At 35.1% G+C, this 72,089-nt stretch overlaps 3 protein-coding genes across 4 annotated transcripts; 1 reads left to right on the top strand and 2 right to left on the bottom strand.

Moving 5' to 3' along the window:
• The first annotated feature begins 543 nt into the window (after positions 1-543).
• Positions 544-3,309, top strand: LOC112799570 (protein RER1A). Of its 2 annotated transcripts, none has more exons than XM_025841699.3 (3): positions 544-1,104; positions 2,516-2,696; positions 2,779-3,309. In XM_025841699.3, exons 1-3 carry the CDS (start codon positions 671-673, stop codon positions 2,830-2,832), a joined length of 669 nt encoding a protein of 222 aa, XP_025697484.1. In that variant the 5' UTR covers positions 544-670; the 3' UTR covers positions 2,833-3,309. The 2 variants fall into 2 exon arrangements, with proteins under 2 accessions (XP_025697484.1, XP_072052347.1); XM_072196246.1 differs by having other exon boundaries at positions 671-1,108; positions 2,520-2,696.
• A 25,119-nt stretch (positions 3,310-28,428) lies between these two features.
• LOC112799554 (cysteine proteinase mucunain) lies at positions 28,429-32,005 on the bottom strand. Its single transcript, XM_025841698.3, has 4 exons — positions 31,376-32,005; positions 29,681-29,916; positions 29,466-29,606; positions 28,429-28,914 (listed from the first exon to the last, which is right to left on the bottom strand). The coding sequence occupies exons 1-4, from the start codon at positions 31,845-31,847 to the stop codon at positions 28,651-28,653; spliced, it is 1,113 nt and encodes a 370-aa protein (XP_025697483.1). The 5' UTR covers positions 31,848-32,005; the 3' UTR covers positions 28,429-28,650.
• Positions 32,006-41,210: 9,205 nt separating this feature from the next.
• On the bottom strand, positions 41,211-41,702 carry LOC112699056 (uncharacterized). Its single transcript, XM_025751685.1, has one exon. The coding sequence runs from the start codon at positions 41,700-41,702 to the stop codon at positions 41,211-41,213; it is 492 nt and encodes a 163-aa protein (XP_025607470.1).
• Positions 41,703-72,089: the final 30,387 nt, after the last annotated feature.

Below are 72,089 nucleotides of genomic sequence, written 5' to 3'. Positions count from 1 at the left end.
TACTTTATAAATAGGACTTAATTACAAAAATCAATATAGTACATGAATTCCATTGAAAAAAAAAAATATTGGGATCTAATTTAAAATTCAATAAATTATAGAGTGGCAAAATAATTAAACATTTTTTTCAATTATTTTAAAAAAATTATATAATCAATTATATATAAATTAATATTTAATAATTATTTATGTTAAAATTTATCAATAATTTTAATATTCTATTTCATAACTTTTTAATGATTATTATTATTATTATTATTATTATTATTATTTATATTTTATTGAGTCAATCAATAATTAATAATTATTTATGTAAAAATTTATCAATAATTTTAATATTCTATTTCATAACGTTTTAATCATTATATTATTCGAGTTATATTCTTACGTCAAACGTATTAACGTGGCATGCTTTTAGTATCCGTTTATGTAAATTTTTCTTCTCATTAGTAATTAGTGCTTTATAATCTCAAATTAATTTTGGACATGCCCACTTTGCAGCTTAGGTATATAGGTGGCTTAAAATTTTGACCCAACGGTTATAGAACGGGACCTGAAGAGAGGCCTAGGAAGTGAAACAGAGTGCACATTACACAGAGAGAGAGAGAGAGAGAGAGAGAACCCTCAGCCACACCCCACCAAAACCCAATTCTTTAAGTGGGTCCCACCGATGGACGCGGGATCCACCGCTCCCTCCTCCTCATCCGCCGCTTCCGCCGCCGCCGCCGCCGCCGCCGCCGCAACCGCAACCGCAACAACCTCAATGGAAGATTTTCAGACCCCGGCGGCCGCCATATCGCGGTGGAAGTTCGAGGTATCCCGTCAGTACCAGCACCTGCTTGACAAAACTACCCCGCACGTGCTGAACCGTTGGCTGGGAACGTTGGCGGTTGCGTTCGTGTACGCGCTGCGCGTGTACTTGATCCAAGGGTTCTACGTCGTTTCGTACGGACTCGGAATTCACCTGCTGAACCTCTTGATTGGGTTTCTTTCCCCTCAGGTCGATCCCGAGATTCAATCACTCTCAGAGGGACCCACTTTGCCAACAAGAAGCAACGATGAGTTCCGTCCCTTCGTTCGTCGCCTCCCAGAGTTCAAGTTCTGGTACCTAATTTCTACTTTTTCTTCTTTGTGCTGTTTGACTTTTGATTCTAGGGTTTTGTTGCTTTGATTCTAAATTGAGAATTGAGAATTGAGGTGTATGTTTTGGATTAGTTATTTTTCAGTTGGAAATATGCCAAGAGCTCGTATATCGGGAAAGAAAATGATATTTTTAATTGCATAAATTGTTCGGAGGTGTATGTTTCTGATGAGTTTGTTGGTTGAATCGGTAATGGCGTGTTCTATTATTTATTTATTCTTTCTGGAGATGAAAAATTTGGAGAGTTCTGCAGGGTAAGGACTAGGCAATTATCTTTAGTGTGTATACCAGAATCCCAATCCAATTCCATGGTATATTCACTCATAGGCAAAAGCTTGCCTTTTTTGTCCATGGCATATTAGGTGGAGGCTGCCGTGCAGTGGTCTTCACTGTGAGGTAATAGTTGAGAATCATTAAATGATTTGATATATTTGACTAAATTATTATTTAGTGATTTTCAACAATTAGCATCACATGAAAACGTGAGATTTTGCTGGCATATTAACTTATAATCCTAATTAAAAAGGTGTTTCTTCACTTTTAATTAATCAAAATAGGACATCCAATTTAACGAGCCAACTAAGTTTTGTTGATGTAAATCTAGCTCAGCCTTTTCTAGTTGGTCTCTAGCATTTGTTGGGAGAGTTACATACTTACATGCCTTTAGATATAGCATAATTTGCCTGTTGCCCGTCGTAATCTGGCGCACATTTATCTTCTCCTGCTATCGGAAATTATGTTCATATTTTTCTTCTCCACATTGACATGAGATCAATATGTATAGCATGGAGAAGATAACCGCAAAAACAGTTACTCTTCTGCTCAACTTTGTTAATTTACTAATGTTACGGTGTTCTAGGGATCATGTCTTCTGTGAAAAATATAGATCATCTGAAAGAGATTCTAGTCATGTGCAAACCTAAAATAATTGGCAACTGAAATTGGCTAATAGATCTGATCTATGGGTTCTGTTCTGACAAGAATCTAATTTTTTATTCATTTAGATTATATGTTGGATAAATGATCGTGATGTATAAGTACTGAATAATGATCTCCATGGACAGCATCTTTTCTTTTAGGTTTCTATATGCTGGATATCGATGTCTATTGCATATTGTTTGCTTTGTCATTTTTGCTTAAGTGGGCTTGACAATGTTGTGTGCTTGTGTTCACTGAATTACTTGAAGCCAGTGTCTTTTCTCTCAATAGAAGGAAGTGCTATTTACATCCTCTTCTCCTGGTTTTCCATTGCATCGAGTTATCAAGCGTTCTGTGCTTGCTTAGGAAAGCAATGAGCTCATCATATTTTTCCTTTAGGGTATCAACACACAGACGTGACTCTACTGATGCTTCTTAATTTTTGTTGGTGGACAGGTACTCAATAACAAAGGCTTTTTGCATTGCGTTTGTGATGACATTTTTTAGTGCATTTGATGTTCCAGTGTTCTGGCCAATACTCCTATTCTATTGGGTGGTCCTATTTACACTTACTATGAGGAGACAGATATCACACATGATCAAATACAAATATGTACCGTTCACATTGGGCAAACAGGTAAACTCACATTCCTTCAAAATTGTTGTCAATATGTTGGCTGCTAACAATATTGATCTGGTTTCATCAATTTTACTTTTAGCGCTATAATGGGAAGAGAGCATCAGCAGAAAGCGCAAGCCTTTCAGAGGACTGAGACCTTCAGGTTTATTGATCTTTTATATACCATTGCAGTATATTTTAACGGGTGGAGCAATCTGAGTAGGTCAATGTGGACCCAAAGAAGGTTGCTTTGTGGTCGAGTGTGCGATGTTAAATTCCCAGAGGAGCAACTGTTTGATTGATCATATTGAAATGTTCTTATGCTCTTTCGATAGATACGTGTTTCTGGGGAGATGTCTGAATTTCTGAGGGCTCTTTGTTCTTTTGCTTACGTTATTTTATATTGCCTTGCAGGTGCATTACCAAAAGAGAAAAAAAAAATGTTATATACGTATGCATCTTATTGTTGAATTCGTAGTCAAATAACGAGAATTTTAGGTAGCTTGTGTAGAATGAATCCCTTTGATTATTTACTACGCCTGCGTGGTTATATTGATCTACCAATTCCAAATTTGTTTGAAAAAGTGATTTACATATAAAATGGACGAAAGTGGATAATGTTTCCTTGTTACTTCTCTTTGAACAAGCATTAATAATTTTTTTAAGGCTATTGCTCCGGTCCCTTCTGAAAATTAGAGGGTAATTTATACACACCTTTTAAGGTATGTAATTATCAGATTTATTATCAATTCAACCGGTAGTAAAAGTTTGGACAAAGTATTTATACAAAGAGAATTATACAAATATTTATTAAGTTTTATACTTTTATAAAAATAGATTGAATGTGATAAGTTAATTATTTAGAATTCTTTTCTAACAATATTTTATAGTCAAATACAGCATGCAGAAAAATTTATTGTGTGCATTAAACGAGTACATAATTAAATTTAGCATGCAACAATAAACAACAAAATGTAATTTACTCTCTGATTTTCGGAGCAATTGCCTGATTTCAAACAACCTTCATTATTATATGTTAAATGACAGATAGTTGTATCCTTTCATAAAATGAACCCATTCCCACCAAGTTTTAGAGGTCAACTCTCAAGTCAATGATCTTCCATGAACCCAAAAAAAAATAAGTCAATGATCTTCAGTTTAATTAGCCTAGATTGCAAGAGTTGTTAATTGACGAAAATAATCTTTTATACAGTAAATATGCAACTAACAAAAGATTAAATCAAAGAATGGTGTTATTATATGGATCTGGTTTTAGAATTTTGGAGATCTTTTATACAGTAAATATGCAAGTAAGAAAAGGTTAATTCAAAGAATGGTGTTATTAGGATATTAAAAAATTGATGTTTAGTTAAATTAAGAACTAAAATTGATTAAGAGTATGTGATAGAGTGGTTTATATCAAAATCTAGGAATGATAAAATAAGGGTTGATGCAAACTAAGATAAATTAGATGTTAAGACATTTTACTTAACCAATGTCTTTAAATTAATCGAACGTGCCACTTTTAATTTACTTGATCCTTAAAGCGCAAACAACGTCAATTTCTTATGAAGCAACTGTTATTAGCTTATTACTTATTATCTTAGCAAATGAAGTGGCAATTTGTGGCAATTTGATCCACTTGTCTGTGTATATACATCACAAACGTGAGATGCTGAAGATATAGAGCTACTTCAGCATATGAATTGAGAACCATTAATGTCATATAACGACCTAGCAACCAAAACAAGAAACAGAAAGAAAGAAAACAAACAGAAACAGGGGGAAAAAAGAAAAAACTGCAACTTAGGCATCGCTTCCAAGCCAGTATTTAGTTATCCGATATCAATGAAGGTCACTCGTTCCACGTTAAAAAAGAAAAAAAAAATGAAGGTCACGCATTTCGGTAGAACATATACCAAGTAGTGTATAACCCATGAAATAAATATCACCCAAAAAAAAAATGAAATGAAGATATCTTAGCATAGCATGTTATTGCTGCAATCCATGACACTAGCCGACTCAAATATAGACGATTTAATGGAGATAATAGTAAACTATTTCTTCAATTTTGTTCAAGACTTTGAACTTGTTTTTCATGAGAAACTATTAGTCACTTATGTATCCTTCTTTGTTTTCTAATATGTGAAGCGTCATGCTCAAACACAAGGAACTTAGGAACAAAATCTTAGAAAACAAAAACAGGTCCATAACATAAATTAATTCACTACACAAACCAGAAATCTTTACCATGAACCATATGATGTTCTAGATTTCAGTTAAATCCTTAGCATCATTTTGTTACTGTAAAAAGAATTCTAAAGTATTTAGAAGGTACTACCAATCTTGGTCTATAGTATGAAAAATGTACATGTACTAAAATCATAAAATATCCGGATTTTACTGGAGACATAGTTGATAAGAAAAACACAAGTGAAAGTTGTTGTTCTTTAGCAAGTATCTTATCACTTGGGAAAGCATCAAGTAAAACATTATTATTCTAACAAATATTGAACTTGAGTATGTAGCTGTCATTAATTGTTATAGAAAAGTGTCATGACTCAAAATTCAACTTGAAGACTACTTAGGTACTTCAAAATCCTTATCATGTGTGATAATACTAGCATTATATGCATCATCATTATAGGACTAAACATATTGAGACTAAGTATTGTCAAATTGGAGATCATGTTCAAAAGAAAAATATAAAACTCAAATTTATCAAAACTAAACTTCATATTATTGATATTTTCACAAAACTTTTTGGTGAAGATAGATTTGAGTTTCTTAAAACTTTCCTAAACATGAGAGAAAATCAAGTCATGCTTACAAATGTGTTCTCTTATTTTTCATAAGTGTAAAACTTATGGGATGAAGATATTGAGAAGAGATTTTGAGATCAGATGTTTCTATATCTTTATCTTCTCAAAATCTTCATCATTTAAAGAGCTTTCATGGCTTTGTTTAAATAGTCTTGAAGTTTGAAAAAAACCATTGGAAACCTTTTGAGACGTTATTCTTATAGTTCCTTAAAGATGAATGAAGGACAAAATAGTTCTAAGGAAATCACAACGTATCTCAAATGTTCCAAGAGAACTTGGTACAAGTCCCCATGGCCATAATGTATGTAGGAAGATTGAAACGTTTGTGAATTCAGCAGCTCCAAATCCTATTCTATTTCAGAGATACTGCCATAGAACTTTTACAACACAGAACAAGGCATTCTCAGATGAATTCCTAGGTTGGAAGCTACTTCTCTTGTGGGGTGAAGATGTAGAGAAGAGGCTCTATGAACAGATTCTTCAATGTATAAACTTTTAAAAACTCTTCATAATCCAGTAGAGGTTTTAAAGCTCTGCTTATGTATCTCAAGCTGAAAAGTGACATTGAAATCTTTTTTACCGTTGTGCCTATATAATGTGTCTTTTGCTTCTGTCATTGTCTTTTGTCATTAATGGCTTTCTAAGATACACAGTTTCACACCTTCAACAATTTCGCACATGGAAAGGACAACATTCTTCTGAGATGTGCTATGTTTCTTCTAAGTTAGCTACATAGCTTCTCAGATAAACAATTTACTTAGCTTAGCTTATGAGATTGTATCAATTGATGTTTTGACTTTCTCAGTTTTTGAAGTTACCTAGTTTGCTTATATTAAAGAGAAATTCTTTAGTTCATACACATACTTTTTTTTTCCAAAGATAATACTTTTATTGCTATTAAATGATTAAATTACAATACCCACACAAATAGGGATAAGCATATACAATAATAAAAATTTGGGGAAGTCCCAGAAACAATAATACCAAGCTAAAGCAGTATGGATTAAAACAAAAAGGACAAGCTATTCTCTCCTCTTTAGTTTCAGTTGCTATGCCTCCCAAGTCGCCCAAATTCTTCCGCAAATGTCAGAGCTTGGGACAGAATTTTCCCAACCTCAACTCTACAATTTTCAAAAATGAGAGCGTTCCTGGACAACCAGATCTATCATAGAAGGTAACCCACTTGACTGATTTTTTCTTTTGAGTCTCTTCTTCTTCCCACCGCTTCCATCAACTGACACCACCACTCCCATGGTTCCATAGTCGGATCTCTGGGAATCACACTTGTTACTGGTGATTGATTCCAGACTTGCACAACTCCCGGACAGAAAATCAGAGCATAGAGGTGCGTTTCTGGCAGTGAAGAACATCGTGGGCATAAATTGGGGATCTGAGATATCCTCTTATGAAGATTTGTCTTCACTGCTAGCCCTTCGTGAGCAAATTTTCAAAGAAATGCCTTGATTTTTGATTGGCATCGAACCTCCCAGATGCTCCTCCATAGTTGTCTACTTTGAAATCTGACATGAAGATCTTCCATAGGCTTATGAAAAAAATTGTAAGCTACTTCATATCCCGTTCTAACATTGTACTGACCTGAATCATGCTTTATCCACCTGACTGAATCTTCACCTTCTTCAATGTCTATTTGGCAGATTTGTTGTGCTATGTTGGGACTGAACTTACTATGAATGAGCTGTGTATTCCAACCCCCTATCTCATTGAATAGTTGTCTTAGTCAGATCAGATTTCCATCACTACAGTCTTCTTCCTGTACTCGAAAGGAAGGTAAGTTAGCAAACCATGGTTCTTCTTTGAATTTTACTATACCATGTGTCGTGACTTTTCATTTGGTACCCTGTTCTAGTACTTTTTTGCCTTCGAATAAGCTCTGCCAAGCCCAAGATGGTCTCAAGCCTGGTTTCGCTCCTAAAAAAGAGGTAAGTCTAAAATATTTGCTTTTAAAAACTTTATAAAACAGAGAATTTGGTTTAGTCATTATTCTCCATCCCTGTTTTTCCAGCATCGCCAGATTAAACGCTTTGAGATCTTTAAACCCCATACCGTCGTCCTCTTTAATTCTGCTCATTGTATCCCAGCTGATCCATTGGAGTTTTTTTTCATTCTGTTTTTGACCCCACCAGAATTGCATCATCATTTTGTAAATATCATCTAATAGTGATTCGGGCAGTTTGAAACAACTTAGAGTATAGACAGGTATAGCACACCCCACAGTTTTGATTAAGATTTCTCTTCCATTTGCTGACAATAGTTGACGCTTCCAACCTTGTAGCTTCTTCAACACCTTATCCTTTACATAAGCAAATGTCTGACTTTTAGATCTGTTAACAATAGATGGGAGACCCAAATATTTGTCTTGTGCACCAATATTAGGGAGTCTAAGAAAAGTAGCGATTTCTTCCTTAATAGCATGAGGTGCATTCTTACTGAAAAATATTGCAGACTTACTGAAATTGATAATCTGACTGCTTAGGGAGCCATACTGTTGAATAACATTAATCAAATTAGCACAATTATGTGGAGTTACTTTATAGAATAGTAAAGAGTCATCAGCGAATAAAAGGTGGTTGATGGACGGACATCTATTGTTCAACCGAAGCCCCTGAAATAGGTTATCCTATTCTCCTTTGTGGAGCATAAATGATAGACCTTCTGCGCATAATAGAAAAAGGTAGGGTGAGAGGGGATCTCCTTGCCGGAGCCCTCTACTTGGTTTAAAGAAACCAATAGGAGAATTTTCCACAATAACAGAATAAGAAATGGTAGTGACACATTCCTTTACCCATTCTATCCACCTCTGACAAAAAAACCAAGTTTTTTCATTACGAACCACACAAAACTCCATTCCACTCGATCATAGACTTTGCTCATATCCACCTTTAGAGCTAGATCAGTGCCCCCAAATGATTTATTCTTTAAGAAATGCATGCATTCATGAGCCACAAGAATATTATCACTAATAAGTCTTCCTCTAATAAATGCACTCTGATTGTCACTAATTATTTTATTCATAAGAGGCTGCAAGCGATGAACAAGTACCTTGGAAATAATTTTATAAAATACGGTGCTTAGGCTGATGGGTCGGATCTACGACATATTTTCTGCATTTGGAGTCTTTGGAGTTAGACAAATTTGAGTATGGTTAAAGCTCTTTAGTATTCTTCCTCCACCAAAGAAGCTCTTAACTGCCCTGCATACATCCTCTCCGATGATTTTTCAATAAAATTGAAAATTTTTGCCGTGAATCCATCATCTCCCGGGGCAGTCCCCGGGTTAATAGAAAAAACTGCCCTCTTAATTTCCCCTTCACTAATCGGTTTAGTAAGGTACCAATTAGTCTCAGAGGAGACCTTCTTTCTCAACCCAGCCAGCACATGGGAAGGATCTTGAGGATTCCCTGTTGTAAACAACTCTTCAAAGTATCTTTGTGCTCTCACCCCAATTGTTTCTAGAGTAGTATACCACTCTCCATTCTCATCCTCTAACCTTCATATCTTATTTCTCCTGTTTCTAACTTGACTCTTGGAGTGAAAAAAATTTTGTGTTTTGATCTCCCCATTTAAGCCAATCAATTCTAGGTTTCTCCCTCTAGAACCTTTCCTCCATAATACATGCATTACTCAACTCTTCCTCCAGCTGTAAGATCTTTATTTTATTAGCAGAGCTGGGATCTTCCTTCAATGCCGATAGTTTAGTCGCAATCTTCTCCATTTCTTTTCTAGAATTTTCTACCCCCGAAGCTTGCCATTTAACTATTTCAGATCTGCAGCGCTTTAGTTTCTGAAACAATTAGAACATTGGTGAGCCAGAGAAGCTTGTTTGCCACACTTCCTTAACTATTGAATCTGTCATCTCCTCCCTACACTATCTCTCTTGAAATTTGAACCTCCTTTTACTCTTGATGGTTGTTGAATTTGAGTTTAATAGAAGAGGGCGATGGTCTAAACCAATATCATCCAAGTGTGTGAGTGTAGCCCACAGATATTCTTCCCTTAATTTAGAGACAAAAGAGCTCTATCCAGTCTTTCTCTGATTACTCTCTCTTGACAACTCCGATTCCACCATGTAAATTTCTCCCCTAGATACCCCATATCTACCAGGCATCCATGATTCATAAAGTTTTGAAACTTTGACAAACCCCAATTTGACGGTTTGTTTTGCACTGAGTTTAGAGTATTTTGATAACCTTTTGTCACATTTGGCCTATGAATTAGCATGGTTTTGTTATCTCTCCCATATTTGTGCTTAAGTGTAAAAACATGCTTTTTAAGCCTTATTTTGATGAATTCTAATTTCTCTTTGATTCCATAAGATGCCTTGATGTGTTTGCTAGTAATTACAGGATTGAAATAGGCTAGGCATGGATCAAAGGAAGCAAGGAAGGAAGCATACAAGTGGAGAGAAGCATAAAAATTCAAAGAAGAAAAGTCAGCTATGCACGCGCACGCGCACAAGGCGCTCGCACGCACATTGCGAAACAGGCCAAGGACGCGCACGCGTACCGTGCGCGCACGTGCCGATGATGGCACATGACCTCATTAATACACCACATGCCTGGCGATTTGAGAGGGTTTCTGAACCCATTTTTGGCGCCAAATGCTAAGGAAGAGGAATATAAGGATGAAGGATTAAGGGGAAGGCATGGGGGGAATCAATTAGGAAACAATATACATTCACTAGGATTAGTTTTAGAGTTAGTTTCTAGAGAGAGAAGCTCTCACTTCTCTCTAGAATTAGGATTAGGTTTAGGTTAATCTCTCTTCTTAGATCTATGTTTAATTCATGCTTTGATTCAATTTCCCTTTATCAATTCTTAATCTTCTCATCTCTCTCTTTCTAGTTATGTGCTTTAACAATTGTAATTCTTCATTTTGTTTTGGATAGATTGTTGTTCCTTTGTTTTCTTTCAATAATGCAATTTAAGGTAATTCATGATAATAGTGATTTCCTTGATTGTTGTTGTTAACTCTTTGCAATAATTGTAGTTAGATTCTATTCTTGTTACCAATTTACTATGCTTTTCTTTTATGCCTTCCAAGTGTTTGATGAAATGCTTGGTTGGGTTTTAGCGTAAGTTTTGTTCCTCTTGGCCTAGGTAGAGTAATTAGTGACTCTTGAGTTATCTAATTCCCTTGTTGATTGATAATTAGAAGTTGCTAATTGATTTGAATACCTCTAAAGCTAGTCTTTCCCTTAGGAATTGATTAGGACTTGAGGAATTAAATTGATTCATCCGCTTGACTTTCCTTTATTTAGTAAGGGTTAACTAAGTGGTAGCAATACACAATTCTCATCACAATTGAGAAGGATAACTAGGATAGGACTTCTAGTTCTCATATCTTGCCAAGAGCCTTTTATAGTTGTTAGTTTATTTTCATTGCCATTTACCTTTCATGCTTCTTATCCAAAACCCCAAAATAACTCATAACCAATAACAAGACACTCTATTGTAATTCCTAGGGAGAACGACCCGAGGTTTGAATACTTCGGTTTATAAAATTAGGGGTTTGTTACTTGTGACAAACAATCTTTTGTATGAAAGGATTATTGTTGGTTTAGAAACTATACTTTCAACGAGAATTCATTTGTGAAATTCTAAACCGTCAAAAATCCAATCGTCAAAATGGCGCCGTTGTCGGGGATTTGCAATGGTGTTGTGTTATTGGTTAGTGTACATATGTAAATAGTGTAAATAGTTTGTCTTTTGCTTGTTTTCTAGATTTTGTTAGTTTCATTTTTGCTTTTCCACCATGAATTCTCACTTTGGCTATGAGTGTGATTGCAACTATGTTGTAGGTGATGAGAACTTCAATGAAGAGATGTACCAAGGATGGGACAATCAAAGGTGGGAGGAGCCACATGCTTATGATCAATCTTCATGGCAACAACCTCCACCAATGCACTATGAAGAAGAGCCATTCTATGATGCATACCGATCCAATGGCTATGGTGAATCACCTTGTGACTTCCAAGCACCGTCACCATATGCCTATGAACCATACCTACAACATAACCCTCAAGCGCACTCACAAGCCTCTCCATACCAAGCACCTTCCTATGATCCATACCCATCGTACAACCAACCATCCATACCATATTTTTATGACCATCATGAGCAAGAACCCTTAGAATCACCACAACCCTATCAAGATCACCACCAAGAACCACCTTCCTATTATGAACCCTCTCTCCAAAATAATGAACCTTCCTACCCACCACAAGCCCCAATAGACGATTCTCTCACTTTGTTACTTCAAGGACAAGAGGCCATGAAGCGGGATACACTTGAGTTTGTGACCAACTTGACCAAGGTAGTGTCCACCTTAGCCTACCGATGTTTGAATGCTCAAGGTACTTCCATGATCCCATGTGAAAAGCCAAAAGAAGAGCAAAGTATGAAGGAGAAATTGGAAAGTTTGGTGGAAAAGGAGGAATCAAATTTTATGTTGGAGCAACTGGAGAAGCCTATGATCATTGAAGAAAGGGAAGAAGTGGTTGAAGATTTAGGAGATGTTGAAAGTCCATGGGAATGTAGCATCATGGAACCCTCTTTCAAGAAGCTTGAAATTGATGTTGACGAGGGTGCGCAACCTCCAAGGCATATCATCGTTGGAGACTTGGAAGAGGCTTATCAAGAGATGGATTCAATCATGGATGAATTTCTCTCTACGATGGAATCCTCTCTCATTGGACATGAAGTTGAAATTATAAAAGAGTGTACACAACCTCCCAAGGATAACGACAATGGCATGGTGTATATTGAAATTGAAGAATATGAAGAGGTTGATCAAGAGATGAATTCATTCATCAATGAATTCCTATCCAAAGTTGAATCACCTCCCATTAAACAATATGCCAACACCAAGCCATGTAACAAAGGGGAAAATGTTGAAATTGAAGAAGCTTGTGAAGAGGTAGAAACAAGCAAAGAGGAGCACAAGGAAGTGGACCTTGCATTGTCTAAGTGTGGGGAAGCCTCCCTTCCCAAGTTACCATCCAACACAACATTTGAGTGGGTAAAATCTCTATCTCTAAGCTTTAATTTCTCACTTGAATATGGTTTGATTGAAAATGATGGTCGACTTAGAACTCTTTGTGGAATTAAAAGTAAGAATGAGCTGTGTAGTGGTTGGAAAGTTGGTGTTAAGCTTATCAAGGTCAAGGCTCCACAGTATAGGGATGATGTTGGGACAAGGATCATCTTGTATGGATCTAGAAGGAAGCATTGGTGGAGTAAAGAGAATTCTGTGTGTCCACCACATTTATGTCAACCACCCATCCGACAAAATCATGGAACTCAACTAACGGATGGATGCGAAAATAAGATATGGGATCCCGGTTCGCTATGTGAAGACCAAATATGGGGACTCGTATTTTGGGTAGAACTCTGCCCAAGCTTAATAAAAATGGTTGGAAATTCTGTCAACCAATTGAGGAGCATGGATCCTTGGAGATTCAAGGAGGAGTACAAACATAAGCCACCATGACAACAAGCATCTCAAAATGTCCAACTTAAGGACTTAAACTAAAAGTGCTAGGTGGGAGACACCCCACCATGGTAAACTCTTTCCAATCTTTTAAATTTACTTAATAAGTGATTTGAGTTACCATTGTAGGTAGATGTTTCATACAAATTTGTTTGTACAACTTAATTGTTAGCTTAGTCACATGCATGTTGTGTTTAATAGTAGATGAATAATATCAAAAATTGTATTTTTGTGAATTGTATGATGGTTGAGTGAATAAGAGTTGTGAACACTAAGGGGAGCACCCAGCAATTTGTTTTCTGAAAAAAAAAGGGGGGGTGGACGCGCGCGCACCATGTACGCGCACGCGCCACTGTGCGGATGCATCATCGCCCACATTACCCGAGAGTTAGGCCTCTCTTGGGCAAACAGTATGCCCTGAGCCCAACCTAACTCATGCGGAGGCGCACCTGCCGCGTCCGCGCCGATTTGCTGCTGCAAATGATTGAGCCAAACCCCAGAGAGTTGAGCCATTTCTGGGCTAGCTTTAGGCCCCAGGCCCAACTCGATCTGCGCGAGCGCACGCATCGCGCCAGCGCGCCTCATCACAATTCGTCCATGTACGAGGACACGCACTTACCGCGCGCGCGTCCTTGCGTGCTGCCACCAATCTAGGCCACGGACTCGAGAGTTGGGCATGCCTCAAGCCCATCCTAAGCCTCAAGCCCAATCTAATGTACGCGTGCGCGCACTGTACGCGCACGCGCTCTTGCTTATTCTGCCATCCCATGCTAGAGCGCACCGTACGCTCACGCGTGGACCTCCAAATTTTCTCACTGCGTGCGGACGCGTACATGCCGCGTGCGCGCCGGTCTGGTAGCGCGACCTCCAGGCCATTCTCCAGAGAGTTAGGCCTGAGTTGGGCCAACTCTAAGCCCCTAGCCCAACCCCATGCACGCGTGCGCGCGCTGTACGCGCACGCGTGGGTGCTAAGTTCTCTCAATGTACGCGGACGCGCAAGGTGCGCGGTCGCGCCGATTCAAAAATGGGAACCCTAAGACGCGAAGAGCGTTGCGCCGTAGCGCACTTCTTCCCCCTCTCCATTTTCATCTCCTTCCTCTCATCTCCCACCTCCATTCACCCCTGCTCTGCCATAACCGCCACCATACGGCCGCCCCTTCTCTCACCGTTCACATTCTCCCATCACTTCCCTTCTATCACCACTGCTAGCTTCCCATCCCTCAGCCTCTCCCGTCGCCGCCCACCCCTGTAACCGCCGTCACCACCGCCGCGGCCGCCATTGTTCACCATCACCCTTCTCTCTCTCCTTTCTTCACTCGCCTCATCTTCACTCTCTCCTCCGCTCTCTGCCCCGTCTCTCACCTTCACAACGCCGGCGGCAACTACCGCCGCTTCTATTCTGCCATAACCGCCACCGTTCACGGCGGCGCGACTGCTGCCCCTATTTCCCCCCAGTTTCCTTTCCATTCTTAGTTCTTCTCTGCTCCCAGGTTCCTGCCCCATTTCTATTATCTTTTTCTGTTTTTTTCCTTTTTATTATTCGTTTATGTTAATCACTATAAGTGCATGTTAATTAGTTAGACTTAGAACTTTGTATGTTAAGTTAGATAGAAATAATTGCGGTTAGGTAGCTAGGGCTGGATAGAGGATTCTAGGCCTGCTAAGTGCTCCGTTCGTGCATAATCGCTGTCTGCTTATTTGGATGTTGTATGCTGATTTTGAACTGTTCTTATACACTTCTTGTTGCCTGAATACTATACCTATGCTGCTGTGCGTAATTGATGTTGTTTTTCTGTGATAATTGTACTAATTTGCTATCCGGGAACGTCCAATTTTAAGCCGGAATGCTGCCCGATTTTCAAGGAAATTAGTTTCCTTTGGGTCTTTAATTCAATTTTGGGCGAATTTCCGTTTCTTTTTGACTTCCCGGATTTGCATCATTCACTGTGAACATGACCCACAACTTTTATTTTCATTGCGCATATATATCATCATATCACTAACCTACTTTTCTAACTTACTAATTTCCTTAGCCATTTAACTTCGACTCACCTTTAACCATCTTTAACAATTCTTTCAAAATATGATGATACATTGCCCTTTGAACATGAGTTGTTGACTTTAATGAACGATTGCATTTTTTTGGTTTACTTGTTCACTTTTGCATATTCATTGCAACATCATGACTGTTCTTTGATAATTGTATCCTGAACATGCCTTCTTTGTTACATGCTAAATGTTTTTTTTTTTATATTCTACCATATTTTTTCAGGATGTCGGATAAAGGCAAAGCCATAGCCACTACCTCCAAAAAGAGAAAACTCTCTACACCCTCCATTCCTGCCATCTACAAGCATTATGCCAAGAACCCTTTGAATGATGAGGAAAAGGAAAACCAGTTATTGCCTTCCACCAACCCGGACAAATTCCCCAACCTCTACTGTGAGCTTCGGTTTTCTAGATATCGGACAACAAAGCTGAACATTGAGAAGAAGTTACTTCTACCTAATGATGTGAGACGGTCCATTACCGGTCGGATCCTTGAGTTAGGCATTGACTTCGTTGACCGGGATTTGGGTGATATAAATATATCTTGGGTGAAGGAATTCTACTGCAACTTCTTCCGTCCGACTCTGGATTCGGTTCAGGTGCGGGGTAGAGAGGTTATGATCACCGAGACTGCCATTGAGGAGGCACTACATTGCCGACACATTCCGGATGACCTGTGTGCCCATCAGCAGGCTGAGATAGCCATCCATACCATGACTTTTGATTATGAGGCGCTTTGGCGCGTGATTGGGATACCGGATGCTTCATGGGTTATGGATGCGGGCAACACCAAGCCGAAGGGGATGTTGTTTACTCATTTGACTAGGGAGGCCAGGACTTGGCAGATGATCTTCGCCCACTACGTCCTGCCTACCACCCACTTTTCTGAGATCCCCATGGAGATGCTTCTACTGATCGGGTGTGTTATGGAGGGGAAGGATGTCTCTTTCCCTAGACTTATCAGACAGTGCATGTGGCGGGCGCATATTCGTGGCCTACTCCCATTTCCTACATTGGTCACGAGTATGGCGGCCCTAGCTGAGGTTCCATGGCTAGACGATGATGTGCGACCACCACCCCCTGATGCTGATGACAGGGAGGTTACTATCCCCTGGGGTGGTTGGGTGCATGAGAGACCACCTGCTAGACGCCGCTCTCGGGCTAGAGCTGTCGTCGGGACACCTTCACCATCAGCCCCTACAGCTGCCCCATCATCCTCTACAGCCGCAGCTCCTCCATCATCTACAGACCCACCAGCAGTACCTGAGCCTACCTATCTCCTGGTCTAGTGCCTTTTCCGGTTCCTAGAGCATGAGCGACGTCATGTCAGACGCCGTCTAGACCGGGTGGACCAGGCACTGATTTCTTTGGGTGCTGAGCTACCTCCGCTCCCCGACTCTCCGGCCTCCGATGAGCAGGATCATCAGGAGGAGGATGCGGATGCATCAGTTCAGCAGGATGCCCCTGACACTACAGCGCCACCACAGACTCAGGAGGATCCGGTCCCACCGCCAGAGACAGAGCCTATCGTTGTACCTCCCACTGATCCTCCGGTTTAGCATCGAGGACGATGCTTGATTTTAAGTGTGGGGAGGGCACCGGTAGCATTATTTGGGAACCGGTGAACTTTTCGGCCTAGTTATCTTATTCTGCACATCTTTGTATATATTTTGATGCATTCCTAGTTTGCTTTGGATACTTTTTATTGCTTATTTTGGATTTTAGATATTTTGATGCTTTTGGATAGTTTTAGATTTAGATGTCTTGGATGATAGATTCCGTACTTTTAGTTGGATTCTTCTTTATACATTTTGTTTATCTTACATCTTGCATATCTTTCTTTTTAGTTCGTGGTTGTGATTAGAAATCATACTTTGACTTGCAAACACTTAGTCACCCTTTTTGCATAATATATTGGTTTTAAGTGAAAAAGGAAAGGGTGAACTAAGAAAATTTTTTTGAATTTTTCAATCACAACAATGCTTAGTCAAATATTGAAAGCTTCCAAGAAGTTTAAATATAGGGCATCAACCCAATTGATTGAAAGAAAATTTCTAAGGGAACTTGCTTGAATTTCATACTTTGTGAATCATGTATTGAATTGAGAACACAAGCTTGTGAGAATTGAGCCTATTGATGTGGTTACATTTTATAACCACTTATCTTCCATTCTTGTGTGAAATTGCTCTCTTTCTATGATTGTAATCCTTGATTTGCTTGATTCTATATATCCAATTATTTCGTGTATTCATGCATTCATATGATTGAGGCCATTGTTTCATTAGCCACTTATCCAAATAGCCAACCTTTTATTCTCCATTGTTAGCCAATTTTGAGCCTATGCTTAACCAACTTGTTCTTATTTTAGCACATTACAAGCCCAAGGCGGAAAAACCAATGAAAAGTCCTTGTTTGAATCTTTGATTAGCCTAGGCTAGTGAGAGTGTTTATTATTCAAGGTTGGTGAGGCTTGGGAACATTGGATGGGATAAAAGGGGTAGTACACTTTCATGTTTAGGAATTGGGTACATACTCATGTATTGATTAAATGAATAGACCTTATGCATTGATGTTCTTGTATATAGTTTGACAAAAGAAAAAGAAAAAAAGAGAAAAAGAAAAGAAAAGAAAAGAAAAAGAAAAAATTGTATATGGAAAAAGAAGGAAAAATAATAAAGAGGGGATAAAATGCCCCAAAGTGAAGTCAATAAAAAGAAATCAATGCATAGGTGCTATGAATCAAATAAGGATGCATGAATATGTAAGAAAAAGTGAAGAATGGGTAGTTAGAGTAGTTCGATTTTGTATAGGTCATTATATAGTTAGGTGGGGAAGTCTATGCTAATCAAAGATTCAAATCCTAGTCCACTTAACCATAAATGATCCTACCTTGACCCTAACCCCATTACAACCTAAATGAAAGACCTCATGATGAATGTATGCATGCATTGAATAAATGTTGATTGTTAGAAGAAAATCAAATTTTGGAAAGCTTGATTAGAAGAGAATTGAGTGAATTGACCCTTAAACACTTGAGTGAATAGAGCGGATACACACATCCGGTGACGGTTCAAAAGTTCAATTACATGTGTTCGCCCATATTATCTATATTCTTGCAAGTTTGAATTTTTTTGACAATTCAATACAATTGCGGTTTGGACTTAGTTCCTATATGCATAGCTCTTGTGCCTATACATGTCTCTTAGGAATTGATATGTTTGAATTAAGCATTTGCATTTACTTTAGGTAGTTGCATTTAGATAGGACTCATATAGTTTAGTTGCATTCAATAAATGTTATAACCTTTAGTTCCTTCTTAATTTAGCATGAGGACATGCTAAGGCTTAAGTGTGGGGAGGTTGACAAACCCCAATTTGACGGTTTGTTTTGCACTGAGTTTAGAGTATTTTGATAACCTTTTGTCACATTTGGCCTATGAATTAGCATGGTTTTGTTATCTCTCCCATATTTGTGCTTAAGTGTAAAAACATGCTTTTTAAGCCTTATTTTGATGAATTCTAATTTCTCTTTGATTCCATAAGATGCCTTGATGTGTTTGCTAGTAATTACAGGATTGAAATAGGCTAGGCATGGATCAAAGGAAGCAAGGAAGGAAGCATACAAGTGGAGAGAAGCATAAAAATTCAAAGAAGAAAAGTCAGCTATGCACGCGCACGCGCACAAGGCGCTCGCACGCACATTGCGAAACAGGCCAAGGACGCGCACGCGTACCGTGCGCGCACGCGCCGATGATGGCACATGACCTCATTAATACACCACGTGCCTGGCGATTTGAGAGGGTTTCTGAACCCATTTTTGGCGCCAAATGCTAAGGAAGAGGAATATAAGGATGAAGGATTAAGGGGAAGGCATGGGGGGAATCAATTAGGAAACAATATACATTCACTAGGATTAGTTTTAGAGTTAGTTTCTAGAGAGAGAAGCTCTCACTTCTCTCTAGAATTAGGATTAGGTTTAGGTTAATCTCTCTTCTTAGATCTAGGTTTAATTCATGCTTTGATTCAATTTCCCTTTATCAATTCTTAATCTTCTCATCTCTCTCTTTCTAGTTATGTGCTTTAACAATTGTAATTCTTCATTTTGTTTTGGATAGATTGTTGTTCCTTTGTTTTCTTTCAATAATGCAATTTGAGGTAATTCATGATAATAGTGATTTCCTTGATTGTTGTTGTTAACTCTTTGCAATAATTGTAGTTAGATTCTATTCTTGTTACCAATTTACTATGCTTTTCTTTTATGCCTTCCAAGTGTTTGATGAAATGCTTGGTTGGGTTTTAGCGTAAGTTTTGTTCCTCTTGGCCTAGGTAGAGTAATTAGTGACTCTTGAGTTATCTAATTCCCTTGTTGATTGATAATTAGAAGTTGCTAATTGATTTGAATACCTCTAAAGCTAGTCTTTCCCTTAGGAATTGATTAGGACTTGAGGAATTAAATTGATTCATCCGCTTGACTTTCCTTTATTTAGTAAGGGTTAACTAAGTGGTAGCAATACACAATTCTCATCACAATTGAGAAGGATAACTAGGATAGGACTTCTAGTTCTCATATCTTGCCAAGAGCCTTTTATAGTTGTTAGTTTATTTTCATTGCCATTTACCTTTCATGCTTCTTATCCAAAACCCCAAAATAACTCATAACCAATAACAAGACACTCTATTGTAATTCCTAGGGAGAATGACCCGAGGTTTGAATACTTCGGTTTATAAAATTAGGGGTTTGTTAATTGTGACAAACAATCTTTTGTATGAAAGGATTATTGTTGGTTTAGAAACTATACTTTCAACGAGAATTCATTTGTGAAATTCTAAACCGTCAAAAATCCAATCGTCAAACTTCTGAATGGATTGAAATGATTTCTCCCTTCCTTCTTCCTTTTCATTTGATCACAATATGGCATTAAAATCATCAATGACAACATATCTTTCTCCGAGCTGTCTAATAATCTCCAGTAAGGCCTCATATTGAGTATCTCTCAGCTGGTCAGTACTGTGAAGGTGAACCCCTAACATCTCCCATATGATTTTTCTCTCTTGATCTTCAAATGAGAAGGATATATAAAATTCTACACTGCTATTCACCTTCACCTTCACTCCTTCCCTCCATGCCAGAGCCAAGCCTCCTGCCGTGCCATTAGGATTAACACAACATACCTCCGTGAGACCCACACTTTTTAGCTGTCTTTCTACTAGCGAGGATTGGTTATTTGTCTCACATAAGAACACCACCTCGGGGGAATCGGAGTTTTGCATCCCTTTGATATTGTGAACTGTCAAGGGTTTCCCCAAACCCCGACAGTTCCACATTATCAACTTCATAGACCTATGGGTGCCTTTGATGGGTTGGCACCCTCACCCCAGTCAACATTTCTCTACTGACCCTACTTTCTCAATCAGACCTTCCTCCACCTCCTCCCTAGTCTCCGCATTACGTTTCATCCCTGTAACCATCTTGATGTTTCCAGCTTCATTGCTTTGTCGTGCTAAATGCTTAATCTTCTGCCTCTTTAAGCTTCTAGAGTCTTTACCAGATTTACTACCCGGCTGGAATGTGCCTACTTCCTCCATATAAACTGACTCCCCCATTACCTCCTCGGCTCCTGCAGGGTCATGTTCCTTACTACTGTTTTGAGACAGAGAAATAGGTAATATTTGATTTGGGGTATGAATGTGCAGGTCTAGTGTGGGAGAATTTTGATTTTCTGTGTTAGGCTTGATGTGGATCATGGTTTTGTATTGACGTCATTACAGGATAATTTGGAAAAGCTTTTGATAAGACTAACAGGGGTTGGCTTTTTGGTTAACTGATCTCCTCCTCTTCCTCTTCTACTTATGTTTGGGATCACATTCTCCTTATTATCCTCCAGCTTCCACCCTGTGAACTCTGCCCTTAGTTGAGTACTCCACCTTTCCTCCTTTTGATTCAGATCAGCAGAATTTTCCAAGAATTTACTGCAATTTCTGGAATCATGGCCAATAAATCCACAGAAACTACAATATATCCCTAAGCGTTCATATTTCAACTGGACTTCAAAAATTTTCTTATCTGGACTAGCCATTTTAATAATCTGCTTTAGCGTGTGAGTAACATTCAAATTAATCCTCACCTTCATGATCAGATCCTCCTTACTTCTCATCAGGTAAGTCTCTACTTCCAGCACCTCACCCAATCTTTCTCCAATTTTGCGGGCAGCCTCCTTCATTTTGCAATGGTCTGGCATACCCCATAATTAGATCCAGGTAGGTATTAATGAGTAATCTGCCTCTTCAACATTCATCTCTGCATTCCATCGCCTCACATGAATTACATATTGCTTAAAGAGCCATGGAAAACCCCTTTCCACCCTTATCACATCAGCCTCTTTAACGAAGAAGAATTGATAAATATTTTCACCATGGTATTTCAAGCGGAATCCCTCTGGTTGATTCCAAATTGCAAAAAATGCTGCCTCTATCATTCCCATACTGAAGCTTCTATCTGCCATCAACCTTCCAACTAAACTCCTTGAACAATCCTCTAATCCTGATTTGATATCATCTTCCGCTAAACACACAATCTCCTCCATATTCTCCATACCAATCTGATCTTTCCTTGTACTCCTTTCTAGATTAGCTAGGAGATATAATTTTGAATAAACGCGTGGTAACACACAAAACCCTAGCAGGGTGCAACACAAAACCCTAAAAGGGTACTCTCAGGGTACTCTCTATTAGTTCATACACATACTTGAACAAACGTCAAATAACACATTAATGAAATCCTTAAATTGTATTTGATTTTGTCCATCATCAAAATTTAATTTGAGGAGTGATAGGGATCAGTAAGTTTTGTAATTTGTAGCCATCAATTAGTCATCTTAATATTTTTTTAATGGTTTGAGATTACATCTAATGGTATAGAATTGCTTACTTTCCTTTTGTTGGTTAAATATTGGTCAAATTTTAGTAAAACTGCTAGGCCATAAACTTTCTCATTTAATTTGACATATCATGAAGCTAACAAGAAGAGTGACCAAAAGAGAAAAAAAAAACAACCTAATTATTTATAAAAAATAGGAATATTTTAAACCCAAAAAAACCCTTAAGCTTTGATACCATATTAAAAACCAAAAGAGAACACCTGATGAATATGTCCTAATATTTATTATGTGCAAATATGTTACAAGATATAATTTATTATGAGCTGTGCTACATGCACACCACTTATAGCCACTATTTTCAGCCACTATATTTATATACGTATACAATACAAAATTAAAATAAAAATTCCATTTTCAACCTCATTCTCACTCTTTACGCGTGCGGAAACATCCGTTCCTCTTTCTCCTTCCCTCACTCTCACTCTCACTCTCTGACGCGACTCCATCCTCATTCTCACTCTTAAGGGTGATTCTCCTTCCCTCGCTTTCCGGCGGCATGATTTTTCTTCCCTCTCTCTCCGACGGAACGATTCTCCTTTATTCTCTTTCAGGAGTGGTTGCGATTTCTTCTTCTTCTATCTCAGGCGCGGTGCTCTCTATCTCAAGCGTGAACTTCTTCGACTGCATTTTTCTTGTTTGATTCTACAAGGTAAGCTTCTATTCCTTGTACTTCTATCAGCTTCTTGCCGAAAATAGAAGAAATCACGATTGAAAAAGGAAATTTTTGGCACGATGAAAAAACCCCTAACGCGTTGTATTAGCTCCAAGGTTGCAAGAATCGAACCGGTTATTAAACCTGTCAAGTGACTGGTTTAATGGTTTAATGGTTCAACCGGAGTCGAACTGTGGTTGAACTGTTTTAATTCAATATACATTAAAATTATCAAAATTTAATATACATATAGATATTATAAAAACTAAAGCAGTAACTAGGTATTATTATTTGTACATTTCAGTGTAAAAGAGTCATACATATCATAACTAAATCAATTTTCTCTTGTATTTTCAAATTTTCTTTCACTCTATGACTTCTTGGCTCTTGCACAACAATAAATTGGTGTTGGTGCTGCATAATTCTCCTATTCAAGTTCATCATCTGAGAGCAATTCCTTTACCTCTAATGACATTCTTGGCAACAACATACACTTGCTTTTGGAGGCTAGAACCAAGCAAATCAAATTCAATAATCACAAAAAGAATTCAGAATAACAAACTAACATAAAAATTCAAATCATTGGCAATAAAAAATTCAGAATCATAAAAAATTTTATCAAAGACTTCTAATAAAGTATTCAACAAAAAAAAGTCAGCATTTAAAAACAGAAAACTCAGCCTCCAAAGTCAAAAAATCCCAAAACAGAAAAACTAAAAGAATCTATACTCAAAACAAAGAATACATACTCAGCATCAAAGTAAATTCAGAATCACATCACCAACAACCCCCAACTCAGAACACACAATTGACAAAATTAACAACCACCGTTAAAATCAACCATCAACCCCAACTCAGAATGACAGCAATCCAGAATCCAGACCAATATATCAATTCATAGCTCATACAATTCATATGGCATTCAACATAATTAAATTCAGCAATTCATCTAGTTAATTGAAAAAATAAAAAATTAAACCTACATCAACAGAGCACAATTCTAAAATTGAACATAAATCAAATTTTTTCAACATTACAGAATGATTAATCATATAATAAACAAAATAAAAAAATTAAAAAATAGAACAAGAGAGCAGAAAGTGAGAGGGACGAGGATTGAAGAACTCATGGCGGCAATGACAAAGATGTTGAGGAACGACGAGGATTGAAGAACTCACAGTGACGGCGAAGAGTCCAACGCGGCATGGGTACATTCGCACTTCGCAGAGCGTGGTGCCCGACACACAGAGAGAGAGAGAGAGAGAGAGAGATGGCTCGAAGACAGAGGCATTTTGATGACGAGAAAGAGGCGGCCGACGATGGCGAGCACAGAGGCGGGCTTCACGACGAGCACAGAGACAGTGAGGAGAAGAGTGACGGCGGCTCTGTGTGTGTAACATTCAACTTCATCAACAAAAAAATGTGTGTGTGTGTGTGTGTGTGATCTAACATTCAACTTCATCAACAAAAAAATATGATCTAACATGATTACATGAATCTTTGTAGAAAATTCATGATGTTAGATGTTTTCCATGATACGTTGCCGAGATTTTTAAAGCAATATTCGAAGAAAAAGGAGATATTGTGGATAAAATGGGATTTGGTGTATTAAGCAACATCTAATATTGAACCTGAGCCACACGCTTCAAATAAAACTTGTTAGACACTATGATCTTGATAGCGACTACTTAAGAACTACATATGTTGCAATGCATAGATCACAATATTCAAAGTTCTATAAAAAAATTTAAAAAAAGTAAGCAAATAAGCCAAAGCATAGTATAGAAATAATGTGTTCAAGCACAAAAATATAGTGATGTAGCACAAAAATATTACCTGCGAGTCACTTATTCCTACCTACATTATACTTAATAAGAAAATCACTCCAACATCTTTTAAATGATTCTTTTGCAAAAGAACTCCAAACAATATGAATTTCAACATGTCTCTTGTAACCATTTAATTTTTGTAGAACCTTCTTCAAAATGTGCCAAATACACTACTTATGAATTGTAGTCGGCATGCAAACCTCAAAAACACTTGGCATCGATGCGCATTGATCAGTAATGATGTCTTTGGAGCTTTTTCACTCTCACAACAAAGCCAACATTCAAATAACCACTTGAATGAATTAATGTTCTCATTATTCATCAAAGTACATCCAAGTACATAATGGCTATGGTAATTCACACCAACAAAGAAAGCAAAAGGTAAATCATACCTGAAAATTTAGAAATAAGACTATATCTCAGTTCGACACAATAATTTTGACACATAGCACAAAAATTCATATACTTAACATAGAAATTATGTTTAATATCAAGTACCTATTCATATTGTAAGTAATATCAAATGATACTACATCACCAAAATATTCAAATACAGCCTTGCTTCTTGTATCAACCAAAAATGCATTTTTAATTGACTTATCAACATCAAGTTCAAACTCATAAAAGAAATTCTGATTTCGCTCTTTCATTCTTAAAAAGTATTTTCTCAATTCTTTTACATCATCTACTTCAGAAACATTACAGACTTCCCTAATAATATAATTTCTAACATTCTTTTCTATAAAATTTAATTCACAATGGCCACCAATCGCTGCAACAAGTGCTTGATATGTTTTACTTAGTCTGATACCAGTTTTATCATTATTCTCGATTGTCCAACGAATATGTAGGCTACGCTCTATGTATTTAAGTATTATAGCTTGATCAGGATAACATGGATGTGAATGAGCCAGAACAACCTTTGAAATAACTGAAACAATAGTATCCTTCACTATATGTATATAGATTCTTGTAGGACACCCTTCAATAGAAGTCGGTTTTGTCTTCACAACAGGCGGTATATCTGATTTTCTATTCTCCTCTCTACTATATGTAACAAGTTGGTTTTTTATTTTATTTTCCCTCCTATTTGAGTTTTTTATTTGGTAGAAAAACTTACATGTTTAGCATAATGTTTATATAAATTTTCAACTTCTTCAAGAGTATTGAAAATCATCCCAATTTTTGGTATATATTGCTCATCCATATCATACAAAAATTGATCTGAAATAGTCAGAGTGAAAATCACATAAAAAATAAGTTTTGATTCATCGCAACACAAAAATATTTTAGAATAGCACATATTTTTGTTAGCATAGCACAGAAATTTACAGATATAGAAACAAAATATTGAAATAGAACAAACCACCTAATCATAAAACAACTCTAGTAAAGATAACTAATATCATCATAATAACTAGAATCAAGAACAAAAGAATAAAAATATATACAAAAAGCACAAAAAAATCCAGCATAGAACAACAACACAAGTAATCGAAGTTGATACCATGGTAGTTCACAATAATTTGTCAGAATCGTTAAAGAACTCATTTTTACCTCCTCGATTATGTTCAATGAAGAAGAAACAACCAATTCACACTAATTTAGCTCATCTGAACTACAATTATCCATTATCATAAAATATTTATATATTTAACGAATACTCAGGTCCCATTTTTCAAGTACTGCATTGTAGATTGAAAAAGTCTAAAACAAGATGTAATTATCATAAAATTCTAAACAAATGCATAAAAAATATGGCATAATGTAGAAAAAAAAATCAAAACATAAGGGAAGAACGAGGTGTTCGAGAGAGAGGCGTTGTTCGTTAAAGAAGAGGGAGAATGAACATAACAAAAAAGAGAAAGTGTTGCGTGAGTAGTTTTTTTATTTTTAGCCGCATCTAGGGTCGTCAAAATAGGCTTAAACCCATCGCCTAGTCTATTTTCTCATTTAAACGGGTAGATTTTGTCTCTAAAATTAAACCTGTTTAAATTTTAGCTTAAACGTGCTAAAGGCTAAGCTGTTTAAATTTTTCTTTACATTTTAGAAAAAAAGTATTTTTGGCTAATATTTATTCTAATCTGGTCTAAAAACTCGACTCATCAACCCCAAAAAAGTATTTGTTCAAATTTTTAATTTAAAAATAATATTTTTTTATCAAAATATTTTTTAAAAATAAAATAAAAAAGTAAAGGAACTAGCCCATTCCCCTGGATTTCGTACAGTTAGGGCATAGAATATACTCATATTGCTTCTGCTTGTTCAAATCATGAACTAATTTTGGTTTATTTATGAATTATTTGAGGTTCAATTGATGTTGTTGTTAGTATTGACCAATTTTTTATTTTTTGAGTAATTTTGGTTCATTTCTTAATTTAATTGAAGTTCATTTGCTCTCATTCCCTTGGATTTGCTGTACTTAGTCCAAATTTCTAAACTGAGATGTTGTGTTGCAACCATTAAATGATTGCGATTCATTTACGGGTGGATTGAGGTTCATTTTGTATTGTTTTTCCTGGGTTTGTTGTGCTTCTTATATTGGATTTCTATGTTTTTCAGAGCTTGATTATATCGCCGATGATGGTGTATGCTGGTGCAAAACCTTTGGTTGACAACAAAGACAGTGTTGAAACTCCATATATTTCGATTAGTGGACAACGAATATTTTTCTCGATACTGCTGCTGAAGGAGCACATTCCTGGTATGGAAGGTCGAAAAAATTTTCTCTAACATGTCATTATCAGTTATCTTTTTTCCACATAATTTCATTCATGAGGTAATTCGAAACATTGTTGAATTATATTCATTTATGGATTTAAAATCTTGTGGGCGTAAGTGCGTCCACTCATATCAGGCTTGAGGAAGTATCACTGTCTTTTTATGATTATACCTTTCTTCAAGGTTTTTTCACAGATCCGCAGGATCTTTTAGTGTGAAATATTCATTTTTCAATCCTTTGTCATGCCAACAAAGGAAGATCATGACTTTGGCTTTATCCTTCTATGATACATTATTTTCAGACTTAATGGTATCTCCAAGATCTCCAAGATCCATTAAATCAAGATGGATTTTAGCATCTAGTATCCATGATAAGTAGTTGTTTTCAGATATATCAAGAGCATTAAATTAAAGATGAGAGAGTTTCGACATAATAAAAATTTATTACTTAAATCTTCCTAAATTTTAATCAGAATCTCGTGCTAATAATGTATTCTAGAATAAATAAATAAATAAATAAATATAAAATAAGAAAGTGTAAATAAAAAATTCTACTATCAATATTCACCAATATTATTATCTTAATGTAATAAAGATAATTCATATATTAATATTATATATGTTTCAGCATAAGAGAAAAAGAAATAAAGAAGTGTTTTTGTATTTATACATTGTTGTGTGTTCTTGTCTCAAAACTTGCTTTTCTACTTATACATTACAAGGACATTCCTTTCAAACTTCATTAAATATAATTTCTCTTGAAAATTTAAGGCTCACACTTTTGAAAAAATTAAACCGTCCATTCCTGAAAGAAAATTACTGTTATGAACATCCATCATGTCAGAACATATCTAAAAGTTATAGTATCCTCTTATACCGAAGAAATTTATTTCATTTGACAATAACAGAAATTTATATAAAAGAAAATATAAGAACCAAATTTTTCTATCAACATCCAATCAACTTTGGGAAAAAAGTTGTGGTGCTGTTTCTCTTTCACTAAAACACAAAAAGAAAAGAAAAGAAAAGAAAATTCCTAGTTAAAGCGTTGTCAAAAAATCATTCATCGTTCATAATTATCATTACATTTGAATGATTCTATCAGAATTTGGTGGGCTTATTCTTAGACAATTAATAATAGTTAGCTAGCTTTTAAGGTTGAATAAGATGCCTATAGGCTATAGCAGGGCCTTGGAACAGAAACATAACAAGAAAACTGGAAGATAATCAAGTACTACAAATTAAACATTCAACTTGAATAACAATAATTGAAAACCAATACAAACATTTGTTCAGGGAGCGATGTTCTTCAGGGGAACTTTTCACGTGAAGAAATATATATGTCTATAAATATATACAATAACAGCCCAATAATTTTATAGGCATATCCAAACAGAACATAATCTAAGGCAGCAGAAACATAAAACTTTCTTGCAACTCAAGCTGTTTCAAATTCAAGCGCTGCTAACACTCCCTCCAGTTCTCTCCGAAGCGGCGTTTGCGCCATTCTTTACCGGGTATGAGGCTTCCATGGCGATTCCACATTTGCCAGTATTGGTGCCTCTGACGTTACGCTGCAACTTGAAGTAACCATCCTCGCCCCAATTCTTGCCCCATGAGTTCCTCACAAGCCAATAGTCTACACCATTTTCGGTTCCATACCCAACTACAACCACACCATGATCTAAACTTGTTCCACATCTACCCGTAAACACACCCTGCAAACAAACACAGTCAGAAACATTTATAAGAAAATATAGGCAGCAATATCATTATCAATATGCTGTTACATTCTGTAAAATAGTTCCTTCAACCAATCTTTTATATGAAATTGTGCTTCCACATTCTTGAATTGGAGACGCTAGCTCATGAACACAAGTCGATTTATTTGCTAATAGGATCAAATTGATAAAGAATTTAAACTGTTATTAGTCATATAATTATCGTATTTTATATCAGAGCATTATCCATTAATAATTTAATTTACATTGGTTTTCATTAATGAAATTGATAAGGTGTAGTTTAATTTGATTTAAATTGTTTAGGTATTTAGTCTTTTACTATACTCTATTGTATTGAGTTTTTTCTTTTCACAAAAAAAAAAAAACCTAATCTACCGAGTTATAGAATTGTAAGTCCCTGTAAGAGAATTTAATTTAAATTATGAAAAATGTGAAGAGATTATCAGAATTTATTGTTTTTGGTACCATACTCCACTTTATTGTGTTGAATTCTTTCTTTTAAAAGAAACAAAAAAATTGAAGCTTACTGAGTCGTAGAGTTGCAAGGCCCTGCCAGAGGCTTCAATAGCAACGCTGACAGGCTGATGAGCAACAGCTTTCTTCAAAGCCTTCTCATCATTCACCGGAACATCCTCGTACCCATCGATGCTCACTACCTTAGCATTCTTCTGCAATACCCCAAAATATGATTAGAATCAATTCAGTTACTCTGTTGAAAAGACAAAGTGAGAGCGTGACTAACTCTGGTTGGATCACATGTGCCATCAATGCCCTTGTATGGATAGTGTTGCTCGGTGTCTATGCCACCGTTTGCAATGATGAATTGGAAGGCATAGTCCATGAGACCACCATTGCAGCCTTCGTTGAATGCTTTGTCACAGTCAACAAGTTCTTGTTCTGACAAACTCACAAGCTTCCCTGTTACTATCTTATTTATGGATTCCACTGCAGCTATTGTTGAGAATGCCCAACAACTTCCTGCATCGTCAATAATTAACTATTAACCAAAAATAAACTACTATTTCTACCAATAAAAATTAATTTAGAATGATAACAAATCTATTTACAAATAAATAAAATTAACTTTATACACATAGAAGATTATTAACTACCATTCTACTTTAAAATATCAACAAATTTATCCATGAATAAAACCAATATTTAGATACTTTTATAATACAAAGATCATTCTTTTAAGGATATAAAGTTAATTTTGTTTATTCATAGTTGAATTCGCTAGCATTCTAATTTTTCATTGATAGAAATAGTGATGTACTTTTGGCTAAATAAGTAGATCAACTATGTTATGTAATCGGCTACTAAAATATTAAAATATAAAATACACATTAAAAAATAAGTTAAATAATATATATATTTTTTAAATATATATATATATTTATATGTAAATATATCATGTCTAATTTTAATAGTTAATTTTAATATAAATGATGCTACACATTTAAATCTTTTTGTTAATTAAGTCTAATTAAATTGATCTACCATAATAAAAATTAGCTATAATTAATATTATTATTTCAAATTTTATTGTTTAATTGATTGAATTTTACTCATAAAAATACATAAATGTGTAGTTTATAGAATTTTTAAAAGAGAAAGTCTAGAGAGTAATTGATGGCTATAAATCTCATAATGTGCTGCACTCCTCTTTTTAAAAATCGAAGTCAATAGTATATTATTGCAACTAAGGTCCATCCAAGTATCCACTCTATTCCAAGTTCCGTCAAAGTATCACACCCATCCTTTTTTTAATAAAAAAATAATAAGAAAAATTTAATTATTTAATTTTTATTTTAAAAAATTATGTCAAAGATTTTCACAATTTTGAATTGAGTTTAATTTTAACTAGTAGTAGATGTATGACTAGTGGTAGTATATTTTTTTACGCTAATTTAATGTTGAAAATAGCTTGTAATTTAACTAATTTTTAAATAATGTTGTAACTCCTTAAATACTTTATTAGCTCCTCCGAAATATATAAAAGTAACACTTTTTGAATAATTAATATCTAACAAGGACCAATTCAGCTTTTCCTTGTTTAAAATAAAATTCCGTATCTATTTTACCTTTTGAAATTCCTTTCTTCTCAATTGGGATAACATGCATGTGATCCTTTTATTAGAGTTTGTTACTCTTAAATTTAAATTGAGTCCTTATCTAGCTAAATTAAAAGGAAAAGTCTAGGGCCAGCAATTTTTGTGATTGTTAGCCATCACCTAGCCATCAATGATAATTTGATGGTGTGAGATTGGTGTGAGATTTCATCCAATGACTCACCTTCCTCTGCTGGTTACATACTGGCCAAAATTCAATAAAACTGCTGGCCCCTAGCATTGCTCAAATTAAAATGTAACCTTAGCTTAGTTAGCAAATTTTATCTTAAACAACAGAAAAGGCAAATAAAAATAAATAATCTTACCACAGCTTCCCTGATCCTTGACGGGTGCAAGTGCACCTTTGGACCTCCAATCCACGTGCACCGGCAACCGGTCACGTGCGCTATAAGCGTAACGGTTGCCGGCGCTGATCTTTGCCTTGATGATCCTGCGGTTGGGATCACTCTTTGTCCCCAAATACATTGCTCTGTACTCTTCATTCGTCAAATCAGCGAACCTATTCAACCCAAGTTTGTATGTTGTGTTTTTGTGTGTGTTATGTTCATCAATGAAACCCAAGTTATCCTTAAAAACTTGGAACCTCTTGTCTTTCTCTCCCAATCCATTGTACACCTTTTGGTGCTTCACCAACCATACCTCGTACATGGTCATGACTTCATCGTCGGTTCTCATCGTGTTCGCTTGTTGTGGCTGCTGGTTGGTGGTGATGGCTGATGAGATTGTCAAGAGATGAAAGAGAATAATGGAGGACATAAAAGCCATCGTTGAAGCCATGGGAAAGTATGGGAGAGAAAACAGACCAGATTAGAGAGCTTTGGAAGTTGAAAGGTTGTTGGTGAAGATAGAGTTGGGGGGTGTGAGTTTATATAGAGGGAATTGGAATTGGATTTGGTGGTTAAATTTCAAAGAATGGGATCAAATAAAGATAAATTATGCAAGTGGGCGAAGATTTAATAGAATATAATATGGGAGTGGGATTGTGAAAAACACCATAATTGATAGGAAGTTGGCAACTGCCACAGCACGTGCCCTGGTTCCTCTATTATGGTTATGGATGGACCTATTTTCTCTATTTTATAAAAATATACACTTTTTTTTTCGATATAAAGAATCTAGACTTTCTTTTAAATAAATTAAAAAATATATATATTTATCATTATACACCAAAATACAAATATATATTTACACATAATTTTGCTGTCAACACATTTGTTCTACACTTAATTTTATAAATTAAATAATAATTTAATTAATATAATATTTTAATTATTTCTTAAATTATATATTATATAGTATAATTAACTTTTTTATATTGTATAATTATCTATTACTTCTAACCTTAGAAAAATTCAAATTTTAACTCCTACATCAATTTAGAGAATTATATTAACTTTTTTAACATTAAAAATTTTAATAATAATTTTTAGATGCTAATGAATCAAATAATATTTTTAATTATTTTTAAGAAATTATTTATTGTTTCATTTTAAATTTATAAGTTTGTAAAAAATATAGATTTTTTGGAACTTAAATTAAAACACAAAATTTAAATTTCTATCCTTATTTGGTGCTATATTTTATAACCCACAAACTAACCGGTAAGTGCACCGAGTCGTACCAAGTAATACCTCAGGTGAGTGAGGGTCGATCCTACAAGAATTGATGGATCAAGCAACAATAATTGAGTGATAAGTTTAGTCAGGCAAACAGAAAGTAATGTTTGGAAAACAATATAAAGAATATTAAAGATAGGCAAATAAATAAGTTGGGAATAAAATATGGAGAAAGCAATTAAGGTTTTAGAGTTATCTATTTTTCCGAATTAACTTTTCTTACTAACTATTTTAATCATGTAGGATTTAATTTATAGCAAACTATATGTGACTAGACTCTAATTCCTTAGACCTTTCTAGTCTCCTCTAAAATTCATTAACTGCCAATTCCTTGGTCAATTAATTCCAAGTAGAAGCTGCATGATCAAATTCCAGTTTATGTGCCACAAAAACTCTAATTACCCAAAAATAAAAGGATTAGATGTCACATATCCCATTAAATCCAGATAATTAAAATTTAGGAGAATATGTTTTCAAGTTGTTATTCAAGTAAAGAGCTTTTCCAAGTTTTACAAGAACTCAAATAGAAAGAGGGTCATACTTCCATTCCACCCAAATTCATAAGATAAAGAGCGAAAACAATTCTTAAATTATAAACCCATATATGAATTAAAATAGAAAAAGCAATAAAATCAATCCATACAAATAGACAGAGCTCTTAACCTTAACAGTGGAGGTTTAGTTACTCATGACTCAGAGAGAAAAACTATGATTCCGGAATGTAAATTTATATATAATTGGAAGTTCTCCCGGAACCTCTGGGACTTCCTCCCCTAATAGAAGAGAAGTCTCTCCTTTTTATAACTAATCCTAATTAATTTAAAATCTAATTTCTAAATTTAAAATAATATCTTTTCTATTTTAAAATCAAATTTGAATTTAAATCAGAATTTAATTGACAAGTCTTCAGTTGATGGGTGGGGACCACATGTTTTGTCTATTCTATAGTTTCTAATTTGTTTTTTCTGGGCTGAAAACTAAATTAAAACAGCCCAGAAATCGCCCCCAGCGTTTTCTGCATTTTCTACATGTGGCGTATGTCACGCGTACGCGTCGATGGTCTTTTTCCCGAGTCACGCGGACACGTCGATTACGCGCACGTGTCGCTGTGCAATTCTTCAAATCATGCGTACGCGTTAGTCACGCGCACGCGTCACCATGAAAAGCTCCAAATCACGCGTACGCGTCAGTCACGCGTACACGTCGCTCCTCGCTGTCATCTCTTTTGATTCTTGTGCTGCAAAAATTCTATCAAATCCAGCCGAATGCTACCTAAAATAAACAAAATTGTAAAAGACTCAAAGTAGCATCCATATTGGCTAAAAGATAATTAATTCTTTATTAAACTCACAATTTAGATGCAAATTCACTAGGAAAAGATAGGAAAGATGCTCACGCATCAATATTTATCATTTAAACTTAAGGAATCAACTTAAAAAGTAAGAAATGTCAAACATTAATTCTGCTAACACTACTTACGAAATTGCAGACATCAATTTTTTTCTATTTCGTAAGTATTGACTGCAAAGTTGTGTGCCTGCAAAATTAAAAAATACTACATAAAATCGTAAATATAAATTTTTTTATTTATTTAAAAAAAAGTCAAAGAATCTATTATTTTTAACAATAATTTGTTATCAATAAAATTATCAAATTTTAGGTCCTAATTTGATAACTAAGTCGAAGGAACTTTGAATTAGGCCTTATTTTAAATTCGAGGCATTGAAGTTGGGGTTTTTTTCCTAATTCGACAGTTATGTCGGAGAGTCAAAAAAAGTAAAATAGACAAAAATACACATAAAAGATGATACAGTTGACAAAGTTATATATTAATAATTAAAAAATTCAGATGTATACATAAAAGGTAAACTTCATTCTTGGTTACATCTACCTACCCATCAAGAAAATTTTGTTATTGTTAAGACTTAAGAGTGTTTTGCACGTGTCATGTTCTTTTTCTAATTATACTATATATCGAGTGATGTGACAATTGATCCAGTACAATAAATTCGGATTGAGACAACCTTTTAAAAATGTTGTTTATAATAAAGAAAAAATGATACCTTTGATCAAAGGCAACATTTTTCGACAAAACTCAACGTTTTTTGGAAAATTGGCTATATAGCCGTTACCTTTATTCTAAGGCTTTTTTGCATTAAAGAAAACTCTTCCGTGACAACTTTTAGAAAATGTTGCCTTTTCTACTAAAAAAAGATAACTTCATGTAAGAATTATCTTAGATGACCCAAACAAAATGCATAAAAAATCACTTTATTACAACACTTTTCATGAGTTGTATTTTCGAATATATAAAGTAACACTTGTCTAAGTTTTTCTAAGTTGCCTTTTCATATACCTAAAGCAACACTTGTGTAAGTTTTCTAGTTATTTTTTCATATACTTAATGTAACACATGTTTAAGTTTATTTGGAGTTGTCTTTTTTAATATATGAAGCAGCACGTTAATGAATTTTTTTAGGTTTCTTTTTTTATATCTAAAACCATTTTTTTCTTTTTTTTAAAAAATTTATATGATATTTGAAGGATATATAACACACACTAACAATATTTAAATATTTAAACTTAATTTAATCGATATAAAGGGAGAATAAACTAATATATATTGCATATATTTAGAAAGGTATGTCAAGTGCCAATTAGATCATTTTTATATACACATACTTGTTAAGTTACTAAATCAAATAAATAATAAACATAAGTAAACAAAATATATGTTTATATGTTTTTCTCATGGACTTGAACAATATATATATTTCATTTGATATCAAGGACTTTGTGTTTGACCATTTTGTCAAAAATCGTCTTTATCTCATAAAACTTCATCCAACTATAAGCAAACTACAGTCAAATCTAAATAGAGAAAAAAACACATTATCAAAAAGCGTCTCAACAATAACATGTATAGATAAACATATTCATGTGTTACAACAATTTAACACACACACATATATATATATATATATATATATATATATATATATATATATATATATATATATACTTAATCATCATTTAGTCGATGGAGATGAATGTTATCGATTTAAATTTGGATCTTGTGCACTATTTGCAGACGATTGCTTAAATCGCAAGAGAGAAAGTGCTTCACCAATATTCATATCAGGAGAAGTTTGTTGCAACATAAATTTCACAATATCTTCTAATCATTGCACTTTTTATTTTGTGTCATCTAATTCAGTTTTTAAGACTGTTGCCTTCTCTTTACTTTATTTTTTTATTTCATATATTTCTTTATTTTTCTTAAGAGAAATTTTTGTAACAGTTCTTTCAAAACATCGAACTCTTCCTAGATTCTTTTTACCAAATACTTTTTGAAATGCATTAGTAAGAGTTTTTCTAACTTCTTGAAGATTATCAAGTTTATCCAATCTTATATACACAAATATATTATATGCATATTTTTAGTGATAAAAATGTAAACAAATAAATCTAATAAACTATTGACAACTAATAGGGACAGCAATCCATCGGTAGTACATATATAATAAGGTATTCTAATCACAATATTATTAAAACAACATATAAATATGCAAGTGATTGAACATCCATAGCTATAAACATAAAACAACAACCAAAATAAGTATTGTTACAGCCATAAGCACAAAATAACAATCAAAATAGTCATAAGTACAAAATAATCATGCTGAAAAAAAAAGAAAGACTTAACAACTAAGATAATTAGAGTTACAACTATAAGTACAAAATAGCAACCAAGAGAAGCAACATTACAATGACAATTTGTGTTTTTACATCAAGTATTTTTTTTAGTCTATTTTGAGTAGTAACAAATATTTCATCTTGATTTGGTTCCTTTTTATTCTCTTGTCTTTCACGCTATAGAACAAGATGGAGATTATAAAGTTATAACACAAAATAAAATTAGATAAAAAAATATGAGTAAAGAATTTCAAAATAAACGTGATTTTACCAAATCAATAGTTGAACACGCACTCTTACAAAATTGATAGGCCCCAACTTATACTTTCATTGTTGCTTCTTGTAATTTTCAAAGGACGATTCACCAACATATCCTCAATAGTTTTAAAATATGATTCAAAGTGTTTCTTCTTGATTCTTGTCTTGTAACGTTTTCATACTCCTTGAACACTAGTCATCACCCATAATTTTAAGAATTTTTGAAGAATGAACTTTGACTACAAACACATTATATTCACCATATCATATAAATCAGAAGAGTATAAATATATGGCATAAACATAAAGATAAATTAAGCTTACATTAATATACTTTCATATGTGTTTTTAAATTTGCTTAGGCACAACTTTTTCGTTAGTCATCAAGATAATGAAATCACTATTCTTTTTCATTGTTCCAATAAAATTAGTTAAATTCTTCACTCTGTGAGGAGTCGGCCCCACTACTTCTCCACCATCAAAAGTCACCTCCTCCTTTTCTTTCCAAATTCTCGCATAAATCTTTAGGCATCTTATTTTTTCACGACTCTTTCTAACCTTTAAGGTATCTAAATTAAAAAATTGACGAGTTATGCAAATTATATTATAACAAATACAATTTAATTTTGACAGGTTAAAAAAGCAACAATTATAACACTTATATGAATTTACATTATACATTATAAATAACTAAAAAAGCATAGCAACAAACAAAATTACAGTAAGTTCTACATGAGCAATTTTTATAACTTGGTCTCTTTTCACATCAAAATTTTTATTTTCATATTTACCAACATAATCTTTCTCATGGAGGATATCAACATTTCCTCCATCATTCGGGAATGGCCTAGATCTAGCATCCTCAATAATTGAGACTTCAATATGTTCCTCTTCTTTTTTCGTGTGAATTTTTTGTTCACCCAAAAAATTATCAAGAGTCATTGCTAGTCGTTTTAAGTTTTTTTTGTCAAATTAACTAGTTCTTTTTTAGTAGCTCTAGCATCCTTACCAATTGACTCAAAGTCATCTTCCTCTTTTCTTTCCATTTCTACTCTTTTTGTATGCAAAAATGCATCAAGAGTCATTACTAGATACTTTGTCTTGATCTTAATCTTGTTAGAGATTGGTTGTTCTTTATATTTCTTTCCATAAGAAGTCTTATTTACTCTACTTGACTTAGAAATTTTTAGTTGAGCATTACTTCCCACTTAGTTATGAAAAGACTTTAAGGATTGGTTCATAGTCTTTTTCACAAGTGGCTCGTTTTCCCTTCTATGGAATTATCTTTACTTTGTTTTCAATTTCTGAAAATTTTCTTAGGATGTTGTGCTATTTTGACTTGATTACTTCCTTTATAACCTTTAGATATAAAATTTCGGACTGATTTTGAAGCAGAAAATATTTCCTTCATTTCAATTTCTTTAACTTTTGCATGAGTTTGATATTTTTTTTACTAGTCTTTTTCTCTTTTAAATTGTTCCATTTTCATATAATAATTAGAAAATATTACAAAAGAGTAATGAAATATAACAAATAATAACCTTTTTTTATATCACAAAATGTTCATCAAATCAAGTTCAAAACTATAAAAACAAAACATGAAATTTAACTTGTATACAATAAATGAGGAAAATAAATCACTCAAAAGTCTTCGGAATCATATTCTTCATCCGATCATGTGTTATACTCTTGAAAAAAATAAACTTCTATTGCGACATCGACAAGAATTTCATTCAAATCATTCTCTACCAAGTCTACTTCACGATCATCATTAGGTATAGGAGGAACAGTTAAGTTATCAAATGACTCATTTTCATATATGAATTCTATAACACCCTACTACACAGAGCTTTACGCTTAAACAGTAAAGCATAGGTGGTGTGGTATTACAACCTCTAAAAATAAAATATATACATAATAATATTGGAAAGAATACAGTATACGAGGAGTTTTGAAAAACGGATAAAACAAAATTGCAAAATAAAAAGCGCAACACTCAGGAACAAGATTACTTGTGCATGAAGAATATAAAGTTCACATACATAATTATACAAAAGATAAGAGTAGAGGATCAAGGATACAAAATAACAAGCCCCTAATTTAGCCTGTGAAACTAAGGCAGGTCGGAGAATATTTATATATATATATATATAAATATATATATATATATATATATATATATATATATATATATATATATATATATATATACACATAACCCAACGTCCCAAAATGACACATACATAAAATCCTAGTTCTCCAAAATAACACAAGCATTTATAAGGAGAATCTATATAAATACATATATCAAAAGGATACAAAGAAAACCCCAAAATATCCACTTCGCTGTAGAAGCTCCAGACGCCTAGCGAGGTGCTGCTCAACCTCCATCTGAAAAATAATAACATAGTATGGGATGAGAATCGGAGGTTTTCAGCATGGTAAAGGTGCCAGCATATAGGATATAAGGTCTTGGGAATGCAGAGGCAATCCTAGAATACCAACACTCAGATATAAAGCTTAAGGAACTAAACAAAAACCATAATTGGGTGATCTTCTAAGAATATCTAAGCCTAGCTTAATATATTCAATTAGGCATTCCCAAAATAATGTATAGCAAACAAAGCAGATAATATGTACATGTTGTATGCCTATCCTATGACTGATGAGGCTCATCTGTCAATTATCAAGCCAACTCGACAAGTCCGGCTGCTAAACCATGGACTGTCCCTCGATGCGCATCCCCAAGAGTCTATGCATAGCTTTTTCTCAAATATATAAAATTGTGCAATGGGGGTCAACATCCCCGGGAATTTATATGTGCCCGGTCACACTTATGTCATAAGGTCAACAGAGTATCGAGTCTCAACCTGGTACACGTGGTGGCAAGCCACGATACTTTACCCAGCGAAACTCGTATCTCAGATCATTTGAGTGTATAAGCCAATAAACATTCATATTCATGGTACTAATTGTATCGACATATCATTTAAACCATTGTACCATATACACTCTAAGTTTACATCTTGGCCTATTTTGCGTACGCATTCCTCTTTACACGTATGCATGTGTGTCAAACAGAACCGCATGGTCACGTAAGGGTGGTTTGCGTACCCAAAAATCCTAGATCACGCGTATGCTTGGGCCATGTGTACGCGTGGACGTACGTTTTATCAAAAATTTTGCTAAACCTGAAATCTGCAGAATCTCACATTTGAGTCCTAAACTTTCGGCGCGCATAAATTTTTTGCGTAAACTTCACGAACCCAATTTTTATATAAAATAAGATCGAAATCATTTAGGGATCCGGAAGCCAAGTTATGGCTCGCCAAAGTTCGACCAAAAACCAATTTTTACACAAAATCTCAAAACCTCCATTTTCTTTAAAACTCAATTCCAGATCAACTTACCATACCCATAACCACAAACACAACATACCTTTCTCAACACAAAAACAACCTTCATATCTTACCATTTCTCAATTCAACAATATCATGCATCAACCCCCTGAATACATCAACAAGATTCTCATTTTACCTATCCAATATATATACATATTCATATCATCATCAAATCATCATTCGACATCCATCCAACAAACACCAAATCCATATCACAATTTTTATCAAGGTTACTAAGCATTAAACATACTCATACGTTCCAACCTATCCTATGGTCATCTAGCTTAAGTTTTCATAGAACACTATATATTAAATACATGAAACCTAAACCATACCTTGGCCGATTTCCATGTATTATCCAAGGCAACCCACTTAAGTGAAAGGCAAGGCTTTAACACCAAAATTTGGCTCTAACACCAACCAAGTTCCCAATCAAGCTTCCAATGGCTCCAAGGACTTCATATCATACATACATACATATCTAACACATATATACATATATATACCCAAAAAATCAATACCCAACGTACTCAAAACAGGAAATAGCTAGAGTTAAAGATCCTTACCAGACCCACGAACTAAACAAACTAAGCCCAACAAGTTCCACAAACTAAATTGAACCTATAGCAGCAAAGCCAACAAATTCTCAACATGTATGCTCAAGGTTTTTGAAAATCAAAGGGGTAGAGAAACTGGAGTGAGAATGAGGTTTACCTATGAAATTTTTTCAGTAGATTCGTAGAGCTCGATGCAGTAGTCGCATGGCCGCAGACAGTGCGGTAATCGGAACTCGGAGGGAGAAGTTACGGAGGTTTGATTTGGAAGCAATGGTTTTTGTCTTCCTTCCCATTTCCAAAAGTTTACAGCGTGAGTGAGGAGAAGTGAGGAAAGGGAAAGCTGTGTTCCTTAAGGGGCTAATGGCCTGAATTGGACCTTGGGCCCATTTTGAGCTCGGTTCGACCGGTTCGGCCCGTTCGGCCTAATTTTGGGCCAAATTCTTTGAAATTAGTGTCAAAATTCTTATTTTAATTTGCTCTATCTTATTTTTCTATAAAATTTATATTTCTAATTTATTTTATTAAAATTTAATTTATTGGTTAATTATTCGCTAATTTAACGGAGTTTACATTCTACCCACCAAATTAAGAATTTTGCCCTCGAAATTCAGATTTAGTTACTTGAAAAGAGGTATGGGTAGTCCTTTCGCATATCCGATTCGAGCTTCCAAGTATTCTCTTCCATACCGGCTTGATTCCAAGCTACTTTCATCAATGAAACCTCCTTCCCGCGTAAACACTTGATGCTAGTGTCATCGATCCTAACTGGGGTTACCGGTAGTGTTAGATCTTCCCTCACTTGAATTGATTTCGGCTCCAGAACATGCCTTGCATCAAGAGTATATTTACGAAACTGTGACATGTGAAACACGTTGTGAAGTTTCGAAAGATGCGGCGGTAAGGCGATCCTATAAGCCACCGGTCCAATTCTCTTCAAAATCTCAAACGGTTCGATGTAACAGGGATTCAGTTTATTTATTTTAATGGCTTTTCCCACTCTGATGTTTGGAGTAACCTTCATGAAGACATGCTCTCCTTCTTCAAACTCCAAAGGCTTCCACCTTTGATCAGCATAACTCTTCTGACGACTTTGAGCTACAAGCATTTAGCTACAGATCTTCTTTATCTGTTCTGTGGTTTCTGCTATAATCTTAGGTCCTAGCAAGCTCTTCTCTCCAGATTCATACTAGCATAGCGGAGATTGACATTTCCTCCCATACAGATCTTCATATGGATCCATTTCGATGCTCGTATGGTAGCTATTGTTATAAGCAAACTCTACTAGCGGCATATATCGATCTTAGCTCGCCGACTAGTCCAAAACACAAGCTCTCAGCATATCCTCCAAAGTCTGGATTGTTCTTTCTGATTGACTGTTAGTTTGAGGGTGATATGCAGTGCTCAAACTCAACTGAGTTCCAAATGCTCGCGGAAAGGCTCCCAGAACCTTGATGTGAATCGAGGATCTCTATCAGATATAATGGTGGAAGGCACACCATGCAACCTCACAATCTCCTTAATGTACAGTCGTGCTAACTCCTCGAACATGCAACTCATCCGAATGGGGAGAAAGTGAGCCAACTTTGTCAGTCGATCTACAATCACCCAAACAGCGTCATAACCAGTCTGAGTTCTAGGTAAGCCCAACATGAAGTCCATCGCTATACTCTCCCACTTCCATTACAAAATCTCTAAAGGATGAAGGGTTTCTGATGGTCTCTGGTGCTCAATTGTAACTTTCTGACAAGTCAAACACTTGGAAACATGCAACGCCACATCATTCTTCATTCTCGGCCACCAGAACATCATTTTTAGATCTTGATACATTTTGGTGCTTCCCGGATGGATTGAAAACCCGCTCTTATAAGCCTCCTTCAAGATATCCTGCCATAAGTCTTCGACATTTAGCACAATGATTCGGCCCTTGAACATCCGTAATCCGTCCTTATCCTCTGACACTCTCCATTACTTTTCTTGTTCAATAGCCGGCAATACTTTCTATAATCCTTTATCATCTTGATGAGCTTTTAGGAGTTTAACCTTAAAATCAGTCGAAACTTGCAGCTGACTTAAACATAGAGTCCCGAATTCTTCTCTAACTCCCAGATTCAAACCTTGGAATGCTTTTAGCAGCTCTTCCTCTTACAGCATCATCCAAGCAGCATATAGAGACTTCTGACTCAAGGCATTTTGCCACAACATTCACCTTTCCAGGGTGGTAATTTAACTCGAAGTCATAGTCCTTTAGAAGCTCTATCCACCTCCTCTGACGCATATTCAACTCCTTTTGCTCAAAGAGGTACTTCAAGCTTTTGTGGTCTGAGAAGACTTGAAATTTGACACCATAAAGGTAATGTCTCCAAATCTTCAGAGCAAACATAATGGCAGCAAGTTCCAAGACGTGAGTTGGATAATTCATCTCATGCGACCTTAACTGCCATGAGGCGTATGCTACGACCTTACGATGCTGCATCAGCACGCACCCCAGGCCCTCTAGGAATGTATGATAAACCCCATTTATAGGGTTTATCTTGTATTGATTTTAGGGGATTTTATAACCTTTTACCCACATTTATTCAATGAAATAGCATGGTTTTATAACTTCTCCTTTAATTGTGCTTAAGAGTGAAAACATGCTTTTTAGGACTTAAAATAAATAAATTTAATTCACCTTGATTCCATTAGATGCCTTGATATGTTTGTTAAGTGATTTAAGGTTTAGGAGGCAAAGATTGGATCAAGGGAATGAAGAAAGAAGCATGAAAAGTTGGAGAACTCATGAAGAAATGAAAGAACCGGAAAGCTGTCAAGCCGACCTCTTCGCACTTAAACGACCATAACTTGAGCTACAGAGATTCAAATGATGCGTTTCCAATTGGGTTAGAAAGCTAACATCCGGGGCTTCGCAACAATATAAGATTTGCCATAATTGCTACACGTATGGTGGCGCGCACGCGCATAGTATGCGCACGCGCCGTTGCTGCCACCTGGTTCACTTAAAGCAAAACGTGGCCAGCGATTTTAGAAGTCTTGTGGGCCCAATCCAACTCATTTCTGATGCTATTTAAGCCAAGGATTGAAGGGAGAATGAACATACTTTCATACTTTACAAGTTAGTTACCATTAGTCATAGTTTAGTTTTAGAAGTAGTTTCTAGAGAGAGAAGCTCTCACTTCTCTCTAGGATTAGGATTAGGATTAGGTTTAGTTCTTAGATCTAGGTTTTAATCTTTGCTTTCTTCTACTTCTACCTCTCAATTCTTTGTTGTTACATTCACCATTCTTCCATTCTTTTGTTGCAATTTCCTTTATGTTGTTCTTATACTTTGTTGTAGATCTACTATTGTTCCTTCCATTTTCTTTCAATTTAATAAGAGGTAATTCATAATAATTGTTCCTTTGCTTTTCTATTGTTGATCCCTTACCTTTGTAGTTAGATCTCTCTTTAATTCTTGCAATTTATGTTGTTTACTTTTATTGCCTTTTATGTGTTTGTTGAAATGCCTCTTCTAGATATAGTATAGATTTTGTTCCTCTTGGCCTAGGTAGAGTAATTAGTGACACTTGAGTTATCTAATTCCTTTGTTGATTGGTGATTGGAGAGATTGCTAATTGGTTTGGAGTGCACTAAAGCTAGTCTTTTCTTGGGAGTTGGCTAGGACTTGTGGCTCAATTCAATTCATCCACTTGACTTTCCTTTATTTAGTGAGGGTTAACTAAGTGGTAGCAATGAACAATTCTCATCACAATTGAGGGGGATAACTAGGATAGGACTTCTAATTTTCATACCTTGCCAAGAGCCTTTTATAGTTGTTAGTTTATTTTCATTGCCATTTACTTTCATGCCTCTTATCAAAACCCCAAAACAACTCAAACCAATAACAAGACACTTCATTGTAATTCCTAGGGAGAACGACCCGAGGTTTGAATACTTCGGTTTATAAATTTAGGGGTTTGTTTTAGTGACAAACAACTTTTTGTATGAAAGGATTATTGCTTGGTTTAGAAACTATACTTCGACGAGATTTTATTTGAGAAATTCTAAACCGTCAAAAATTCAATCATCAAAATGGCGCCGTTGCCGGGGAATTGCAATGGTGTTGTGTTATTGGCTATTGTATATATGTGAATATTGTGAATAGCTTGATTTTTGGATTGCTTGCTAGTTTTTGCTAGTCTTAGTATTTTGTTTCATTATTTCTTATTAGTTTTTGTTTCTTATTTGCTCTTGCTACCATGAATTCTCATTTTGGCTATGAGTGTGATTACAATTATGTTGTAGGAGATGAGGACTATAATGAAGATGTGTATCAAGGATGGAACAATCAAAGGTGGGAGGAGCCATATGCTTATGATCAATCCTCATGGCAACAACCTCCACCGATGCACTATGAAGAAGAGCCATTCTATGATGCATATCAATCCAATGGCTATGGTGAATCTCCTTGTGACTTTCAAGAACCACCACCATATGCCTATGAACCATATCCTCAACATAATTCTCAACCATACTCACAAGCCTCTTCTTACCAACCACCTTCATATGACCCTAATCCATATCCATCACACCAACCAACTTTTGAGCCATATGAGCCATATATGGAACCACCACAATATCAACCCTTTCAAGAGCCAACTCTATACCATGACCAAGATGAACCACCTCCAATATACGAAAATTTTCAACCACAAGATGAATACTACTTTCCACCACAACCTCTCATGGAAGAATACTCATATCCATTGATCCAAGAGCCACATGATCCTAATCATATTATCCAAGAGGAACAAGAGTCAAGGGATCGTCTCAAGGAAGCATTGGATCAATTTCAAGCAACCAAGGAGTGTGTTGTGCAACAAGTGGAAAAAGTGGAGAATGTTGAACCACCACAACTCTCCCAAGAAGAACCATCTTCCTACTATGAACCCTTCCCCCAAAATGATGAATCCTTCCATCCACCCCAATCTCTAATGTATGAAACCCTTGGTGTTCTTGTTCAAGGGCAAGAAGAGATGAAAAGGGATGTGCAAAATTTCATGGCCGCCTTGGATGCGGTAACAAATCAATTAGCCTCCCAATGGTTGAACACTCAAGGAACTCCCATGGCTACATGTGGAGAATCAAATGACGAACATAGCATGAAGGAGAGATTGGAAACTCCGGTGGGAAATGAAGGAAGTTGCTTTGTATTGGAACAATTGGAGGAAGCTTTAATTGTTGAAGACAAGGAAGAAGTGGTAGAAGACTTAGGAGATGCGGAGCCTCCATGGGAACATAGAGTTGAAGAAAACCCCTCCAAGATGATTGAAATTGATGCTAGGGAGGAAAGTGCACACCTTCTAAGGCATATTCCATATGAAGACTTGGATGGGATAGAGAAAGAATTGAGTTTCCTTGGTGATGAAGATCAAGCATCAAGTCTTAGTGGTGAAGAATCCGTTGAGCATGAAGAACCTTCTCCGGTTGGATTTGAAAGCGTTAAGGAGGTGGAGGCAATCAAGGATGAAAACAAGGGAGTGGAGCTTACTAGCACATTGGAAATACCTCTCCCCAAGCCACCACCATCCACTCTCTCATTCAAGTGGGTAAATTCCTTATACTCAAGCTTTATTATTCCCCTTGAATATGGTTTGCTTGAAACAGATGGTCAACTTAGATATATTTATGGCTTTAAGAGTAAAAAGGAGATGGTTAGTGGTTGGAAGCATCATCCTAGGTTCATTATGATCACATGTCCAAAGCTTGATAGCAAAGGTTGGTGTATAACTAGAGTACATGGGTCTAGAAGGATGTTTGGTCACTTTGTTGAGAATTCACCTTGCTCACCACCCACATGGATTAATGATAATCAACTTGGAGATGGGTGTGAAGACAAAATATGGGACCCGGGAACACATGAGGATCAACATTGGGAGCCCATGGTTTGTGAAGAACTCCATCAAAGCTTGGAGATATTAATCTTGAATGATGGAACTTATTGGAAGTCCAAGCATTGGTGGAAGTTCCAAGATGAGTACAAGCACAAGCCACCTTGAGAGAAGCTCCCCATAAGTCCAACTTAAGGACAATAAACAAAAGTGCTAGGTGGGAGACAACCCACCATGGTAACTTCTTTTCATTTTCCTTTTTTGTAAATATTGGTAAAAATTAGTTTAATTTCGTGTTTTGTTTAGTTAGTTGAGTATCTTTGGTAGTTTAGTATGTTAAATAAGGTTTTATGTTGTTTTGGTAGTTGTTTGGAAGTTTGGAATGCTTGGATTGGTGCAAAAACATAGCAAAAAAAAATTGAAAAACAGAGCACCACCCATGCGTACGCGTGCATCAAGCATTTTCGACCGTCCATGCGCGCGCGCCATGCGTGCTTACGCGTGGATTGAGAAGCTCCACCTTCCATACATTGACCCGAGAGTTGTGCCTACGCCGCGCCAACGTTGTGCCTTTGGCACAACCCCACTCGCGCGCACGCGCACACGACGCGTGCGCGCCACTCTCGAAATAAACCATCCGCGCGCGCGCAATGCGTGCGTACGCGTGGATGCCCTTTCTTCCATCCACTTCTTTTCTTCTCGTCTTTCCATTTCTTTCCTTCCCCTTTCTTCTTCCCTTCTCCTACCCCTCATCCAACACTTCCTAACACCATGGATAACCATTTATTTTAGTTAGTTAATTAGTTAGTTAGTTAGTTAGTTAGTTAGTTTTAGTTTAGTTTTCATTTTATTTTCTCTCTTTTCATTACAAGTGTGGGATTATTGACTTTGTTTACTACACATTGTTGCTCTTATTGCCTAAATGCTATTTTAGCATGAATGTTTTTCGATAATCTTTGTTGGACTATTTAATTGAGGTTATATTTTGCTACTTGGTTTTGAGTTTTTCATGCTCACATTTTAAGAATACCAAGTGATGAGAATTGCCTTCGAGCTTGTAACTCTTCTTGAATTACATGATTTGGCCACCATGTGATTTGAGCCTTATTTTGTGATTAGGCAACCTCTTGATGATGGATGATGATGTGCATTTACCTTAATGCATGGTATTTCATGATCATATGCATCCATATGTGTTTGACTTGAATGCTTTCATGCTTCTTTAATGCTTGTTTTACCTTACAAGTTTACTTAAAGCATCTCAAGCATACTAGAATGAGTAAAGTGCATGCTTCTTTGGTGACATAGCTTTTTATGCTAATGTGTGTTCTAAACCGCGCAATTTAGAATTCACACACCTAATATTTCTTAATGTCACACTAATTCACTCACTCAATTCTAGTGATTTACCTCATTCCAACAATTATGCTTCCTTGCTTTTGTATTACCCTACCTTATGGTGTTATATTTTTGTTTTTCATGATGAATGCACCACGAGCAATAACGGAAGCAAGACTAAGAACACGTAGCAATCCGGAGAGTCGCCGTACCCCCTTGTTCATCTTTGAGTGCACCGAGGACGGTGCAAACTTTTAAGTGTGGGGAGGTCATCCGACCGGTCGGCGATTTTAGGTGACAAGTTTCTAATTCCAATGCTTTTGCATTTCATTCTAAGATTTTAGGATTTTTACTCGCATTTTCTTAGTTTTTGCATATATATACACAATAAGCTTAGTCAAAATAGTGAAAATTTTCAAGATTTCTATCTATAGGGCACCTCAATTGATTTGAGTGAAAAATCTTCATAGAACTTGCTTGAATTATATATATTGTGGATCATATTTTTGAGCTAAGAACACAAGCAAGTGAGATTTGAGCCTAATGGTGTGGTTACATTTTATAACCACCTATTTTTCTTTCTTGTGTGCATTATTCTCTTTCTATGATTATAATCTTAGATTTGTTTGAATCTATATGTCCATTATTTTGTGTATTCATGCATTTATATGATTGAGGCCATCATTTCATTAGCTCACTTATCCAAATAGCCAACCTTTTATATTCCTTTGTTAGCCAATTTGAGCCTACGCTTAACCCACTTGTTCTTATTTTAGCACATTACAAGCCTTAAAGTGAAAAATAATTATTGTCCTTAATTTGGATCTTTGATTAGCTTAGGCAAGTGTGTGTGAGTATCATTCAAGTGTGGGAATCTTGGGACATTGGGTGAATAAAAGGGTAGTTTTGTATTTTTATTGGAAATATTGGGAATTGGGTACATACTCATGTATTGATCAAATGTAAAACCTTATGCATTGAGGTTCTTGTATATAGAAAGAAAAAAATGAGAAAAACAAAAGAAAAAGAAAAGAAAAATAATATGGAAAAGAGAAAAAAAGAAAAAAAATAGAAAAAGAAAGAAAAAAAAGAAGAAAAAGAAAGTAATAAAAGGGGACAAAATGCCCCAAAGCAAGGTCCAATAAAACTCAATGCATATGTGTTGTGAAATGAAAAGAAATTGCATGAGTATGTGAAAAAGTGAGAAATGGGTAGTTAGGTTAGCTTTGAAATTGTATAGGATGTCATAGGTTAGGCGGGAAGTTTAAGCTTATCAAAGATTCAAATTTCAAGCTCACTTAACCAAATATGCATCCTACCTTGACCCTAACCCCATTACAACCTATGAAAAGACCTCATGATATATGTATGCATGCATGAAATATTTGTTGATTGTTAGAAGAAAAACAAATCTTAGAAAGCATGATTAGGAGAGAATTGAGAGAATCGACCCTAAACACTTGAGCGAATAGAGTGCAAACACTACCGGTGAGGGTTTGATGCTCAATTACATGTTTCCACCTATGATCATCTCTTTTCATGCAAGTTTGTAAAAATATTTAATAACTCTATTCAATTATGGATTAGACTTGCTAGTCCTTAGCCCTTGTGCATATATGCTTCTTGGGAATTAATTTATTTTGACCAAGCAATTGCATTCATGTAGATAGTTGCATATAGGTAGATTGTATTTAGTTAGTTTTCATTGAATAAATGTTGATCCCTTTGCTTTCTCTTGGTTTTAGCATGAGGACATGCTTGGTTTAAGTGTGGGGAGGTTGATAAACCCCATTTGTAGGGTTTATCTTGTATTAATTTTAGGGGATTTTATAACCTTTTACCCACATTTATTCAATGAAAGAGCATAGTTTTATAACTTCTCCTTTAATTGTGCTTAAGAGTGAAAACATGCTTTTTAGGACTTAAAATAAATAAATTTAATTCACCTTGATTCCATAGATGCCTTGATATGTTTGTTAAGTGATTTAAGGTTTAGGAGGCAAAGATTGGATTAAGGGAATGAAGAAAGAAGCATGAAAAGTTGGAGAACTCATGAAGAAATGAAAGAACCGAAAAGCTGTCAAGCCGACCTCTTCGCACTTAAACGACCATAACTTGAGATAAAGAGGTCCAAATGATGCGGTTTCAGTTGGGTTAGAAAGCTAACATCCGGGGCTTCGCAAGATATAAGATTTACCATAGTTTCTACACGTATGGTGGCGCGCACGCGCATAGTACGCGCACGCGCCGTTGCTGCCACCTGGTTCACTTAAAGCAAAACGTGGCCAGCGATTTTAGAAGTCTTGTGGGCCCAATCCAACTCATTTCTGATGCTATTTAAGCCAAGGATTGAAGGGGGAATGAACATACTTTCATACTTTACAAGTTAGTTACCATTAGTCATAGTTTAGTTTTAGAAGTAGTTTCTAGAGAGAGAAGCTCTCACTTCTCTCTAGGATTAGGATTAGGATTAGGTTTAGTTCTTAGATCTAGGTTTTAATCTTTGCTTTCTTCTACTTCTACCTCTCAATTCTTTATTGTTACATTCACCATTCTTCTATTCTTTTGTTGCAATTTCCTTTATGTTGTTCTTATACTTTGTTGTAGATCTACTATTGTTCCTTCCATTTTCTTTCAATTCAATAAGAGGTAATTCATAATAATTGTTCTTCTTTACTTTTCTATTGTTGATCCCTTACCTTTGTAGTTAGATCTCTCTTTAATTCTTGCAATTTATGTTGTTTACTTTTATTGCCTTTTATGTGTTTGTTGAAATGCCTCTTCTAGATATAGTATAGATTTTGTTCCTCTTGGCCTAGGTAGAGTAATTAGTGACACTTGAGTTATCTAATTCCTTTGTTGATTGGTGATTGGAGAGATTGCTAATTGGTTTGGAGTATACTAAAGCTAGTCTTTTCTTGGGAGTTGGCTAGGACTTGTGGCTCAAGTCAATTCATCCACTTGACTTTCCTTTATTTAGTGAGGGTTAACTAAGTGGTAGCAATGAACAATTCTCATCACAATTGAGGGGGATAACTAGGATAGGACTTCTAATTTTCATACCTTGCCAAGAGCCTTTTATAGTTGTTAGTTTATTTTCATTGCCATTTACTTTCATGCCTCTTATCAAAACCCCAAAACAACTCAAACCAATAACAAGACACTTCATTGTAATTCCTAGGGAGAACGATCCGAGGTTTGAATACTTCGGTTTATAAATTTAGGGGGTTTGTTTTAGTGACAAACAACTTTTTGTATGAAAGGATTATTGCTTGGTTTAGAAACTATACTTCGACGAGATTTTATTTGAGAAATTCTAAACCGTCAAAAATCCAATCATCAATATATCACAATACACCTCAAATAGTTCACTCGGCTCAGGCAAGACCAACATAGGCGCAGTGGTCAGCCTACGCTTTAATGCTTCAAAACTCTCCTCGCACTCCAGAGTCCAGACAAAAGGCACATCCTTCCTAGTCAGCTTGGTTAAAGGTAAGGCGAGTTGTGAGAATCCCTTAATGAATCTCCGATAATAACCTGCCAAACCTAGAAAACTCATGATCTCCATCATAGAAGATGGTCGCTCCCAATTCAGGATGTGATGATCAGCATGTGAAGGTAATGATCGACATACATGCACGACTAATACCGCAACATGTGATGGAGTTATATGTTATGGTCTGTGACATGGTTGTTGGTGGTGGGCCGTCTCTTTTGAGTCCTGAAATTGTCCTACTCAAGGCCACACCGATCTACTACGCCCAACCACATGATAGTGCAGACGAGGACAAATGTGAGGGCGATTCAACTTATGTTGCTGGGTCCAGGTCGTCTATCAATACAGCTTTAAAAGATGAGTATGTGCCGGAGACTCCCATCGGTGGTGTTGATAAGTTTTTCTTGCCCCCTTTGGCCATTCCTCGACTGTCGGATGTTCCTAGTCATTATCAGACGTTGAACTTGGACGTAATGTAGCCCGACGGTCTTTTGAATGCCGGTGATAGGGAGGATTACAATATGGATGGCGGGGGTAGAATTTTGAGTTGGCCATAGGTTCAGGAACTGTGAAGCAGTTCTAATGGCAGTGAAGAACTATAGTATTCGACAGAATGCGAAGTACAAAATTTTGGAGTCAGATAGGCTTAAATACCAATGTCGTTGCAAGCAATTTACTAACAGTTGTCCATGGACTCTTCATGTGGCACTACGCCATAACTTAAATTACTAGTATGCGTTACGATTTTTTTGGATGCATTAGAGTCTATTACGTTAATTTTGTGTTTCGCTGAAAATTGACATCCATGAGAAATTTGTAGGAAGGTGCATAGATTCGGTGGAGCATATACATGTCTGGCACCTACCATGTCTCAGGACCATGCTCAGCTGGATAGTGGTTTGATTTGCAAGGTCGTGTTAACTATGATAAAGATTGACCCGTCAGTGTCTATCCCAGTGTTGCAAAGTCTGGTGCATCAAAATTACCATTTCAAGTCTTCGTATCGAAAGGTGTGGATGACAAAGCAAAAAGCAATTGCCAAGATCTATGGTAACTGGGAAGAGTCGTATAGCAGGATACTTGCGCTCTTACAAGCTTTGCAGGAGTGCCTCCAATGTACGATTCGCGAATGTGTTGTTGTTCCTTATTACAACAAGGACATGATTAAAGGAAAGTGGAGTCAGTTTGATAAGGTTTTTTGGGTATTTCCTCTATGTATTCAAGCGTTTAAGCATTGCAAGCTTTTTGTATCTGTGGACGAGACACACTTGTATGGAAAGTACGTGGACGTGCTGTTAATTGCTGTGGCTCAAGATGGTAACAACAAGTGTGCAAACCAATGCGGTAGGCAACATCTTAGAGCGTAATGCTGACCTCACTCCATGGAAGGTGGAATGTGTGGGTCTCGGGCCTTTATCGCTTGACAAATGCAGAAATCAAGAAATTGTCAAACATGAAATTCCTCAACTCCACTGCATGTCCAAATCCAGCCACCCTTATATAAAGCAATAGGATGTCCTGCGAAGAGAGACCCAGAGTCACACGACGTGAAAACAGTAAACCGTGGTCTCTACAATTTTCATAACATTTATAAACCGTTAACTATTGCTAAATATTACTAAAAATTATAAACCACCTAGATAAACAATTATATTGAATGCACGCAACAAATACCTATTAATTAGACTAACATGTTAATTGAGAATTACTTATTTTATTTATTTAATTTAACTCAAAATTAGTTACCTATTTTATTTATTTAACATAAGTAACAATTACTTAAATTCAATTATACAAATTATAAAATCATACTAAGTATACCAATGAAACTAATATAGATCTTCTAACTTAGTCTACTTACTATACTTATCCCATTAACTAAGTTATTAAAAACTAAACATCTAAATTTATTATTCACTAAAAATAAAATAAGAAAAAACTACTAACCTCAAAGTCTAAAACTCCAACTACGTGCCAAGTAATATTCAGTATATTGATGTTTCCTTCGCGGACATATTCTCGAGTGGCATATTTTCGGAAGGAACTCGAACTCAAGCGTTTAAAAGATTACAAAAACTTAAAAAATGATGGTTATGCACAACAATCTCGGACGCTATTACATTATATATGCATGCGAGTATATCTCGGATGCTGAGACCACAAACACGATGCATGTACATATCTCGGGTGGTGAAATCCCATTCTCTTTTTGCACATATCTCAAGTGCTCAATACCAATCCCTATCCTAATACATATCCTGGATGTATCCAGGATATGACTCGACGTCATCCGGTCACAGCACGGGATGTCAAACGCCAAGATATACTTATTTTTAGATTAACTCCTTAGCATTTGAGATGTGTATCATGATGTATTTTTGTAAATAGGTTATTTTTTATGTATTCATAATTTATATATTTTTTAATTTAAATAAAAAAATTTTCGTTTATGACATAGATATTTAAATTTATATTAGAAAAATAAAAATAAAATTGCAAGAATATATTATTTTCCATTAGGACGGTAGTGGGCATGGATTGGCTGTGCTGATCTTGTAGCCAATAAGACTTCTCCATGTGGATGATGCAGCAAAGAATCAAAGATTGTCAGATTTCTTCGAGAAGAGGGATTCTGTTTACTTTTTAGTCAATCAAGCTTCTCGCCTTCAACTATTATACATTTTTTCTTTTATTTTACTGAATATAATTTAGGACAATTTACTTAAATAAATAGAATAGGAGATTTCTTTACCTAAATGTGCAAAACTGTTTGTTGTTATGTGCATGTGCAAAACTCGATTTCTATGTAATCCGTGGCAACCCACCACGGTTTCAAAACATGCATAAACCGTGGCAGGTCCCAGCGGATTAGGAGCAAATTTTTTTGAGTGTAAACCGTGGTAGGTCACCACGATTTACGAAGGAAAAATGGCAAGCATAAACCGTGGAGAGTCACCACGATTTATGAGGAAAGTGTGTTGCACATAAAATCCGGTAACCCACCGCGGTTTATGTGTGTGTACATATATAAGTAATCCGCTGAAGGCAGGGACGGATCATTTGAGACATCAGGAAAAAAAAGGAGGTTGTTGTAGTGTTAAGAGGAATTGGGAAAAGTTTGGAGGTGTGAAGGAGGAGTGGGTGGTGGAGCCAATGGAGGATGAGGATCGCTTGTACCGACTAAATGGCATCGCTCACGTGGCAGGATATATCGAGGAAGAGGTTAGTTACTATTATTGTTATTATTATTGTTATTAAAATTAATTCTAATATAGCAATTGATATTATTAGGAATATTGTTAGTAAAAATATTTTATTATGTTTATTTGTATTGTGATTCTGATTAATATTATTTACATAAATATTGATATTATTATGGTTATTGTCAATAAGAATGTGAGCCGTTTATTAATATTGTCTACGCAAATGTTAATATTATTATCGGTATTGTTAGTAATGCATATTTTATTATGCTTATTTATCTTCTTAGTGTGGTTAATAGTATTTTTGTACAATATTTTATTATAAATATTAATATTTTATTCAAAGATATTTTTTTCTGTATTTATATTGTTAATTTGTTGTAATAAGTGCATAGTATTCTTAGCTTCATTATTTATTAGACAATAAGAGAATCAATGAATTTAATGTGACGAGTTTAATAAATTTTACGAAAATTATGTTTGGTGTTGTTTGTAATGGTTGTATGTTAAGGGATTTTGTTACCCACGTTTTGCAGTCTAGTAGGGTTATTACCGCCGTTAGGCGGCAGCAGAATATGCCCTTACATGACCGGATTATACCATATTTGGAGACTGCGGGCTTGTATCATCTTGCTAGGCTAAACAGTCAGTGGTTCTGGGTTGATGAGTCTCTCCTTAGCGCATTTATTGAGCGGTGGCGTCCGGAGACCCACACGTTCCATATGCCGTTTGGTGAGTACACCATTACTTTACAGGATGTTGCGTATCAGCTGGGTTTGCCGATTGATGGTGCGCCCGTTAGTGGGTGCTTGACTGAGTTTGAGAATCTGATGGAACACGGAAGACCAGCATGGGTATGGTTTCGGGAGTTGTTCGGGGAGTTACCTCCACAGAGTAAAGTCAAGCAGATGACAGTGTGCTACACATGGTTCCACAAGAGGTTCCGGGTTCTCCCTGCAGATGCCACTGATAAGACCGTGCGTGTATACGCACGCGCTTATATCCTGATGCTGTTGTCGTCTCAGCTGTTTGAGGACAAGAATGCAAACAGGGTACACCTTCGCTGGTTGCCTTATTTGGCGTTATTGGACGACTTGGGCAGATATAGCTGGGGCTCCGCTGCACTAGCCTGGTTGTATAGGTGTCTTTGTCGTGGTACAAACAGGAACGTCGTTAACTTGGCTGGGCCGCTACAGCTACTACAGTCTTGGATTTTCTGGAGGTTTCCCACTCTGAGGCCCACTGGTTTTGACCGGTTCGGGTTTCCGCTTGCTTCCAGGTATGGTTTAAAAATTTCCGTTCATAAATTGTAAAAACAGCATGTGTTATGGTTTGTTTTGACATCATTTCAATTTAAATTGTAGGTGGGCCGAGTTTGTGCCGAGGAACGATGCAGGGGCACAGAGATTAGTTTCCGCACGCCTTGCACTGGATCGACTGCGTGTCCACGATGTGAGTGATTTATTTATTACTGATAGTTGTACTAGTTTTTCTTACATGTCACTGCCTCATCAAACTCTTATTGTTTCTATGCAGTTTATGTAGGAGCCTTATTCTTCTGCTGATGTTGCTGCTGTTATTCATCCGGAGATACTAGCTGACGAGCACCGACGGCTATGGACGGCCGTCACTAGCCTGATATATTTTGCTGCGATCGAGTGGCACCAGGTCGATAGGGTTCTACCCCAGTTCGGCGGTGTTCAGCATCTCACAGATGGAGCTCTGAACATAGATCGGCTACATGCGAAGGATGGTAGGGGTGGGGACCGGTGGTTTCCTACATATTATCAGGAGTGGCACCAGCTTTGGGAGAACAGGCTTCAGTCAGTCATATGGGTCGATCGAGTCCTCGACCCCGGTCCATCAGCAGATTACCTGGAGTGGTGGTGCCGTGTGGCGCACAGGTTCCTATCCCTAGATGTAGCATTTTAGGATCCGAGGCCGATTGTGTTGACTGAGGAGGCGCGTCACAGAGGGTCGTCCCAGGCACCTCCTAGAGTGCACGTTTATGACAGACCAGATAACAGACGAGTTGATCGGTGTCGCCGTATAGGGACCCGGACCACCGATCGCGAGTGGAGGGAGTTTGCCGACCGTTTGGAGCAGGACGTTCCTGGAGCTGAGGCTGGGGATGCAGTGGACTACCGTGTTCCTCGACGTAGAGGCAGGCGGCCACTTGCGCGGCCTAACCGTCGAGGTGCGCCTGAGGGAGAACCATCCGAGCAGGGGGACGGCACTGGTCACATGCCCGCTGAGGATGTAGTTGGATCAGCATCAACTATGGATCAGCCGACGTTCGACGTGGGTTCTAGCTCTCAGCTGTTTGGGAATGTGAGCCCATATGGTTTTGCTGAGTTTACTACCGCGGCTGTCGGGATGGACATTGCTGATCCTGTTACTGAGTCCGAGTTCTACAGAGACATAGCTGACATGCTTAGGGATGATGATGATACCCACTATAAGCCACAGATGCCTGAGGAGCATGCCCATTTTGCTGCTCAGCAGCCACGGAGTGACGATGTTCAGGCTCAGTTGGCAGTTGACCTCAACGGGCCGGCAGTATCGCCGTCTGACCCATGGTTTGCGTTAGGAGGGACACCTGCCTCTGCTTTCAGCGCGGTTCCTGCGCACCCCACAGCACCAGCGGCAGATCACAGACCTAGGCGGGTGAGGCGTCCTCCTTTGTGTGGCACTGGAGGTCACTTGCTTGGCTAGTTCGACGATGATGACAGTGACACCATTGAGGATTCTGATTAGTTATGTTATATGTTCCTGTCTGGTAGGGACTTTGTTAGTTTATGTATTGATCATGCTAGTTAGTTTATGTATTGAGCATGCTAGTTAGTATTTATGGCTTTCAAACTTATGTTAAATATTATTTATCTTTTGACCAAGTAGTTTAATCGGCTTCAGATTATTTGATGTGTTCCTCTATGGTTTATATTATAATGCACAATATGAAAGATGTCTAAAGTGGTTTAATGAAACAGGTAAAATAACAGAAGTTTATTCATCTGAAATTTTTGTGTTGATGAAACATGTTGACAGTCACATACTTAACCAACGATACATTACTAAAATTATCTAGACCATGAAACAACTGAAACAGCATAGAAGGGGGGTTACACGACATGAGATCTACGCATCCCCTCCACCACTTTGTCTTCACTGGTGACAGTTCCTTCGCGTATGCCCAGGCTGACGGCATAGCCCACAACGCTTCGGCTGATTCTCTTGAGACTGATCCATGCTTCCACGGATCCTGGTTGCCTTTGGACGACCTTCCTTTGCACGCCGCATATTAGGGTCAGGAATGATGGTTGGCCCAGCATATGGAGGCCATATTCCTTCAGGGATAGGTGGGAGAAACCCCTGCTTGTAAACGTTGAACACCTCACTCATACGATACACTTCGTGAACATATGACGCCCAGTTTAGCCGGGAGTAGGCGCAACATGCAATGGCATGGCAACAAGGATAATGCAGCGCCTGAAAGTGGCCACAGTCGCATCGGTGATCTTTAAGGGAAACTCTATAGCTACCAAGCGAGAACGTCCCCGTTGGTGTTGTCTCAGCGACGGTGTACTCGGACTGAAGCCTGTCGTATAATGTCACAGTGAAGCACCTAGAGTCTCTTAGGTTCCGATCAATAGCCTTGACCAATGCCTGACAGAATTCATGGCCAGATCCGAGTTGTGCCTCTGCTGTTTGTCCCCGTACCACAAATAGCTGAGCAAGCCTCCCGTAGGTTGACTTAACCAACGATGTGACCAGCAGGTTGCGAGTTCCCTTTAGCACGGAGTTCACACATTCACTGATGTTTGTGGTCATGTGCCCGAACCGTCGACCAGCATCCTCATGTTGGGTCTATTTGTCATACTCCATACGGTTGGCCCAGTCACACATTGCTGGATTCTCAGTCCGCATGATGTCGAACCAGTAGTAAAACTCTGCCTCAGTCTTGGCGTAGGCAGCATTGACCAGCAACCGCCTTGAGTCCTTACCTTTGAACGTTAGGGCGAAATTCGCAGCCACATGCCTTATACAGTAGGCCTGGAAAGCACGAGGAGGCAGCCATCCAGTCTCAGGTGCCTCAAGCGCTGCCTTGATCCCATTATGCCTGTCTGAGATAATAAGGATACCCTCATGAGGAGTCACATGCTCTCGGAGATTGGACAAGAAGAATGACCACGACTCTGCATTTTCGCCCTCCACAAGGGCAAATGCTATCGGCAGGATGTTCGAGTTCCCGTCCTGAGCTATCCCCAACAGCAGCGTCCCTCCATACTTCCCATATAAGTGGGTACCATCAATACTGACGAGGGGTTTGCAATGCCGGAATGCCTCGATACACGGTGGAAATGTCCAGAAAAGCCGGTGAAAGTACACCGTGGACTCATCAACCCCACCACCAATCTGAACAGGAGACGTCTTCAGCACCGTGATTGTTCCCGGCATTGTCGCCTGGATCCCTAGCATCCAACGTGGCAACTCCGCGTAAGACTCTTCCCAATCTCCATATATTTGTGCCACTGCCTTCTGCTTAGCCATCCAAACCTTCCTGTAACTAGGCTTGAAACCGTAATCAGCTTCTGTCACTTGTTGAAGTACCTTTACCGTAACCGCAGCATCCACCCTAACCATAGGAAGAATCTTCGCACATATAACGTGATAATCCAGCTGACAGTGATCACTTGAAATAGAAGTTGCGAGGCATGTGTGTGGCCCGTTGTACCTCCTAACCTCCCAAGTCCCCTTTCGTGCACGAAGCGCTACACGAATCAACCAAGTACAACCCTTGCCGAATTCCTTGCATTTTCCATGATACTTCAAATGATCCGATTCGATGACTCTGTACTCAACACCTCGCCGGATGCTATAGTCCTTTACACTCAGCACAGCTTCATCTTTACTCTGGAATGATTGTCCAATCTCAAATTCTGTAGAAGATCTCCCCACTCTGTTACCACTGTCTTCCTGTTGACCAAGAGCTTCCAAGTTTAGTGTGGAGAAGTGTGGAGGGTACTGATGAGAACCAGAACTTGAAGGCCGATGCTGCGCATGTGGATCGCCACCTGTGTCATCGTCGTTGTCACCATCGATATGAACAGGCTCCTGGTCAGACTCATCGTCACGCATTGCATTCTCTACTTGATCAGGTCCACCAAAGTCTTCGATATAAGGTACGAGGCCACCACCGGTGCCCACAACGTTGGGAGGCTCAATGACTGCTGCATTCTCCAATGGTACGGAACCAACAACCTCCGTTCGGTCTAAATCAGCCGCAAACGAAGGTGATTGAACCGGCGAAAGATACGGTCTGACCGCAGGCATCGAACTAGATGCACCACCCGCGGAAGCTGGGCAAGGAACTGGAGTGGATGCCCCAGAACTATCGACACCAACCTCCAACTTCGCGAACAACTCATGGATTCTAATCTCCGGAAAACTCCTTACACAGTAGAACAGAACCCTAATATCTTCATCAGCCTTAACCGCAAAGGTTTCATACTGAACACCGGTCGAGACAACCGCCATGGGAATCTTGTAGAATAGTTTCTTCACCCACTTGCAACCCAACACGCCAAACTTCTCCAAGATGCTGTTCTTCAAATCTAACAAACTCATCGACGAACTGATAAAAATACTTAGTGGTTCTCTGTCGGTGAACTTCACACCTTGGCTTTTGCTTTTTTTTATTTTCCCAGAGCAATGCACCAGGGCAAGAAAACTCTCTTCCTCACTAGCCATTGTGAGAATGATCTCTTATGGAGATTGAATCACCCACATATATATAGACTTCCCGTCATAGTAAACCGTGGAAACCTACCAGGTTTTCTGGCCATTATTTAACCTACATAAACCGTGGTAACCCACAAGGTTTATGTGCAACAAACTTTCCTCATAAACCGTGGTGACTCTCCACGGTTTATGCTTGCCATTTTTCCTTCGTAAACCGTGGTGACCTACCACGGTTTACACTCAAAAAATTTTGCTTCTAATCCGCTGGGACCTGCCACGGTTTATGCATGTTTTGAAACCGTGGTGGGTTGTCACGGATTACATAGAAATGGAGTTTTGCACATCCACGTAACAACAAACAGTTTTGCACATTTAGGTAAAGAAATCTCCAATTCTATTTATTTAAGTAAATTGCCCTATAATTTAGATATATTGTTAATATAAATCAGTTATATATATAACGTTAAATTAATAAAAAAATTTTTTAATATTAATTATGTAAATTATTATTCATAAAATAAATGTAATTAAATAATTTGTAAAATATTTTATCCAGTTACTATATTAAAATTAAACTGTATTTTATACAACTATATATAAGAAGAGATATTTTCAGCCATTTATGATGTAGCAGGAACTTAGAAATGAAAAGAATGAATCTCTTCCTCATGTTTAATTTTATCGATTTCCAAAGCTTAGACAAAAGAAAAATCAAACCACTTTGTTTCTAACATTTTTACTTTCGGTTGGGGCACATGAGGTGCTCTCTGATCATTCAAATAGATAAGCTAAAATAAAAGAGGAAGAATTTCACCAAAAACTATACAATAAAATAAAATAAAATAAAAGGGGGAAGAATCTTGACGAGCTTATGGGTCAGGTGAATTCACTTCTCATAGGTGCAGATAAGCTGCAACACTTGAAAATAAACTTGTGAATTGAGATTCCTGAGCAATGATATTATTACAAAAGAATAAAGGTCGTTTTTAATATTGGAGTAAATTTTATTTGTGTCTTTAATATTTAAATAATTTTATTTGTATTTTTAATGTTTGTAAAATAAGTTAATATTGTCTTGTCGTCAATTATATATCATGAGTTTTAATTGAAATTCAAAATTTTTTTTCTTAAAATTAGATCTCAGAACTAATGATTTATTTCGGATAATAGTTCATCAAAAATTAAAAATTAAAACTAATTTCCGTAATATTTATATAATTCACTTTCTTAAGTACAAAGAATCTAAATACAAATAATAGATACAATATTAAAATCAAATATTTTTAAATATGATCTAATTAAAAATAAATAAACCAAATAAAAATAATTAAAAATATAATTTGATCTGTTAATATAATTAATAACAAAATAATATTAAATTACTTTTATAAATATTAAGAATAAAAAAAATGATTTAAATATTAAAAATATAAATAAAATTTATCCTAAATATTAAAAAATAATAATAATACTTTACTCTCTTCCAAAATTTTCATTGCCACAAGTTGCACAGAACGGTGGTGGTGGAGTCTGACCACATGTGACAGCCGCACTAGCAACATTAATACATTAATAAAAATATTTGAATAATCTAATATAAAAGCTTTACAAAAACAAATAATTTAATTAAATGATAAAAAAATATTCTTTTTAAATATGTGTCGTTTTGCATATTTATGAATATATATTATATAAAATAATTTATTAAAAAACCTTTTATATTAATAAAGTAGTATAATTACTAAAGAATAATATCATTCTATATTTTTATTAATAATAATAACAAAATTTTACTAATATTTTTTTTATATATTAAAACGGGACAAACTATACTAATATAATTTATTCAAAACAATAAGAGATCTATAACTGCCCGTGGCCAAGTCCCAAGTTGCAATGGAAGTCACTCAAGAGCAAATGGGGCATGGCTCCCCTGACCTTGGAAAAAAGTAGCCCCTTATCTTCGAGAGAAATAATAGCATGTTTCATTTGGATTTATGTGATTTAAATATTTTTAGGATATCGCATATTTATTGGTTCATATCCCTATAGCAAGCAACATGATGCTCTTATAACTAACATATATATATAAATACTATTTTAATTTAAAAGTGATTTGATTATTACTTTTTTATTTTATCAATTTTTTTATTTTAAAAGAGTTTAATTCAAATTGAAATTGTACGTTAATTTTTTTATTATTTTTAATATAACATTATTTACAATATTCTTTGAGAGCTTTGGCTTTGGAGAAATCAAAACTTGGACCTTCAAAGATCAACTTGGAATACTTGTGTGGCTAGTCTTTTAGTAATATGTAAGTTTCAAAATTTGTGTTGATGACTTTAGAGAGACGATGCAATTTAAATTACTAAGTATTTACAATACTTATTTTCATGTGAAACTGTAGACCTTTAATGTTAAAATTTGAATATGTTTTTTGTCTTTAGGATTAAGTTTAGGTTATATGTTTATTGCTTTGCTTGTTAATTTGTTACATTTGTAACTACTTTTAATTAGGGTGATAACAAATTTATTTATATATAATAAAGACCAATATAACTCATACTTGAATTCAACCATTTTTTTTATTCAAAATGACATTTTAAGTTAGTATGAGAGCTAAAATTTATATCATATATGGTGACATTTTGGAAAAACGTCACCGTCTTTTCTAACTATCCATTCCCAAGCACGTAGATAGATTTGGCAAAAATTTTGACCACATTATTAAGGATTCCATTGACTTTAATGAAGAATCTTTAGAGACCCTTCCGATTATCCTTCCGAATGTGTGCATGTGTTTGGTTCATAGGCAAACATATAAACACAAATACATACCCTATAAAAAAAAGGCTATTTTAACATTTTTTTAACAGTTATAATTAAATATAAAAAATAATATATTTTTTTGATAAATATTACAAATGTCAAATTTTCTATTTTTTTATGTATAATTTGATTATAAAAAATTACTCTTTAATTTTGACACTCATTTATTTTCAATTTACTCCACTATTTCTCTTTTTTTTTGGGTTCCATCAATTTTAGTATCATACTGCTCTTTGTTAAAAAATTTTGTTGAAAATTTTTTATGGTCAATAAATGTCAAAATAAATAATATTTTTTACGGTTAATAAGTATTACAGAAAATATATTCTCAAATTTTTCTAATAAATTATTTTTGACAGTTAATATTTATCAAAATAAGATTTAAACTTTTTTCACAATTACTTATATGTTAAAAATACTATTTTTGACAAAATTTTTATTAACATATTTTTATAATTAAAATAGTATCAAATTTTTTTTGATGAATTTTAATTCTTTTTTTACACGTATAACCCTTAAAAATAATCTATATTATTGTAGTAATAAATATTAAAGATATATACATAAAAAATATAAAATTTTTATTTTATTTGATAACTATATGTACACAGAATATAAATTATAAATATTAATATTATTCTTATTTTAAAAATAAAAAAACACCATCACCACCACTGGTAAAGATAAAAATAAAAAATTTATATATTAATTTTTGTATTTTAGTATCTCAATAAAATAGTAATATATAAATTTTATGTATTTATATACTAATATATATTACTGTATTTTTTTATTTTATATATTTAAAAATTAAACACAAAACATGAGCATGAATATATCACTGTATCTCAAAATTTAGTAGATGCACCTACTGATCAAATATATTTATTATCATTTTGTTTGAACACAGCATAAAAGTAGTCTAGTTGAAGACTCACATATTTATCTAACCATTAATTAAGTAAATTTTTAACCAAAGTACTAAAACTGATTATAAAAGTTATACCGCTGACAAATTTAATTATAAAAAATTAAAATTAATTTATAATTATAAAAAAACAGATTTTAATAAATAAAATTAGTCAAATTTTAAAAATTATCAAAAAATTTTAAATTATCTCTTTAAACTAACCTAACTATCTTCAAATTGTAATCTTAAAAATGAGTAATTAATTTAGTTTAGAAAAATAATTTAAATTTTTTTTATAGTTGTTAAGATTTGAATAGTTTTATATGTCAGACTTCATCTTTCATAATCATAAATTTTTTTAACTCTTTGATGGTTATAATTTTTTATGATTATTTTTAGTACTTTAGTCGATTTTTTTAAATAGCTTGATTGATACTTTCATACTTTTAGATTTAGTTTTGTAAAAATGTTGTTTTTTAAAAGTAGTTTATAAAAGTTAACTTTTAAAATATAATTTTTTAAAAGTTGTAATATCTATGTTTAATAAATTAAATTAAAAATGATTTTTAATAAGCATAAGTAATAATAAGTATGTTTGGTAAAATAACTTTTAAAATTTAAAAATATTATAATAAATATTAATATAAGAATTAAATTTAGATATTAATTGATATATGAAGTTATATTAGATTTTTTAAATTTTAATAAGTATAAATTAACTTTTAAATAGCTTTCAAAAGTACTCCTAATTTTTGAAAGCTACAAATATACCTGCATAAACACATAAACTTTTTTATTTACTAAATACAAAATGAGATACTTATCACAAATACAAATTAAAAAAATTTTAGCAAATTAAACCTTACTTTTGCTAAGATCTTGAACCATGTGTTTGCGTTGTTGTCAAGATGCAAATTTAGTCTTTGTATGACAATGTATAGTTTGAGAAAGGGTATTAGTATGAGTTAATATCACTTATTTTTTAAATTAGTTTTTTAAAGATAAAACTAATCATATTAGTCTCTAAAAAATAAAACATAAATCAGATTGGATATTCTGTTAGTTAAATAATAATGTATTACACTAAATATCACATGGTATGATGATGTGGTAAGATAATATCATATATTATATAATAATTAATTGACATGTTAGATCAATAACACGTGGTGTGTCACGTGTTATCTGATATGTCATAAATTTATTTAAAATCAAATTAGTCTTTAAAAATATACATATAAATCATTTTTAATCTTAAAAATTTTGTACTTTTTTTGTTTTATGTTTTTCTAAAACCTCTCTCCTTTTCTTTTTCTCCTTCTTGTTTTACTCTTTCAAAAAGAAAATACACCAGTAATAAAAGAAAAAAAATGTATAAAAAAAATACGATAAAAAAATATGTAATTTATATATATATTGTGTAAATAATTTTTATTAAATTTAAGCTAATTTAATTAAACATAATTACTAAAAATACTTGTATATACAGCAGCATTATAGATAAAAATTTTCTAATAACTTAATTGTTAAGTTATATATAATTATATATTAAACAGGTAAGGACATATTATCCCACCTGGCCTTATTCCTTGCCTAGTCATGTAGCTCTTTGATGTTTGGGAGATAAGCGAGTGAGACACTGCTAACTGCATTCTCTAATGAGGGACCCTCTTTTTTGTGTTTTTTATTAGGATACCAACATGGCCTAGGCCCATGAAAGAAGAGAAATAGGAACCCAAGACCAAAAACTTGTAGGAACCCCTTTTACATCCTGTGATATCAAAGGTTCTAACTCTCTGTCCAAAAAAAAGGGTTCTAACTCTAGAATACCAAAAAATATAAAGGTTCTTCTAACTCTAGAGGTGTAGTATCTAACAATATGAATCCATATTGATGTTTGATTAGCTAACCCACAATTATTTCCTGTCTATGTGTATGTTGAACTCTTATCTCCCAAGGTTTATTTTTCATCCCCCAAATAAAGTGATCCTTTTTTATTTTGTTATTACGAATGAGTGATCTTTTATAAACTCAAGGGCTTTTTTATATTTGGTGCATTCTAAGTATGAGTATATGATTACGTCAATAAATATATTGACTATAGTGTTTTTAGGTAGCGTTTGGTAGAGAGACAGAGATAAAAATACTGAGACTGAAAGACAGAAACTAAGAGACAAATATTAAAATAAATCTCAGTATTCTGTTTAGTATAAAATAGGAGATAGAAATTGAAAATAGAATAAAATTCTAATTTAATTTGTACAAAAGATAAAATTGAAATTAATTAATTGAAATGAAGGTATTTTAGGTATAAAATATTATTAAAATTTCAGTCTCTATCTCTAAAAATTTTAGTCCTCTGTGTTTCCACTTTTTTGAAGTACTAAAATACTGAAATTTTGAGAAAAGAGACAAATTTTAGTATCAGTCTCTGAACTAACAAACATAATATTGAGTCACAGTCTCTCAGTCTCTGTCTCAGTACCTCAAAACAAACGCTATCTAAAAGTATTGCTAAAATTAAAGTAACGTTTTTTAATTATTTAGTAATACTTTTTAAAAATGTTACTAAAAAAAGTCTGACTTTAATTTTTATAACGCTTATACAATTATCAGAATTCACCTTTATATTTTAGGTCATACATATTTAAGCCTTATTTCAAATTTTGGAAGGAAAATGAAGGCCGGTTTTTGTTTTAAATCACGGAGGATGGACCTTAGTGGATTTCTCTTACAATAATCAGCATTTGCTCTTTGATTCCCAGCCAATTTAAACAAGATAAATAAATCCATACAAGCTATATCAAAAAAAAATCCAAACAAAAAATTAGTTTGAGTTGGTCTAGAACTTAGTTTACTCATTTGATCGATTAAATAAATGTAGAAGGTTTGAATTCCACCTTGTATATACAATAATAATTTATTAGCCAATAATAAATTCTTAATGAAATTTAAATTCGTAGTGCATTAATTTTTGGTCTGTTAGGTTATAAAATATAATGACAAATTCAAAAAAAAATTCAAATAAAATATATAAATATGTTGTGGTGGAAGTTCAATAAAAAGGTGTTTAAATAGTGATGGAGGTTCAATAAAAAAGAATGTCCACTTTGAAAAAAAGTAGTTTATTCTTACAATAACTTTGATGGTGGTATGTCCTTTGAAAATCAAAATTTAAAGAGAATTGTAGGTGTTTGGGCTACTATTGGCAACATACGTATGAATGAGAGTAGTTTTGTAGGTATATATCAAGAGGGTCTTCAACTGCAAATGAGTAATAAATCTAAAACTGAATTCTGGCACGACTTTTGGGTAAGGAAAGGTAAATTGAAAGAGGTATTCCTGAATCTATACAGGGTGACGCTGAATAAAGAGTGCACAATTAGTGAGTGTGGCATTTGGGATGGTGCTTACAATGGAAAAGAGCTTTATGGGAATGAGAGGAACAAGACCTTGTAAAACTTTTTATAATTTTGTCAAAAATCAAAATTAGGCAAGAAAAGGTGGACACTATGAAATGGAAGCACAACAAGCAAGGTAACTTTTTGTTAAATCTTTTTTAAATGTGGTATATAGAATAAGGAGATAGGAGTGGAACCCAATATGTATAATTTTATAAAAAAATTGTGGAAAAGTATTGTGCCTCTATGGGTTGAGTTGCCGATGTGGTTTGTAATTTTAGAAAGATTGAATACTAGAGATTAATTATGTGAGTTTAGGATTGTGTCAGAAGTGGGATCCTTTTGTGTATTATGTAGGAAAAAATTAGAGACCGTACATCACTTATTTTTCTCATGTAAGTGTATATAGGTGTGGGGATCAATCTTGGTAGAATAAAGTGTGAAAAGAATCCTTTGAGATATGGATGGATAAGAAGATAAGAAAAAATGTAAAAAAAAATTGGATGGTGTTATTTTTTCTGTAATATGATGCACATGAGAGATATATAAATAACATTGTCTTTAATTACGAAGTGTTGATATTAAAGAAGTTAAAGGAGGAAATTGTAAAATGCACAAATTGATAGTGACAAGATCGATAATATAAGAGTAATTGATTTATTTATGAGTGCAAATATCAAGTCTAAGGTGAATAAGAAGATGATTTATAAAAAAGACTAATGATATAGCAAATAAAAATTAGAAGGAGATTGATCATAAATTGATGTAAAATAATTGTTCGAGTTCATTTTAAAGTGTCTTTGAAAGAACTAAAATTATTATATTCTATTACTCTGTTTGTTGTTTATAAAGCTAGTTTTTAAGTTTTCTTTTGTTGTTGTCCTGATTATGCTGTTAGTTTTTTAAAATTATGTTCACATTCTTTGGAGTTGGGTGGAGATGTAATTATATATATAAAAAAAGCAAGATAAATAAATAGATAAAACTCCGGCCAGGTAAAATTGTTTGCATGGTGAAAGGAAGAAGTCCACTGTTGTGCTTCATGAAATTAAATACTTCATCAGTACGTATGACTATTTTTTCCTTATATAAAATTAGAACAACAATATTCTTTAATAACAACGCTGGCATATATATTGAAGTCAATTTTTATTGTTTGAAGCAAGAATAATGCAAGATCATTATCAATATCAATTACTCAAAGCTTTCAAAAATTTTACTGAAGGAAGGTAATGCCGAGGTGGTTTATTTATTTTAAGTAATCCAATAATGATAAAATATTCAGAAGATATATACTCCATAAATGACGTTCACAATGTAATAAAACCAACTACCAAGTTGGATTTTGTTTGTATACCACGAAGCCTTCAAAAAATTTCCTCATGTAATAACGAAAAGAAATTAAATCTCATCATGTTTTTCCTTCCCAACACAAGATTTGATATGATCGAATATATATACTAGCTGCTGGTCCACAAATATTAGTCGGATAAATATTTTCTAGACAATGCTTATCACATAATATTATCTAGAAAATTTGATAATTTTGTTACATGATAGCTTATTATTAGTCTGTTAGTTAGTCTCTCCAATTGCTTGACACACACGATAGATAGTGTTAAATACAAATTAGTTAGAGAAGATATTTATCTTGTGGTTAAGAACTTAAGATTGGCTGTAGCACTTTTATATAAACTGAAGGTCAATACTTCAATAAGATGGAAATTCAGGTGCAGTCAATTTCACGTGAAATTGATAACTAAGAGTTATTAGATAAAAATTTAGTCAAATTATTCAAATTATTTAACAGTTTTCAATTATCAACTTTACATGAAGTTGACTGCACCTAAGTTTTCATCCTTCAATAATTAGCACAAGTTTCTTCATTTTGACGAAAAAATTTCACATTTCTTACTCTTATAACTTCACCCCACTCTTCTCTTAGATTCTCAATAGAAATTTCTTCTTCTCTTCATCATAGTTCATACCATAGATATTAATGAGATCAAATTCATCTCTTAAACGATTTTTACATGATGCGATAAACATGGAGAGATAATTGTTCGGATCAATAAACCTATGTGATAAAAAAAAGTTTTAAATCATCAACATCTTATATCCGGTCCGTTATACTTCTCATTTCTATTTACTACTATCATTTTGGTTATCTTTACAGCTAGCGTTATATATAATAGTTAGAGTAAATCCATCATCCATGTTGTGTTCACTAAAATTCAAGAACAAACTGAATTCATTGATGGAACTATGACCTAGAAATTAAATAAATTGGAGTATAAAATTGTATCGTTGTATAACTCCAGTTCTACCCCGCTCTAATCAAATTTAGATGAGAAAAAGTAAATGTTGTACATCTTTCTTTAACTCATTGTTAGTCATGGGGGAGCAAAATGTCAAACTTTTCGTCTGTTTGACTTGTGCAGCCTTGTCTTACATTACGGTGATCGTATGTGCATGTGATTTCTATAATATTCTTTTAAGATTGAATATATATTAACTATGTTATCTTGTTTTAATAATAAAAGAAGAGTATATACTATGTATTATTTGTAAATGGTTGTTGTTGAATAAAAGGGCGTGCTAGCTAGCTAGCTAGGAATCTACTTTAAGAAAAATATTCAATGAATTTTCAATTAATGAAACGTTTGGTTTAATCTTTAGAATTGTCAGCACTTAAGTTTTTAATAGTAAAAAATCGTAATTTGTTCTAAATTTTCCAATACAATCCCAACTATTATAAGAAGAAACGTTTTGCAGACAAATCAATTATTAGGGGTGGCAGTGGGGCGGGTAGGGGTGGATTTTTGTCCTACTCAATCTCGTCCCGCTGTTCTGTTATGCATATATTATTCGCTCTATCACTACTCGTAGGTAATAAATTACAGAACCTGAATCCATCTCTGTGGGTACCCGCCTCACCTCAACTCGCCTCTATAAAAATTAAATATTTTAATTTTTATCTATTCATATATAAATTAAGACAAATTTAAAATTCATAGATAAATTAAAATACAAACATGAAATTCATACAATGTCATTAGCTAAAATAACTTGAAATTAAAAAAAATATTGTTAGAGCACCACAAATTTAACACCATAATAAAGAAATTACAATATTAGATATAAAATGATCTTCAATCCTTATTCTAGATCATTTCAACATTTTCACACTAAAAGTTTGCAAATCAAGATTTAAACTTGAACACAAAGCAACAGTTTCATCATGAGCATATTTAAAACAGAACATAATTACAAAATCAGATTGCACAATTACAAAATCAATACCATGAGCATATTTCTTTAATTAAAACAGAACACAAAGCAACAGTTTCATCATGAGCATATTTAAAACAGAACACAATTACAAAATCAGATTGCACAATTACAAAATCAATACCATGAGCATATTTCTTTAATTAAAACATAACACAAAGCAACAGTTTCATCATGAGCATATTTAAAACAGAACACAATTACAAAATCATATTGCACAATTACAAAATCAAATCCATGAGCATATTTCCTTAATTAAAACATAACACAAAACAACAGTTTCATCATGATCATATTTAAAACAGAACACAATTACAAAATCAGATTGCACAATTACAAAATCAAAACCATGAGCATATTTTCTTAATTAAAACAGAACACAAAGCAACAGTTTCATCATGAGCATATTTAAAACAGAACACAATTACAAAATCAGATTACACAATTACAAAATCAAAACCATGAGCATATTTCCTTAATTAAAACAAAACACAAAACAACAGTTTCATCATGAATGTGAAACTCATTTCAAGATAATACTGAATGAGTTAGATTAGAAATTATTAATTCCATTATAATATTTCGTAATAATAAGATAACAGCCAAAGTATAGTTTATTTACACCACTTGAATGAAAAAGTAACAACACTATTGTATTTATTATGACTTCCAAGATATTCCACTTATAACCTCCCCAATTTCCATCTCCATTTCCAACACAGCACAAAAGTCCATAGCAAAAGTGGTAATATAAAACAAGAATACACATAATTCAATCACAAATTGAAAGTTGAGAGTTGAAAGCACTTTATTGCTTCACAAAAAAGAGTGGACTTATATCTCATCTTTGACAATTGATACAGTCATAGGTTTAAAGTCTTTTCTACTTAAAAAGGGTCTTTTGTTCACACATTATTGTTTCTTTCTTTGATCTTTGATCTTATTTTCCATCATCATCATCCTTGTGTTGTAGCCCTCATCAATATCATTCATCAAATTGCAACAACAACATCAAATACATCATATAAAATACATCATATTTCCTTAGTAAGCTGTTTCAAAATCAAAATAAAGCTGTTTCAACCCACCAAACTTAGTAACAAACTTAGGAAACTATCCAAACAATCTGTTATCTCCAAAAAATAAAAGAACTTTTTCTTTGTCTATTCTCATGATACATCCAAAATTAGCCAGAGATTAAACATATCAAATCATTCAAAAAAAAAAGAAAAGGCTGGGATAGGGGAAAGAACTGTACCGATGCTATGCGGGGATAATCTGGTGGAGGTGACGCGTTTCAGAACCAGGAGAGGCGCGGACGAGGCTCGATTCCGATGCAGAGGAGGCATGGGGTGGCTCGTCTAGTTCGCGACTTGGAGGCCGGAGGGAGCGCAGAGGATTTGGGACTGAGA

The sequence above is a fragment of the Arachis hypogaea genome, chromosome 1 (assembly GCF_003086295.3).
Source record: "Arachis hypogaea cultivar Tifrunner chromosome 1, arahy.Tifrunner.gnm2.J5K5, whole genome shotgun sequence".
Taxonomy (NCBI): Eukaryota; Viridiplantae; Streptophyta; class Magnoliopsida; order Fabales; family Fabaceae; genus Arachis; species Arachis hypogaea.
The sequence above is the reverse complement of the archived record's forward strand: the minus strand, read 5'-3'. Positions and strand labels throughout refer to the sequence as shown.

Bases quoted from the DNA above. Each gene is read 5' to 3' on its own strand.
- LOC112799570 (XM_025841699.3), top strand. From the start codon at position 671: ATGGACGCGGGATCCACCGCTCCCTCCTCCTCATCCGCCGCTTCCGCC. The intron at 1,105-2,515 runs GTACCTAATTTC...GTTGGTGGACAG, and splicing joins CTCCCAGAGTTCAAGTTCTG to GTACTCAATAACAAAGGCTT. The intron at 2,697-2,778 runs GTAAACTCACAT...TTTTACTTTTAG, and splicing joins CGTTCACATTGGGCAAACAG to CGCTATAATGGGAAGAGAGC.
- LOC112799554 (XM_025841698.3), bottom strand. From the start codon at position 31,847: ATGGCTTCAACGATGGCTTTTATGTCCTCCATTATTCTCTTTCATCTC. The intron at 29,917-31,375 runs GTAAGATTATTT...TTGACGATGCAG, and splicing joins CAAGGATCAGGGAAGCTGTG to GAAGTTGTTGGGCATTCTCA. The intron at 29,607-29,680 runs GTTAGTCACGCT...GGGGTATTGCAG, and splicing joins GCACATGTGATCCAACCAGA to AAGAATGCTAAGGTAGTGAG.
- LOC112699056 (XM_025751685.1), bottom strand. From the start codon at position 41,702: ATGCTTGTAGCTCAAAGTCGTCAGAAGAGTTATGCTGATCAAAGGTGG.